The 70,589-nt window shown below is 44.0% G+C and overlaps 4 protein-coding genes and 1 pseudogene across 6 annotated transcripts in view; 1 reads left to right on the top strand and 4 right to left on the bottom strand.

Annotated features, from left to right (window-relative positions):
* The window catches only part of LOC124022049 (glutathione synthetase-like), an 8,179-nt gene extending 2,018 nt beyond the window's left edge, over positions 1-6,161 (bottom strand). The window contains exons 1-6 of the mRNA XM_046337107.1: positions 5,999-6,161; positions 5,574-5,718; positions 2,335-2,556; positions 655-794; positions 367-483; positions 116-196 (exon numbers count right to left, since the gene is read on the bottom strand). Of these exons, the coding sequence (XP_046193063.1) occupies positions 116-196; positions 367-483; positions 655-794; positions 2,335-2,556; positions 5,574-5,708 (695 nt within the window). The 5' untranslated portion in view covers positions 5,709-5,718; positions 5,999-6,161. The remainder of the gene's footprint in view (positions 1-115; positions 197-366; positions 484-654; positions 795-2,334; positions 2,557-5,573; positions 5,719-5,998) is intronic.
* Positions 6,162-21,495: 15,334 nt separating this feature from the next.
* Positions 21,496-38,041, top strand: LOC124031953 (myosin-7-like). 3 transcript variants are annotated; one of them, XM_046343805.1, is made up of 42 exons: positions 21,496-21,760; positions 21,959-22,062; positions 22,454-22,597; positions 22,831-22,987; positions 23,163-23,190; positions 23,529-23,622; positions 24,160-24,252; positions 24,356-24,419; positions 24,521-24,619; positions 24,773-24,876; positions 25,019-25,157; positions 25,277-25,395; positions 25,537-25,686; positions 25,839-26,009; positions 26,132-26,311; positions 26,445-26,577; positions 26,673-26,749; positions 27,188-27,275; positions 27,397-27,514; positions 27,824-27,947; positions 28,173-28,309; positions 29,453-29,708; positions 29,930-30,172; positions 30,377-30,553; positions 30,669-30,814; positions 31,034-31,124; positions 31,475-31,864; positions 32,028-32,154; positions 32,256-32,374; positions 32,501-32,697; positions 32,824-33,007; positions 33,128-33,293; positions 33,454-33,578; positions 33,740-33,855; positions 33,980-34,172; positions 35,357-35,560; positions 35,708-35,833; positions 35,953-36,123; positions 36,508-36,612; positions 36,949-37,044; positions 37,168-37,311; positions 37,476-38,041. In XM_046343805.1, exons 1-42 carry the CDS (start codon positions 21,661-21,663, stop codon positions 37,485-37,487), a joined length of 5,811 nt encoding a protein of 1,936 aa, XP_046199761.1. In that variant the 5' UTR covers positions 21,496-21,660; the 3' UTR covers positions 37,488-38,041. The 3 variants fall into 3 exon arrangements, 2 of the variants coding, with proteins under 2 accessions (XP_046199761.1, XP_046199763.1); XM_046343807.1 differs by lacking the exons at positions 21,496-21,760; positions 21,959-22,062; positions 22,454-22,597; positions 23,529-23,622 and having other exon boundaries at positions 22,877-22,987; positions 37,476-38,040; XR_006838186.1 differs by lacking the exons at positions 35,357-35,560; positions 35,708-35,833; positions 35,953-36,123; ... (2 more) ...; positions 37,168-37,311; positions 37,476-38,041 and having other exon boundaries at positions 33,736-33,855; positions 33,980-34,013.
* Positions 38,042-40,725: 2,684 nt separating this feature from the next.
* LOC124017620 lies at positions 40,726-50,416 on the bottom strand (annotated as a pseudogene).
* Positions 50,417-52,409: 1,993 nt separating this feature from the next.
* On the bottom strand, positions 52,410-62,298 carry edem2 (ER degradation enhancer, mannosidase alpha-like 2). Its single transcript, XM_046337097.1, has 11 exons — positions 62,100-62,298; positions 60,540-60,650; positions 55,542-55,581; positions 55,325-55,430; positions 55,070-55,195; positions 54,699-54,910; positions 54,408-54,549; positions 54,174-54,298; positions 53,947-54,091; positions 53,733-53,854; positions 52,410-53,444 (listed from the first exon to the last, which is right to left on the bottom strand). Exons 1-11 carry the CDS (start codon positions 62,204-62,206, stop codon positions 52,968-52,970), a joined length of 1,713 nt encoding a protein of 570 aa, XP_046193053.1. The 5' UTR covers positions 62,207-62,298; the 3' UTR covers positions 52,410-52,967.
* A 433-nt stretch (positions 62,299-62,731) lies between these two features.
* LOC124022033 (src-like-adapter 2) lies at positions 62,732-69,613 on the bottom strand. Its single transcript, XM_046337085.1, has 8 exons — positions 69,122-69,613; positions 67,956-68,093; positions 66,048-66,147; positions 65,832-65,918; positions 65,631-65,734; positions 65,369-65,518; positions 63,989-64,121; positions 62,732-63,869 (listed from the first exon to the last, which is right to left on the bottom strand). The coding sequence occupies exons 1-8, from the start codon at positions 69,456-69,458 to the stop codon at positions 63,755-63,757; spliced, it is 1,164 nt and encodes a 387-aa protein (XP_046193041.1). The 5' UTR covers positions 69,459-69,613; the 3' UTR covers positions 62,732-63,754.
* Between the last annotated feature and the right edge of the window lie 976 nt (positions 69,614-70,589).

Below are 70,589 nucleotides of genomic sequence, written 5' to 3'. Positions count from 1 at the left end.
CTACATTTGTCTACCATGGCTACAAAAGTGGCAGTAGGAGGCTCCATCACAGCATCATCAACAGGATAAAAATCGGATGATTGCGTCAGAGTTGATTACCTCTTCTTTACCTTACCTCTTCCATAGCTCATTCTCCACATATCGATGGTCGAAGATGTTTCTTTGGAGCTCTTCAACCAGATACAAGACTACTGCCCTTTAAGTGACAGAATTACCCATATTAAAAGCTCAGCTCTACTTTGTGTCCTGTTACTGACATAGACAAGCAACAAAACGTCCTAGTTTTCCGTATCCTCTTTTTTCTTTGTACAAACTGACGGATCTCAAATGCATTCACACATCTGAATCCCTAACCAAGAAACCCACCTTTCTGAGCCATAGAGTTCCCAGGCCTTAGCTAAACCCTTTGCCAGACCTGCAGAAGGGTTATTGTCTAGGATACGCTTGCTATCCTCCAACCGACCAGCCACCTTCAGGATGTGTCTATTGATGCAGACAGACAGGGTCATTCACAGGGCATTCAATTGTTTACAACTTTGTCTTCAAACCAAACATACTTCTCCAACTCCCTTTCCCATCATCCTGTATCTTTTACAGCAGGAGAATAAAAACCTTCAGCAGGGAAAACCAGCAGTATTGTTGTGGTTCACATACCGGTGGACGTTTGGCGTGTGTGAGGCGAGACCACCAAAACTGGCAGCAATGGTATTGATCTCGATCTGCTTCAGGGAGGCACTCCCATCCCCATTCTGGTCCAGCATGTAGTCTGAGCGATTCAGACCCAAAACTATGGACTGGAAATGTACAATGAATAAATGAGCGAGGTCTTTGACCTCATCCAAAAATGTATTTGATTATTGCAACTTGAAATGCATTCCAACATAGCATCTGATATTGCTCAGCCTTCAACACTATAGTACCCTCCAAGCTCATCATTAAGCTCAGGGCCCGGAGTCTGTACCCCACCCTGTGCAACTGGGTCCTGGACTTCACTGATCCTCAACACAGAGGGCACCACAAGGGTGCGTGCTCAGTCCCCTCCTGTACTCCCTGTTCACCCATGACTGCATGGCCAAGCACACCTCCAACTCAATCATCAAGTTTGCAGTTGACAACAGTAGTAGGCCTGATTACCAACAACGACGAGACAGACTACAGGGAGGAGGTGAAGGCCCTGGCAGAGTGGTGCCAGGAAAATAACTTCTCCCTCAACAAAACAAAGGATCTGATTATGGACTTCACGAAACAGAAGAGGGAGCACGCCACTATCCACATCGACAAGAATGCAGTGGAGAAGGTGGAAAGATTCAAGTTCCTTGGCGTACACATCACTGACAATCTGAAATGGCCCACACAGTGTGGCGAAGGTGGCGCAACAGCGCCTCTTCAACCTCAGGAAGCTGATGAAATTTGGCTTGGCCCCTACGACCCTCACAAGCTTTTACAGATGCACAATTGAGAGCAGCTTGTCGAGCTGCATCACCGCCTGGTAAGGCAACTGCACCACCTGCAACCGGACTCTCCAGAGGGTGGTGTGGTCTGCCCAACACATAACCGGTGGCACACTGCCTGACCTCCAGGACACCTACAGCACCCAATGTGACAGGAAGGCCAAAATGATCATCAAGGACATTAACCACCCGAGCCAAGGTCTGTTCACCCCGCTAACATCCAGAAGGCAAGGTCAGTAAACGTGCATCAAAGCTGGGACCGAGAGACTGAAAAACAGCTTCTGTCTCAAGGCCATCAGACTGTTAAACAGCCGTCACTAACACAGAGAGGCTGCTGCCTGCATACAGACTCAAAAGCATTGGCCACTTTAATAAATGGATCACTAGTCCTTTAATAATGCCACTTTAATAATGTTTACATATCATATATTACTCATCTCCTATGTATATACTGAATTTTATACCATCTAATGCATCTTGCCTATGCAGCTCGACCATCGCTCATCCATAAATGTATATGTACATATTCTTATTCCATCCCTTTAGATGTGTGTATTAGGTAGTCGTTTTAGAATCGTTAGATATTACTGCACTGTCGGAACTAGATGCACAAGCATTTCATTACACTCGCAATAACATCTGCTAACCATGTGTATGACCAATAAAATCTGATCTCATGTACATACTATATTCTACTGTATTTTAGCCAATACCACTCATCCTAATATTTATATATATTTTTATTCCATTATTTTACTTTTAGATGTGTGTATTGTTAGATATTACTGCACTGATGGAGCTAGGAGCACAAGCATTTCTCTACACCTGCAAAAATGTGTGTGACCAATAACATTTGATTTGTTCGAAAGCAATAATACCCTACCTGGGTCTTGCCTTCCTGTAAAACATGTCTGTATATATTGAACAACCTCCCAGTGAAATCATCCACTTTGATGGTGGTGGCTAGAGCCTCCTCCAGGAAGCTTGAGTCCTGGCTGATCTTGTCCACCAGTCGGTTGTAGTGCGTTTGTACTGCTAGAGCCTGGTGGAAGGTATCCTTGGGCACCGGCGAGGGGAAAAGTGTGAACGGTGCATAGGTCACCACCTGAAACCAAACACACAATAAAGGTGCCTTCGTAAATTCCCCATGGCAATCTACACTGATGTGAGAGTGGCAGAATGCGGAATAATTGAGAAGTTTGCGAAAGCCCTAAACTCTTGTTATGGCAGATATGTAAACATCGGCAAAGAAACTGAATTCAATTGTTGCCAGTAACCCAGTTAGTCACCAACGCTCTAGATAACATGAAAACAGCCTAACTAGCTCTACTAGGGCAAGTAAAATGTTCAGAGTGAGGTGTTAAAGCTTCTTCCAGACACAAAATAACAAGCTTATATTATTTTGGATGATATAGCGATACTTTGACTCAAAGTTTTGATTTGCTAGGTAGCGTTAGCATGCGCTAATCAGCTGTACTTTTGCCAAAACTATGGAAAAAAATAAATAAAATTCCAGCACTTATTTCTACGACTGATCAAAAACTCTGCTGCAGATATATTTAGTGAGCAATGTTTGGAACATCAAATTGCTATAAAACACAGTATCAATTCAGAAAACGTATAGAATCGTGAGAATAGCCATATACAGTACCAGTCAAAAGTTAGGACACACCTACTCATTCAAGGGACACACCTACTCATTCAAGGGTTTTTATAATTTATTATTTTCTACATTGTAGAATAATAGTGAAGACATCAAAACTATGAAATAACACGTGTAGTAACCAAGAAAGTGTTAAACAAAATATATTTTATATTTGAGATTCTTCAAAGTAGCCACCGTTTGCCTTGACAGTTTGCACACTCTTGGCATTCTCTCAACCAGCATTACCTGGAATGATTTTCCAGTCTTCCACATATGCTGAGCACTTGTTGGCTGCATTTCCTTCACTCTGCGGTCCAACTCATCCCAAACTATCTCAATTGGGTTGAGGTCGGGTGATTGTGGAGGCCAGGTCATCCGATGCAGCACTACATCACTCTCCTTCTTGGTCAAATAGCCCTTACACAGCCTGGAGGTGTGTTTGGTCATTGTCCTGTTGAAAAACAATAGTCCCACTGAGTACAAACCAGATGGGATGGCTTATTGCTGCAGAATGCAGTGGTAGCCATGCTGGTTAAGTGTGCCTTGATTTCTAAATAAATCACAGACAGTGTCACCAGCAAAGCACCCCCACACCACCTCCTCCTCCATGCTTTATGGTGGGAACCACACATGCGCATATCATCTGTTCACCTACTCCAAGTCTCACAAAGACACGCACATTTGGACTCCGAGAAAAAGACAGATTTCCACCAGTCTAAATGTCCATTGCTTGTGTTTCTTGGCCCAAGCAAGTCTCTTCTTCTTATTGGTGTCCTTTAGTAGTGGTTTCTTTGAAGCAATTTGACCATGAAGGCCTGATTCACGCAGTCTCATCTGAACAGTTGATGTTGAGACGTGTCTGTTCAACTCTGTGAAGCATTTATTTGGGCTGTAATTTCTGAGGCTGGTAACTCTAATGAACTTATCCTCTGCAGCAGAGGTAACTCTGGGTCTTCCTTTCCTGTGGCGGCCCTCATGAGAGCCAGTTTCATCATAGCGCTTGATGGTTTTTGCGACTGCACTAGAAGGAACTTTCAAAGTTCAGATTTTCCGTATTGACTGACCTTCATGTCTTAATGGACCGTAATTTCTCTTTGCTCATTTGAGCTGTTCTTGCCATAATAAAGGACTTGGTCTTTTACAAATAGGGTTCTCTTCTGTATACCACCCATACCTTGTCACAACACGAATGATTGGCTCATACGCATTAAGTAAAGAAATTCCACAAATGAACTTTTAATGCACACCTGTCAATTGAAATGCATTCCTCATGAAGCTGGTTGAGAGAATGCCAAGAGTTTGCAAACTATTTCATAGTTTTGATGTCTTCACTATTATTCTACAATGTAGAAACAAGTAAAAATAACAAAAAACCCTGGAATGAGTAGGTGTCCAAACTTTGTTTAATAAAATTGTTAAAAAGTAACCTTTATTTAACTCAGCAAATCAGTTAAGAACAAATTCTTATTTATAATGACGACCTAAACCGGTCAAACCCGGACGGCGTATGGCCAATTGTGCGCCACCCTATGGGACTCCCAATCACAGCCGGTAGTGATACTGCCTGGATTTGAACCAGGGTGTCTGTAGTGATGCCTCTAGCACTGAGATGCAGTGCCTTACACCGCTGCGCCTTTCGGGAGCCCTATATATCATGATTGTGAGGTACCTGGAAAGTCCCAGCCCCAGTGCTAGATTGCCGCCGAGGTCAGAACGCTAGGATCAACCCTAATCCTCAGCCAGAGCGTCCAGTGAGCGCTCTGAACGCTCCGAGAGTTTAACGCTCCCAATTTACAACAGGACAATCTGACACCCTGAATTTACAAACGACCAGAGCGCAACCTAGAATGAATTTACGAACTTGATGTTATTGGGATTTCTATGATTATCACAACAGATTGACATGTACAATGTACAGGTAAGCAATTGAATTGCATTAACTGTCTTGGCATTCTGTTCTCTGAACATTTAAGATGGTAGATTAGATTTAACATGACTACGGAGACAGAATATATTCCCACAGGGGCGCAGCTTTGGTTTTAGAAGTGGAGGTTACCAGTCAGATAACCACTCCAAACAGCCTACTACCCGACCACTCGGAGGTGTCTGCATGTTCCTAAAGCACACCGCTACCTTGTTCTGTATCACATTCCAATGATAAAGCTGGGGGGCAAAAATGCAATGGCATAAATACCCCCCCGCGGTGAAAGTTGCACCCCTGGATTCCCACATATCCAGTCAGACAACAGGCTCAAAAGAGAGAATTCCTGGCATGGCTGGGCATTACAAACTCCCTTTTTTTGCACAGTATAGCTCCAATGGCTGCCCAGTTTCTCCTTCTCCCACTTCTCCTTTGAATTAAATTAACCCACACAGGTGATTTTCGCCATCTTATAGTAGAGAATTCTATAGTCATATCAAACAACAGTTCAGTGTGTCTAAATGGTTTAGCCTAATCAAGCAGAATAAAGGTTTACCTCTGATGAGTTGGGTGTCTCTTTAGTCCGCATCAACACTCCGTTTAGAAGGGCTGAGTCTTTTGCCACATCCACTAAATCCTTTATAAGATCATTATCCATCAACACATCCTCTGGTATCCCGTTGGCAGCCATTGCAGTTCACCTGTGCAAGGTGAGACCAACATAACGTATTTGCATTGTAACCATGACAAAGCAGATTGTTGATTTAACCTTTATTTAGACAGGGATTCCCATTGAGATTAGCCTCGACCGCAACTGGATTCTGTCGGGACATTGGGCTGATACAGAGCTGTAACGTTACATACTAAAGTTAGCAAGACACTGTAGCTAGCTAGTTAAGTTAACGATAGCTAACAGCAGCATCCACATACACGTTGGCTTGCTATCAACCTAAATGCACCACCACATTTTAAGTGACAAACCTGTCCTTCTATACGCCGATTATGCTCAGCTGATGTGCTCTGGAATGGCAACCCCCCCCAAAAAAACAGATGTTTTTCCTTCAAGAATGAACACCACGGATAAACATGGACTTGGGAGCAAACCAAATACTACGCCTCTTCCGTTCTCTTCAAAACTCACTACCGTGAAAACGTATTCTTCTGTGGATTTTATATGGCAGTTGGCAACCAACTTTAAGGTGCATTACCGCCACCAACTGGACTGGAGTGTGGACCAGCGATAGCGGAGGTCTAAATCCTGCCCAATGTTTTCGTCTCCTTAAGGAAACGAAATACGTAATTCAATTCAAACTATATCCCCTGAAGATTTATCCAGCAATTCAATTAATCCTGGCTCTTCAACCCCATTACTCCTAAAATCTAATAACAATCGCGCCCTATCCCTCCCATATTTCTGGCACTGAAATAGAACATATTCCACTGTTTCCATCTCCCACTCAGATGTTTCCCCACCAATTTCAATGTACTTTTGAGCCTTGTGTGTCCGTCTCAGCCTTGTGATGACACTTTCCTCCCTTCTCTCTCAGTCTGAGGACCTCCCTGACCCCGCCTTTTCCTGGATCCTGCTGTGTACAGGTGTCTTCCCTTTCTCTCCCTGTTCCACAACTCTTTCCATGTCTTTTTGATCACTGTTCTTATCGACCCCTTGGCTTTACTGCTTGACAATTCCATCTCACCATTAGGATGTTTAAGAGCCTGCTTGGCGATAACATCCACCTCCTCATACCCCTCTACTCCCACATGAGCTGGTACCCAAAGGAACATCACAAATACCCCCGGTCTCACCCTATACAAGCACTGCAAAACCCCATACAATACATAATGTCTGCTCTGTGACACAAATGTATTTAAGCTCATCAGTGCTGCACAGGAGTCAGAGCAGATGACTACTCTATCTGGCCTCACCTCATCCACCCACTCTGCAGACAATAAGTATGGCCATTGTGTAAACAGATAAATGATCCGTTGCTCTTTTTGTCACTGCCACCTCAAACTCAGGAATACTGAAAGCTGCACCTGTCCTCCCTGTTTTAGGGCCCTTAGATCCATTTGTGAATATATTCAAGAAAGCATAGTACTGTGTTCTTAAATGTTCACTTACAACTGAATCTACTCCTTCCTCAACATATCTTACCCTCTCACGCAACCCTAGATCTATCACTGGCTGAGGGAGAAAACAAGGTGGGATAACAGGACGAACCACAGAGGGGCTAAACTCCCTCCCAAACAACACCATCTCGTTCGCCATGCCATTGCCTATCCACCCAAAGCTTGTATTAAGATTTTGTTCATGTTCCCAGCACTCTAGTAGTACCTTTTTTTGTAGGATGCATAACTGTATGTCATTGTAGATTTACCCAATATGTCATGGCTAGCTGTTGTCTTCTTAACTTTAACAGCATCTCATCCAGCCTCGCTGCTACCTGGGCGGCCCTAAGGGCTCCACAACATATTCTTAGGGCTTGGGCCTGGATTACATCTATCTTTTTTAAAGAAGTCTGAGCGGCTGATCCATATGCTAATTCTCCATAATCCAGTGATAACTTTAACAGCGCTATATGTCGCATTTTCAACACCATTCTATCTGCCCCCAACTCCATTCCTGACAAGCAACGCATCACATTCAATATTTTCTTTCCTTTGAAAGCTACTCTGTTAATAATATGCTCCGCCCGTGTCATTTGAGTGTCAAGCCAGACCCCCAGGAACCTAAAACCCTCACACCCTCTCCAGATTCCTTCCATACAGCTTAACGTATATTTCCTCCCCAACCCTCCTTCTAGAAAAAAACATATTTTCTCAACTGAAAACTTGAAGCCCCACCTGAGGGACCACTGCTCAACTTCACTAATCGCAACTTGAACTCTTCTGGCTGTATGGGTAACATTTATCCCTCTCTATCCACAGCGCCCCATCATCTGCAAACAATGACCTCCCAATATCAGGTCTCACCTGGGAGAATACATCGTCAATCATAATGGAGAACAACACAGGACGAATGACCCTTCCCTGGGGTTACCATTATCTACCTCATAGCTTTGTGAAATAGAGCTCCCCACCCTCACTTGTATTGATCACCCAAAAAGAAAATCCTTTATCCAGTCAAAATCCCTTCCTCCAACCCCCATGTTATCCAGCTTGATAAGTAGGCCTTCCTTCCACATCATAAGCCTTCTCTACATCAAAGAAAATGACGACCACCACCACCTCCTTATTTGCCTTCCATATGACTGACTCAAGGCACAGCACAGGCTCCATAGTTCCCCTGCCTTTCCTGAACCCACTTTGATCTGGTGACATTTGTCCTCTACTCTCCAGAAAGTAAGTCATCCTTTCCAGAGGTTTACATACGTGAGATGTCAACGCTATCAGCCTATAGCTTGAAGGACTAGTAAGGTCTTTCCCCGATTTCCGTATCGGCACCATTACAACCTGCTTCCAACTTTCAGGCAGTTTCCCTTCCTGCCACACCTTATTGTAAAGGCCCAATACCTTCCCCATTGCAGTGTCACTGAGATGAGCCATCATGATGTAACACGTCTCATCCTTCCCAGGAGATATTACCCCAGCTTTAGCTAATGCTCTCTTCATCTCAGCCAACATAACAGGGCCATTCAAGGCATCCCCCACCATCTCGCTCTGATCCAGGACCCCTGGATGTTCTCCTCTGACCCTCTCTCTCTCCCACTCTGACCCCCTTCTGTCAGATTATTTGAGTTGTGCAGCTTCACAAATGCCTGGGCTAACATCTCTGCCTTCTCCATATCTCTCACTGCAACAATCTCCCCACTTTTCAGCACAGGGAGACCCCAATCTCATCTGACCCCACTGATCCCCACATAGTCTATCGGTAAATAGCCCACCCAATTTACCTACCTCATCCCCATACTGTTTATATTTATTTACTTTTCTGCTCTTTTGCACACCAGTATCTCTACCTGTACATGACCATCTGATCATTTATCACTCCAGTGTTAATCTGCAAAATTGTAATTTTGATCCTCTTAACCATCCCCCATACCTCTCCCACAGGAGTGGTACTGCCTATGTTTCCACAGAACCGGCGCCAATACTCCCTCTTAGCTGTCCTAACAATCCTCCTTACTACTGCTTGTGCTTGTTTATACTGAATCAGGTGCTGGTAATTATGGGACCCTTTCAACATTCTGAAGCCCTGTTCCTACACTTCACTGCTTCTCTACACTCTTCAGTCCACCAGGGAACTGCGTTACTCTTTCTCCCCCCTATACCATTAGGAATCACCTGCCTTGCCCTTTCTCCCCCTGTACCCATAGTAATCACCTGTATTGAGGCCCCTACTATTGCTCCTCTTACTCCATCATTAGCTGTTTCTATATCTGAACTGATATCAACCTGAAACAGCTCCTGTTCACTCAACTCCTGAAACTGACCCTTCTCCGCTTTACCAAATATCCATCTTCTCAATCCATCCACTACTGAATCTTCCTCCCTCAATCCTACAGTACACAGGATAATGATCCGTACCCCTGTATATTCCCCCAAAACCTCCCAACTACGTCTGCCTGCCATTGAACTTGAGATCAAGGTAAGATCCAGAGCAGATTCCTGTCAATCCTGGTTCCCCGGCCTTCATTAAGAGACTCACAAGCCCTTTCTCATCCAGTAGTTCATTTACATCAGTCTGTCATCCTCCCCAGAGCGTAATATAAGCATTACAATCCCCAAACGACATTATCTGTCTCCTATATCTTGACCTTCTACATTCCCAAGGGCAATCAACTCTAGTATCTTACACAGGTTGTAAAACTTCACTATTACCATATTCCCCCTCCCAACCACTACATACTGCAGTTCTTCTTCTTAGTAGTAGTAGTAGTTTACAAATTGGGGGAAAAAAGTATACAAAAAAATATATATTTTATTTTTCTTGGGGGGTAGATCAGCTTTAATACTGCTGATAGAAAATTACATTGATGGAAGCTACAATCTATCATTTCCAGTCTCCCATATATTTTTGGGTAAATATATAGACATATGAGTATTATTATATTATTGATCGATTGACGATGACTTTTCAAATCACCCAGAAGCGCTATCTGCAGAGTTAGCTCCAGGTAAATGTTGCACTTCTTCAATCATTCCTGGAGCTGCGACCAAAAACAAGCAACATATGGACAGTACCAAAAACTTCACAATTGAAATTCAGTCTTTTCGCAGCAAAATCTGCAGAGCTGGGATGCTTGTATCCTCCATATTTACAGTTGAAGTCAGAAGTTTACATACACCTTAGCCAAATACATTTAAACTCTGTTTTTCACAATTCCTGACATTTAATCCTAGTATAAATTCCCTGTCAGTTAGGATCACCACTTTATTTTAAGAATGTGAAATGTCAGAATAATAGTAGAGAGAATGATTTATTTCAGCTTTTATTTCTCTCATCACATTCCCAGTGGGCAGAGGTTTACATACAATCAATCAAATTGATTTATAAAGCCCTTCTTACATCAGCTGATGTCACAAAGTGCTGTACAGAAACCCAGCCTAAAACTGCAAACAGCAAGCAATGTAAGTGTAGAAGCACGCTGGCTAGGAACAGCTCCCTAGAAATGCCAGAACCTAGGAAGAAACCTAGAGAGGAACCAGGCTATGTGGGGTGGCCAGTCCTCTTCTGGCTGTGCCGGGTGGAGATTATAACAGAACATGGCCAAGATGTTCAAATGTTCATAAATGACCAGCATGGTCCAATAATAGTAAGGCAGAACAGTTGAAACTGGAGCAGCAGCACGGCCAGGTGGACTGGGGACAGCAAGGAGTCATCATGTCAGGTAGTCCTGAGGCATGGTCCTAGGGCTCAGGTCCTCCGAGAGAGAGAAAGAAAGAGAGAAAGAGAGAATTAGAGAGAGCACACTTAAATTCACACAGGACACCGAATAGGACAGGAGAAGTACTCCAGATATAACAAACTGACCCTAGCCCCCCGACACGTAAACTACTGCACCATAAATACTGGTGGCTGAGACAGGAGGGGACAGGAGACACTGTGGCCCCATCCGAGGACACCCCCGGACAGGGCCAAATAGGAAGGATATAACCCCACCCACTTTGCCAAAGCACAGCCCCCACAACACTAGAGGGATATCTTCAACCACCAACTTACCATCCTGAGACAAGGCCGAGTATAGCCCTCAAAGATCTCCGCCACGGCACAACCCAAGGGGGGGGGGGGGCGCCAACCCAGACAGGATGATCACATCAGTGACTCAACCCACTCAGGTGACGCACCCCTCCAGGGACGGTATGAGAGAGCCCTAGTAAGCCAGTGACTCAGCCCATGTAATAGGGTTAGAGGCAGGGAATCCCAGTGGAAAGAGGGGAACCGGCCAGGCAGAGACAGCAAGGGCGGTTCGTTGCTCCAGAGCCTTTCCGTTCACCTTCCCACTCCTGGGCTAGACTACACTCAATCATATGACCCACTGAAGTGATGAGTCTTCAGTAAAGACTTAAAGGTTGAGACCAAGTCTGCGTCTCTCACATGGGTAGGCAGACCGTTCCATAAAATGGAGCTCTATAGGAGAAAGCCCTGCCTCCAGCTGTTTGCTTAGAAATTCTAGGGACAATTAGGAGGCCTGCGTCTTGTGACCGTAGCGTACGTGTAGGTATGTACGGCAGGACCAAATCAGAGAGATAGGTAGGAGCAAGCCCATGTAATGCTTTGTAGGTTAGCAGTAAACCTTGAAATCAGACCTTGCTTTGCTGGCGCTCTGTCCCTATTATGGACAGGAGGGGCACAAGCTTCTGCAGTGTCTGATATGTCCCAACCCTTGGTCCACAAGAACAGAGGGATGGTCCCGTGATCATCCGTTTCCTGGGTATTCCACATCCTCATTTTCCGTCAAACCCTTTCTGGTATCCATATCACTAGCTGGCTGTATCTACTGCTCTAGTGGACTTCGGTGCCGCAGGTAATTTCATTGACGATGCCCTTGCCTCCTCACTGAACATCCCCTCACATCTGCTCTCCACTCCATTTCCGGTTCAAATGTTGGATGGTCGACCACTGGGATCCGGGAATGTCACACACATCACAGCATCACTCACCCTCACTGTGGGACCTATGCACCAGGAAAGCTTTCCCTTCCTCATCATCACTGCTCCCACGCACATAGTCATCCTCAGCATCCCGTGGCTTCAACGTCATAACCACACCATCTCCTGGTTAAGAATGAGAATCACCGCCTGGGTAGCAGGATACCGGAGGACCTGCTTTCCCTCACATTGTGGTTCCACATCTGTTGAGAGTCCAGGTAGCGCCCACCAGCCTCCAGCCTATCCCTCCCTTATCGTTGCCCCCCATGTTTTGGGATGTAGATGTGGACATCTGCCTTGCTCTGGAGAGGGAACCCATGCCCTCTACCTGCCTTCCTGAATGCATCTACATCCCCTCGAAGATAAGGGATAGGCTGTTGACCAGGGCGCACACATCCCTCACCACTGTCACCCAGGTATCACTCACACTATTCACTCCATCTCTGAGAAATACTGGTGGCCCACCTTGTCAGAGGACGTGGCTCACTATATCAACTCATGGTCAGTATGTGTCCAAACACAACCCCCCCGGCACGCTCCAGCAGGGAAGCTCGTTCCCCTTCCAATGCCTCAGCATCCCTGGTCTCATCTGTCCATTGACTTTGTGACCAATCTCCCCTCCTCTGATGGTTTCACCACCATTCTGGTGGTTGTGGACAAATTTTCCAAGTCATGCCGGTTTATTTCTCTCTCTGGTCTCCTTACCTCTCTCAAGGTCGCTGAGGCACTGTTCCAGCAGGTCGTCTGGCACTATGACCTTTTGAGGACATCGTCTCCGACCGTGGCCCTCAATTCACGTCACAGGTATGGAGGGCTTTCATGGAGAAACTGGGGGTCACAGTCAGCCTCACTTCCAGGTACCGGCCTCATTCCAACCGGCAGGTTGGAGAGGATGAACCGGGAGCTGGGGAGGTTCCTGAGGAGTCACTACCCGGACCGGCAAGGGGAGACAACTTCCCTGGGCGGAACATTTAGATTTCATTACGTCACTCCTCAACCGGGCTTACTCCCTTCCAGTGTGTCCTGGGTTATCAGCCAGTCCTGGCTCTGTGGACTCCGAGCCAGACCGAAGCCCCTGTTGTGGATGAATGGTTCCGGCACGCAGAAGAAGTTTGGAGTGATGCTCACGTGACGCTCCAGCGTGCTGTCCGTCGCCATAAGGAGCAGGCAGATTGCCACCGCAGTGAGGCGCCCGTGTTCCTTCCTGGCATCTCCATTACAGATATAAGGTACGGCGGAAGATTATGCTGGAGGGCTTAATAAACAAAAAGGTTGAAACCTTGCTTACTACTGTTTCTCACTTTAGTTTTGGCGACACTTGAGTACAACTTTAGGCTAACATTTTTTAAATGTTGAGACAAGGTTAAGTAGTCTCAGAGATAATGGAATTTGATTGCATCACAATTAAATTGAAATCTCTGGATAATTACATGATTCCTAACAATTTATCATGGGAAATAGAGGGACATTTTGGGGGAAATGAATACACAGTTTTGCAGCTGACGAATGAGCTTTTCCCCGACAAGCTGCTTAGCGTCTGACCACCCTGTGTCCTGTTAAGTGGTATGTAGCGCTGTAATCTGTGCAGTGACAGAGGACTGCTGTAGCAAATGGCAGCTCAAGTGTCTTGCCCAACACCAGATATTCTCATGTCTCCTCGCAATGTGTCATGCCCATCACAACAGGCAAACCGCCCAGGCTCAACTCACGCTAGCTCTTATATGGCCTTTCTACATCCGTGAGAGCAAAGGAAAGGTAGAAAGGAAAGCGAATGATGTTATGTTTCCGTTTCAAAAACATGATCCTCTCAGACAGTCTGGTTTTGTGCCACCACTGCCACGTGCACATATTCTACATGTCTACCACACCATCATGATACTAAATTATAATTGACATTTGGCTTTAAAAGTTTCTGCATCATGTTTCCAATGTCCTTGGTGACCCCATCCTAGGCTTGATGCCCAACACATGACAAAGTGACAAATGTTTTTTGGGTTTAGTGTGCATTTCACTGTTTTAAACAGTTAATGGTGAATGTATGTGTGCATACATACACGCATGTGTGTGTCGGGGTGTGTGCGTCCATCTGCCTTTGTATGAGTGTGTATGTGTGTGCACATGTGACAACTGCCGTGATAGACAGGTGCTAGTCTGTCTCATGGGGCCTTGAGCCGCAGAAAGGCTATCACATACTCCCAGCATTCCCTGGTGCTTTAATGTGGAGCCTCACTGGAATGCTGTTCATTGTTAACAGAGATTTCAAATGTAAAGATTGCAGGAAGGCGCACTGCCATGGATAGCCACACAGAGCCACTGTGTTCCATGTCTCTTATTCTATAGGCCATCGGAAGAATTTTGATAAGATGACACATTTTCAGTTTATTATGGGACTCTGTATTGAAGGAAAATCACAGGGTAACACATATCATGCACATCATCACAGTGCTTTTGTATACATACTAAGAAGGTATTCACAGTCACCCACAAACCTTTTCCTGCCGGTTTTGGGGTAATTTACCATTTTTATTATCCGAAAGTCTAACAAAAATGTTCAATGACTTGTGCAAGAGAAGTCTATGCCAAACAAACCACTCACCTGTCTCCGCACCAAACAACTTACCTGGGATAAAACAACTCACTCAGACACTTGCTACAGCTTTCCGTTTATATTTTATATGAAGCAAGGACCCAGTGGCTAGGTTCGAGAAATACAAACAAATGAAATGTAATCATTGTTTTGTCCTTGTATTAATAGGTACATTTCCTTCTGTTTGTTTTAGCCTCTGTTGACCCAAGGCCTTGTTAACCCTGCCTGGCCTGCCTGGGCTTACTGTGTGGCAGCAGAAGGATTGAATGGGGAATAGGTCTGGTATTCTGTAGTCTGAGTTTAAAAAAAAGTTTGTAATGTTTATGTGAGCGTGTGTCTATTGTTCTGGACTGGGCGTCGCGGGGGGGAGGGGGGGGGGTTAGAGACATGCCACTGTCACAGCATGCTCCAAAATAGAAGGACAGCTGTGGGTGCCCATATTAGAGAGAGTGGCTGGCTGGCTGGCTGGCTGGCTGGCTGGCTGGCTGGCTGGCTGGCTGGCTGGCTGGCTGGCTGGCTGGCTGGCTGGCTGGGAGGAGCAGTCATGGGAGGCAGGCAGTGGGGATCTGAGGCCAGGACTCAGCACACCCTAATCTTAGATAGGCCGGCCCATGGCAGGAGCTCTAGGAATAATGCCATTGGAATGGTACAGTATCTCCACCAGCCGAGTCATGAAAAGACTGATTAGCTCATGTTATTGCTGCCTCTGAGAGAGTTGGTGATGTTGTGGGGGTAGTGACAGTGGGAGATTAAGACCAGGAATGGAAGGTGGCATTAGCCAGTCTGCCCTCTCTGCATATATGGGTCTCTATCTCTGTAGCTGATGACTGATGGGAGTCTTTTGAGGCTGGAGGGGTCTTACTTGCTGTCAGTTAAAGATCAGGAATCATTTCAAACTAAAACTTATAAGTTGCATCAACATCAGGGCAAAGCCAGGGGATGCTAGCCAATAGGGGTCCTCTGGCCTCAAGCTTCTGCTTGGCTCATCAATCAAAAACCGACTAGATTATCTGTAGGTTGTGTTTCCATTGGCACAAGGAAAGGATTCATTAACAGGTATTAGTATTGGTGATTTTTCATGTTGCTGCTGTATGAAAGTGGATGTACTAGGCCCCACCACAGTCTGTTTCCTGGATCAGCACTTTAGCTGAGCAAAGAGGTATGTGCTGCGTATGGCCAACTAGAGCAACTGTAATCTATGAGCAGAAATACACAATCCATTCCTGTAATTCTTGACCAGTAGTATTCCCAGAGGTTCACCCTGGCTACCTAAAAGGAGACCATTGTATCTGTAGCCAAAAATGACTTTGTAGACAAAGTAAAAGTCCAAACTGACACACACACAAAAGTCCATACTTGAAAATCTCCCAGTCTGCTTTGCTAGTGACACAGAACACAAGACAGTCCCCTCATCTGAAGCACTCAACTCTTGTAGAATAGAGCTGATAGAAGTGCCATGTATCAAATCAATGTACTTTCGAATTGTGCATTCAAATAACATGGTCATTTCTCTGTGTTGGTGGGAACTGAGGGTTCAATTGACTTGATCGTCTATTCTGATGGAATAATCAATCAACGTGTATTTAGAGGTTGACGTATATTCACTTTATTTTCTTTAGTAGTTGTGTGTCGGCCCGGCGGGGGGGTTCCAGTGCCCTTCACGACAGCATCCTACCTCTTTAACTGTGAGCCCTATGTCAGACTGCGGAATGTGGGCTATTGAGAACAGGAGTTGTATTCCGGTCTATTTCTGGATGCTGTGCTCTGGCCTGTGCACACAAGGTCACTTATCTCCTCTTTTGTTCTCAAGGTTGTGTTAGGACTTATCCAAACGCTGACAATCAGCCTCTGACCTAAATAACGCAAACACAATCAAACCCAACTACCCTTATATGGAAGGAAATACGATATAAAGTAAGTAATACTAACTCTGAGACTTTTGCACTCATTTGTAGCTTTGGCTTAGTAGTGGAACAGGTATCCTAGATATTTCTATAGGTCCCTTTCTGTCTGGTGCGTGACTTGTTGACATTGTATAAAGTGTACATAGGTGTACTGTACATTGCCACTGCTTGTTAAAAAAAATATTGATATAGATATATATATATATATATACAGTGCCTTGCGAAAGTATTCGGCCCCCTTGAACTTTGCGACCTTTTGCCACATTTCAGGCTTCAAACATAAAGATATAAAACTGTATTTTTTGGTGAAGAATCAACAACAAGTGGGACACAATCATGAAGTGGAACGACATTTATTGGATATTTTTTTTAAAATTAACAAATCAAAAACTGAAAAATTGGGCGTGCAAAATTATTCAGCCCCTTTACTTTCAGTGCAGCAAACTCTCTCCAGAAGTTCAGGGAGGATCTCTGAATGATCCAATGTTGACCTAAATGACTAATGATGATAAATACAATCCACCTGTGTGTAATCAAGTATCTGTATAAATGCACCTGCACTGTGATAGTCTCAGAGGTCCATTAAAAGCGCAGAGAGCATCATGAAGAACAAGGAACACACCAGGCAGGTCCGAGATACTGTTGAAGAAGTTTAAAGCCGGATTTGGATACAAAAATATTTCCCAAGCTTTAAACATCCCAAGGAGCACTGTGCAAGCGATAATATTGAAATGGAAGGAGTATCAGACCACTGAAAATCTACCAAGACCTGGCCGTCCCTCTAAACTTTCAGCTCATACAAGGAGAAGACTGATCAGAGATGCAGCCAAGAGGTCCATGATCACTCTGGATGAACTGCAGAGATCTACAGCTGAGGTGGGAGACTCTGTCCATAGGACAACAATCAGTCGTATATTGAACAAATCTGGCCTTTATGGAAGAGTGGCAAGAAGAACGCCATTTCTTAAAGATATCCATAAAAAGTGTCGTTTAAAGTTTGCCACAAGCCACATGGGAGACACACCAAACATGTGGAAGAAGGTGCTCTGGTCAGATGAAACCAAAATTGAACTTTTTGGCAACAATGCAAAACGTTATGTTTGGCGTAAAAGCAACACAGCTCATCACCCTGAACACACCATCCCCACTGTCAAATATGGTGGTGGCAGCATCATGGTTTGGGCCTGCTTTTCTTCAGCAAGGACAGTGAAGATGGTTCAAATTGATGGGAAGATGGATGGAGCCAAATACAGGACCATTCTGGAAGAAAACCTGATGGAGTCTGCAAAAGACCTGAGACTGGGACGGAGATGTGTCTTCCAACAAGACAATGATCCAAAACATAAAGCAAAATCTACAATGGAATGGTTCAAAAATAAACATATCCAGGTGTTAGAATGGCCAAGTCAAAGTCCAGACCTGAATCCAATCGAGAATCTGTGGAAAGAACTGAAAACTGCTGTTCACAAATGCTCTCCATCCAACCTCACTGAGCTCGAGCTGTTTTGCAAGGAGGAATGGGAAAAAAATTCAGTTTCTCGATGTGCAAAACTGATAGACATACCCCAAGCGACTTACAGCTGTAATCGCAGCAAAAGGTGGAGCTACATAGTATTAACTTAAGGGGGCTGAATAATTTTGCACGGCCAATTTTTCAGTTTTTGAATTGTTAAAAATGTTTGAAATATCCAATAAATGTCGTTCCACTTCATGATTGTGTCCCACTTGTTGTTGATTCTATACAAAAAAATACAGTTTTATATCTTTATGTTTGAAGCCTGAAATGTGGCAAAAGGTCGCAAAGTTCAAGGGGGCCAAATACTTTCGCAAGGCACTGTATATATATATTTCACCTTTATTTAACCAGGTAGGCTAAAGCAAAGCAGTTCGACACATACAACAACACAGTTACACATGGAATAAACAAAACATACAGTCAATAATACAGTTGAAGAAAATCTATATACAGTGTGTGCAAATGGGGTAAGTGCCAACTGCTCCGCCCTCAACCGTAAGGCTCTCCAGAGGGTAGTGAGGTCTGCACAACGCATCACCGGGGGCAAACTACCTGCCCTCCAGGACACCTACACCACCCGGTGTTACAGGAAGGCCATAAAGATCATCAAGGACATCAACCACCCGAGCCACTGCCTGTTCACCCCGCTATCATCCAGAAGGCGAGGTCAGTACAGGTGCATCAAAGCTGGGACCGAGAGACTGAAAAACAGCTTCTATCTCAAGGCCATCAGACTGTTAAACAGCCACCACTAACATTGAGTGGCCGCTGCCAACACACTGACACTGACAACTCCAGCCACTTTAATAATGGGAATTGATGGGAATGATGTAAATATATCACTAGCCACTTTAAACAATGCTACCTTATATAATGTTACTTACCCTACATTATTCATCTCATATGCATACGTATATACTGTACTCTATATCATCGACTGCATCCTTATGTAATACATGTATCACTAGCCACTTTAACTATGCCACTTTGTTTACATACTCATCTTATATGTATATACTGTACTCGATACCATCTACTGTATCTTGCCTATACTGCTCTGTACCATCACTCATTCATATATCCTTATGTATATATTCTTTATCCCCTTACACTGTGTATAAGATAGTAGTTTAGGAATTGTTAGTTAGATTACTTGTTGGTTATTACTGCATTGTCGGAACTAGAAGTAAAAGCATTTTGCTACACTCGCATTAACATCTGCTAACCATGTGTATGTGACAAATAATTTTTTGATTTGATTTGAAGATAGAGGTAAGGCAATAAATAGGCCATGGTGGCAAATTAATTCTAATATAGCAATTAGACACTGGAGTGATTGGTGTGCAGAAGATGAATGTGCAAATAGAGATACTTGGGTGCAAAGGAGCAAAATAAAAAAATAAATACAGAATGGGGATGAGGTAGTTGGATGTGCAACTTGCAGATGGCATATGTACAGGTGCAGTGATCTGTGAGCTGCTCTGACAGCTGGTGCTTAAAGCTAGTGAGGGAGATATGAGTCTTCAGCTTCAGTGATTTTTGCAGTTCGTTCCAGTCATTGGCAGCAGAGAACTGGAAGGAAAGGCGGCCAAAGGAGGAATTGGCCTTGGGGGTGACTAGTGAGATATACCTGCTGGAGCGCGTGCTATGGGTGGGTGCTGCTATGGTGACCAGTGAGCTGAGATAAGGCGGGGCTTTACCTAGCAGAGACTTGTAGATGACCTGGAGCCAATGGGTTTGGCGACGAGTATGAAGCGAGGGCCAGTCAACGAGAGCATACAGGTCACAGTGGTGGGTAGTATATGGGGCTTTGTTAACCATATCCAGACCAATAGGACCATAAAGAAACAGTCACTTCAAAGAGTTGGAGTCCTGTCACACCATTTTACCTGCTGTTGATTAAAGATAAACATATTTTCTCTTTTGGGGGATGGTAGGCACACTGAGATCAAAAGTCTTGGAAAGAACCATTCACCTGGAATTTGTTAGTTGGGTTTACAGTAATTGACAAGCTCCTTAAGTGCTTATAGGCAGATATGTTTGGAAGCATTCCAACCAGTGGTGAAAAAGCGCCCAATTGTCATACTTGAGTAAAAGTATGAGATACCTTAATAGAAAGTGAAAGTAAAAGTCACTCAGTAAAATTCTATTTGAGTAAAAGTCTAAAAGTATTTGGTTCATAATATACTTAAGTATCAAAAGTAAAAGTAGTATAAAGTATAAATATTTTTTCGAAATCCCTTCATTTAAGCAAAGCAGACAGCACCATTTTCTTGTTTTTAAAATGTATGGATAGCCAGTGGCACACTCCAACACTCAGACATCATTTACAAAATATGCATTTGTGTTTATTGAGTCTGCCAGATTAAAGGCAGAAGGGATGACCATGTGTTGTCTTGATAAGTGCGTGAATTTGTCAATTCATCAATTTTCCTGTCCTGCTAAGCATTCAAAATGTAACGAGTAAAATGTATGGAGTAAAAAGTACATTATGTTCTTTAGGAATGTAGTGAAGTAAAAGTAAAAGTTGTCAAATATAAATAGTCAAGCTACAGATACCCCAAAAAACTACTTAAGTAGTACTTTAAAGTAACCCGTCATATCCCACCATATCCCCACCCTGCAATCTCCCACTGGCTCAGTTTTTCCCCATCTATTTTCACACGCCTACGTCCAACATTACAGTTGCTTTGCCCTGATGTTGATGCAATTTATAAGTCAGGAACACTAAACTCTCTGACCCACCGGACACATTCCAGCCCGCCATTGGATGTAGGGAAACGTTGGGTGTCACAAAATACGTCAATTCCCTTACTTTGATCACTTTTTTCAAATATTTTTTCCACGTTGATTCAATGTCATCACATTAAATGTTTGTGTTGAAATTACGTGGAAACAACCTTGACTCAACCAGTTTTTGCACAGATGGGGGGGGGCCTTCTGCACATTCAGATTCAAGTTTGTTCCATAGTCAGATCGTATTATGTTTCCTTATAAAGACGATCAAATAGAATGAAAACATTAAGTGTCATGGCATGGACAGAAAAGAACACCGCTGTTCCAATTGATTTACAGTGTAAACGTGCACATCTTCTGCACGTTGAGATGACTATGTACAGTCTATGATTGACAGAATTAAGTCAAACATTGACGCAATCCTCTGTAAAACAATGCCGTTTTAAAAATAACTGGCCTACTGTAGGTTTGAGTAGAGATAAAAATGCAGATTGCTATTCGTGACCGTCCGTGCACACGGTCCGGGCCAATAGGCTGCTGAGGAAAGGGACACATGGGGATGTCTGACATAGCTCCGCTAACCCTGACCTTGGGGAGGACAATAAAAGAGACGTTAACAGTGCGTTCAACGGTTAGTATACCAGATGCACCAACTAACCATCATTTTATAATAATAGGCCTATTGATGATCACATTTTACAATTCAAATCGTCTCTGGCAGTTTTGAGCTTGTCTTCAATTTGTTTAAGTTGTTGCTCTTATTCATTGTAGGTCCGTTGGTGCTGTTTTTTCCTGCGGAGTTGTCACCATGTCTGGCTTTAATGAAAGTAAAGATTTCGGGGATGCAGCCTCGTTCCTACGTCTCACCAATTTGGAGGCTTTGGCCGCCAGAACCCTGGCTTTTGATGGTAGGATAACTGTCAGAAATGCACATCAGTTCAACAATTGTATTTGTCTTGCCATACACTACTATCTATGGACAAGAACAAAAAACAAGAACATATGGAAGCCGACCATTCGATTTTCTACAGTTTTGATGGTGCACATTTTTTTTGTTAAGTTTTTGCCCCTCTAAATGACCATAAACGTTCTATTATTTTGCTCAGGCACTAAACGAGTCTGGATCCCGAATGAGAAGGAGGCTTACATCGAGGTGGAAGTCAAAGAACTGGATGGTGACAAAGCCACTGTGGAGACCAAAGATGGAAGGGTTGGTAGCCTAGTTGTTTGCAGTTGAATACAACATAATAAGGATAGTTTTAGCACTTGTCTTGTAGTTAATATGGCAGAAAGTGACATCATTATACTGACTCTTCAACACTTGTTGAAACTGACCTCATTAAGTCCATGATATACAGTAGCTAAATCCAAATATACTTCTCTTTGTTCTGAAGTGCACGGACTGTTATATATTTTTTTCATTTAATAGATTTGCAGACCTAATAGAATGTATATGAAATGTTAGTACCAAAAGTTGAATATGGTGTGGTACAGTGGTGCTTCAAGTCCCTTGAATTAAGTGATATATTATCACCTACCTACTGTATGAATTGACTGTAGACTTACACTGTTGTTCCCCCCCCCCCCCCTCTATTTCAAAGACTTTGGTTGTGAAAGAGGATGACATTCAGCAGACAAACCCTCCGAAGTTTGACATGATTGAGGACATGGCCATGCTGACTAATCTCAATGAAGCCTCTGTGCTTTTCAATCTCACCAGGCGCTACAGTATGTGGATGATCTATGTGAGTCGCGGTTCTGTACATCACACCATAGAGGGGAGGATAAACTGAGGCTATTCTAAACCAGTGAGACTCGCCCTGTGTCTCACACTGCATGTGGCCTATTTGTTTTTTGAGTTTCACGATACTTTGACCTTTTATTTATTTAATCTCCTTCCTATTTAACTCTCTCTCCTTGTCTATATCTCTCACACAACCAATTTGTCTCATCTCTTTCTTTCTCTCTCTCTGTGCAGACCTACTCTGGGTTGTTCTGTGTGACAATCAACCCATATAAGTATCTTCCCGTCTATTCGTCTGATGTGATCGCTGCCTACAAAGGCAAGAGGCGCAATGAGACCCCGCCCCATATTTACGCCATCGCTGACAACGCCTACAATGATATGTTGCGCAGTAAGTCTCAACCAATACAGTCTTTGGTCTCAATACAGACTCTAAACATAGAAGCTGTGTCATGTTGGAATTAAGAATCCATGTTCTACATTTAGATAAAATATGTTCAGTGCTTACACAATGCCGAAAAAGACTTATTTTTCTGCTAACTCTGGGCAATATGTTCTCTTAATAGATTGTGAGAATCAATCCATGCTCATCACGTAAGTCAAAGCCCTGCTCTATTCTAACACGGCCACTAGATTGACACGCCTGTATTTGTTTTAAAATAACTGAAAAATGTGTTTTCTACAAATTTGTATTAATTCTAATCAATTGTTACAATTCACACAAAAAGCATACAATTCACACTCCCGCCAAAGCATTTATTTGGCGCTTATTATTTAGATTTCGACCCCTTCCAAGGACCTCTTGCATTACAGTATGTACTGTGCTGATGGAAACAGTTCATTTTTGTCACTCTTGTCAGAGTGAGGTACATATATTTTTCATTATAATTATGTTGATTTTTTTCAAATACATTTTTGTCTACCACTCCCAGCGGAGAATCCGGTGCTGGCAAAACAGTCAACACGAAACGTGTAATTCAGTATTTTGCCATTGTAGCAGCCCTGGGTGATGCAGCCAAGACAGGAGTAAGGCAGAAAGCTTCCCCCACCCTTTTTTTCAACCTAAACCCCTTTTCATCTTTCATTCCTTTTTTTTTTTTTTTTGGACAGGCTTGTTATATTTGTACTATTTGATAACTACTTGTGTGTATTTTAGCTGTAGGTAGCCTAAAGTTTCCCCCCTGGCTTTCCCTGGTTTGCAAAACCTTTGCCGTTTGTCTCCCTGATCCTGCAGACTTCCTCGTCCCAAAACATGCCTGTTATTTCTCATCCCTTTTTGTTCCATCCTTTCCGCCCTACTTTATCCAGTTACTTTTTGCAACTGTCTTTTTATTTGACCATCTACGTTGATAACCTATTTTGTTTTTTGACTTCCACTCAGATGTGTTTTTATCCTCCTTCCATCATCGTGTTACACATTATTCCTATCTGGAAGTCCATCCCTCTAATACATTATCTCTTCACATGACAATCAGTGAGAAAAATCACCTTGTGCTTTCCTTAAAATCATGCTGCCATCCTTACAGCAATTGGCATCAAATCACACATCTTTTGCTTCCCCAGGGTACCTTAGAGGACCAGATCATTGCGGCTAACCCCGCCATGGAGGCTTTTGGTAATGCCAAAACACTGAGGAACGACAACTCCTCCCGTTTTGTGAGTGCCATATAATTTATCACTACACAGATGGACTCAACATCTCTTCTGAGTAGAATGGATAAGAATGTCTGCTTTGTGTTATGAATCTCTCTCGACATAGGGCAAGTTCATCAGGATCCACTTCGGTCCTACAGGGAAACTGGCCTCTGCTGATATTGACATATGTAAGCTGTCTGACATCACACCATGTAGAATTGAGTTTTTCACATCCAACAGTAATCCTCCAGGCCAATGCAAACCTCCTCTGCACTGTCACCATGTGTAGATCTTCTGGAGAAGTCCAGAGTAGTCTTTCAGCAGCCTGAAGAGAGGAGCTACCATATCTACTACCAGATTTTATCTCACAAGAAACCAGAGCTTCAAGGTATTGGAAGGCCACAACCAAAGATCACAGCCAAGGGCATATTTAGCAATGGATACATTAAATGAGAAAATATCTATCCCAATAGTTTTATCAGTTCAGAGTTCTCCAAGTGTCCCATGACTTTAACATGATGTCTTCTCGTTGATCCTCCAGACCTTTTGTTGATTTCCACCAATCCCTTCGACTACCACTTCTGCTCCCAGGGTGTGACAAAAGTGGAGAACATGAATGACGAAGAGGAACTGTTGGCCACAGATGTAAGCTCTGCCTCTTTCTACGAATGCTCTTTCCCTCGCTTTGCCATGTTGAGTTCCATCTCTATTGTGTGTCTCTCTATCCTGTCAGTTTTCTCCTAACTCACTAGTCTCTGTCTCTCTCCCTCCCTGACCCCTCCCTCAGCATGCTATGGACAGTCTGGGCTTTACTCCTGAGGAGAAGTATGGCTGCTATAAAATAGTGGGGGCCATCATGCACTTGGGCAACATGAAGTTCAAGACAGTTCAGAGAGAGGAGCAAGCAGAAGCTGACGGCACTGAAAGTGAGTCCCAAATTCCATTTACTTAATGGAACATGAATAGAATATATTTACTTGTAACAGTGTCAATATAGGACACCACCCAATACATACAGTGTGTATGTATGTGCTTTGCTCTTCAGGTGCTGACAAAGCCTCCTACCTGATGGGGATCAGTTCAGCTGACCTCATCAAAGGACTGCTGCACCCTCGGGTCAAAGTGGGGAACGAGTACATCATTAAGGGCCAGACTGTTGAGCAGGTGAGCTCTCTTTCTCTGTCTCTGTAAAACACCCGTAGAACAAGAAGGTATTATGGATTTAAAGGAAAGATTATCCACATTACCAATATTGTTTTCTGAGTCTGTGATATACTGTAACAGCTATCTGTTTCTTTTGTGTAGGTGAACTATTCAGTTGGTGCTCTAGCCAAATCCACCTACGACCGCATGTTCAAGTGGATGGTGGGCCGGATTAACAACAGCCTCTACACGGCACTGCCTCGGCAGTTCTTCATCGGTGTGCTGGACATTGCAGGGTTTGAGATCTTCGCGGTAGGCCTACACATTATAAAGCCTGCTTCTGACCAAACTCTGCATGATTTGATATGGTCTTTCTCCAGACTGTTTTGGCTCATAAACCTATCCTTCTTTTCTACCCCTCCCCCCGTTCCCCCCCTTCCCCATCTCTCTGTTCTCCGCACAAGTTCAACAACTTTGAGCAGCTGTGTATCAACTTTACCAATGAGAAACTGCAACAGTATTTCAACCACCACATGTTCATCCTGGAGCAGGAGGAGTATAAGAGGGAGGGTATTGACTGGACCTTTATAGACTTTGGCCTGGATCTACAAGCCTGTATCAACCTCATAGAGAAGGTATGTGTCTCTTGTCTCAGCCATTCAAATAAGGGGCTAGAGCTGAGGGAACTGCCGATGTTGGGCGGGGGGGGGGGGTTGTATGTGTGTGTGATGTTATACTGTTTGTGTGTTTCCTGCAGTCCATGGGCATACTGTCCATCCTGGAGGAAGAATGCATGTTTCCAAAGGCCACTGATGTCAGCTTTAAGTCCAAGCTGTATGACAACCACGTGGGCAAGTCTCCCAACTTCCTCAAGCCGCGGCTTGACAAGAAACGCAAATATGAGACCCACTTTGAGCTGGTGCACTATGCAGGAGTGGTATGTCTTCCAGTCTGTGCTGTTGTGTGTGGAATGGGTGTGTTTCTACCCATGGTTCATTTGAGACATTTACTTTTATACAAATCTATTGGATGTCATCGTTGACCCTCCCACTCTCTCTGCCCCTCTCCAGGTACCATACAACATCAGTGGATGGCTGGACAAAAATAAAGATCCCTTAAATGAGACAATAGTCACCTGCTTCCAAAAGTCATCTAATAAACTGTTGGCAAGCCTCTTTGAGAACTTCATCAGTAGTGATGCAGGTATTTCTTTCAACTTTATATCCTCACATATTTGAAAGTGAAACTACAGTAAATGGGGAAATGAAGTCCTCGTGATCCACGGTTTGATCTTCCAGCTGCTGATCCAAAGGCCGAGGCCAGAGGAAAGAGGAAGAAAGGGGTCTCCTTCCAGACTGTGTCACAGCTTCACAAGGTGTGTAAGAGGGAGGCAGAGACAGACAGGCATTCCAAGAGTGCGTCTAAGTGTCGTATTGTTTAGTAAAGATCAGAAGAAGGGAAGTATTTAAATGTGCTCTGTTGTTTTCCTGATGTCACGGTGACGTGCCTGAGTTGAGGGGGAAGTAGTTAAGACTTGCAGTGATGTTTAGGTAACTCAACTCATGAACATCACTTTAAGTCTGTGCTACCTCCACTCTTTCATGCCTCTGACTGAGAACGAGGATGAGGTAAGACACACCTTGGAGAAGAGCACCCTCACTTCCTTAATGTAATGTTCCCTCAACATATTGTTGTTTTAGGTGAGGTACAGGATTGGATCAAAAGGATTTGTGGGATTTATCAACGAAGACACTTTTACTTGCTGATTGAATTATAAATCATATACACTTCCTGCTAATCTGCCCATTTGCAGGAAAATCTGAACAAACTGATGGCCAACCTACGCAGCACCCAGCCTCACTTTGTGCGATGCATTATCCCCAATGAGTCAAAGACTCCAGGTAATGGTGACATATCCAAAGCTGTAATACAACTGACTTCACCTTGTCACCGTTGGCTCCATCTCTGCTGCTAGGTGTCTCAGTGCTGCAAGATTGATTCTTTCTGTCCTCTTTATCCCAGGGGGCTTGGACCCATTCCAGGTCCTCCACCAGTTGCGGTGTAACGGAGTACTGGAGGGAATCCGTATCTGCAGGAAGGGCTTCCCTAACCGGATCCTGTATGCAGAGTTCAAACAGCGGTGGGCACAGCACCTCTCTGGACAATGTTGAACTTTAACATACAGAGACACAAAGGCTGTATTTAGACAGGAAGCCTAATTCTGATCTTTTTGTAACTAATTTTTTTTTTTGACAAATCAGATCAGCTCTGAAAAAGATCTGATGTGATTGGTCAAAAGACCAATTTGTGGAGAAAAACAATATCAGAATTGGACTGCCATTGTGAACGCAGCAAAACACGTGTGGACCGTCTCGTTATCAAGATGGCAATAACGTGCAGGATAAATGACTTTCTTTGTCTTCCCTGCTGTGTGTTCTGTCCTGTGCAGCTATCGTATCCTGAACCCCGTGGCGATCCCAGAGGACTCCTTTGTGGACAGCAGGAAGGCTGTGGAGAAGCTGCTGGGCTCCCTGGACATAGACCACACCCAGTACAAGTTTGGAATCACCAAGGTGGATACTGTATGACTGGCACTAGTGCACCTGGATGAGTTTGCAGCTGAGAGATACCCTTGTGTTTTGAGCTCTCATCTCCAGGTGCGCCTTGTGTTGGGGCTGAAACTTATAGTATGGCCACTCCTCGTCGGTTGCTGACAGAAACAGACAGTATGTTCATGTGTATTGGGGCAGACTTAGAGAGATCCACTATAACTGACAGTATGGTCTGGGTGTCCTCAGGTGTTTTTCAAGGCAGGGCTGCTGGGCCTGCTGGAGGACATGAGGGATGAAAGGCTATCGGAGATCATTAGCATGCTGCAGGCTATGCTGCGGGGCAAACTCATGAGGATGGAGAGACGCAAGATGATGGACAAGAGGTAGGTAAACACAGGTCAGACGGTTCCACTGGGACTGCCGTGTCTTGAGTTTTCAGGCCCAAACCAAAACATTTTTATTGACAAGGTTATTTAGTAGTGTTTTGTGTGGGTTAGTGTGTGTATTTGCCCTCAGGTTTGTCGGTATGTACATGGCATGCGTGGAGTGTGGCGAGCGTGTGTCAGCACTTGCTTGCTTTAGTGTGTGTGTGTGTGTGTGTGTGTGTGTGTGTGTGTGTGTGTGTGTGTGTGTGTGTGTGTGTGTGTGTGTGTGTGTGTGTGTGTGTGTGTGTGTGTGTGTGTGTGTGTGTGTGTGTGTGTGTGTGTGTGTGTGTTCCTTGTGGAAATAGCCCGTTATAACCTCCGGGTGCAAATGGTGCTTACAAAAACAGGAGGGGTTGACACATGGCCCTTAAAGATCAGTAACAGCAGCTGTCATGTCCTCCAGCCCAGCCTCGTATTAATAATAACGCATTCTCCCCCGGCCCCCTTTTGTCCATGGAGCCTGGAGTTTAGAGCCCCCACATAGCTGGAATAACTGGTCAGGTGATAAGGGATTAAGTCTTCGGTTTCACAGAGGGCTGGAGTTTCATATAATAAAGGACCTCTACCTGACCTTTGTCTGGCCCACAGTGAGTCTCTGCCTTGCTTTTCCTGGGATTCACTATTGATTTATTTCTCCGTCTGGAATGCTTGCTGTGTCATAGCACCCGCTATTGTAAAGCAAATGATCCAATGACCAGTGCTCGCTGGGCCATATTTGGTAAGCCGGGCACACACAGATCTAATTTAGAACAGGAGGAAGGGAGGAATCTGGACCACACCACCAGTCCACCAACATGACCAGTTCATTGGACACAAGTGTAAGGGTGGAAAGCCATAGGACAAAGAATTCTAGCTACCTTTATGGTCTACTGCTTCACAGCCCGTTTTCCAAAAAGCTCTACTAATACACACTTTAAATGTGTTATCCTCTCACTTCTCGATCCCTAATCAAATCAGGCATATGTTGAAGTATTGTCCCTTTCCCGTTCAGTCTCAAAGATCATTCGGAAAATACAACTTACTTCATCACCTTAGTGCACACAAATCATTCACCTCATTCACCTGTGTAACCCTGAATGCCTTCCCCCTCTACCTCCACAGAGAGGCTATAGAGGTGATCCAGTGGAACATCCGTGCTTTTGCAGCGGTGAAGAACTGGCCATGGATGATGCTGTTCTTCAAGCTCCGGCCTCTCCTGAGGAGTGCCACGGCCGAGAAGGAGCTGGCCGCCCTCAAGGAGGAGTTTGCCAAGCTGAAGGAGGCGTTTGGCAAGTCAGAGACCAAGCGCAAGGAGGTGGAGGAGAGACAGGTGGCCCTGATCCAGGAGAAGAACGACCTGGCCCTGCAGCTGCAGGCAGTGAGTGTTTACAGATGAGATCAGAGAACACACTGTACAACGGAATAACTTTAAGATGAGGATTGATGAGACAGGATTAGTAAAGATGAAGACAATATGATGAGACAAGATTAATGTAGACTTAATAAGAATCGACCAGAGACGATTAGGCAATAAATCAAGATAAGAGATGCTAAGGGGAAGTACTAAACAGGAAGTCTCTGTGTCACCCCTGACCTCAGGAGCAGGACAACCTGGCGGATGCAGAAGACCGCTGTGACCTGCTGATCAAGGCCAAGCTGCAGCTGGAGGCCAAGATCAAAGAGCTGATGGAGAGACTGGAAGACGAGGAGGAGATAAACGCCAGCCTGACTGCCAAGAAACGCAAGCTGGAGGACGAGTGTGCAGAGCTGAAGAAGGATATCGACGACCTGGAGATCACCCTGGCCAAGGTGGAGAAGGAGAGACATGGCATGGAGAACAAGGTGAGCAGAGGAATGGTGGCTCACTGTTTGCAGAGACATTATTCAGCATTCCTGTAAACCTCTTGGTTTTACCTGGGCAGTCAATTTACTGTACCGTGTATATTATATTTCAGAGATGATTTCTCACATTGCTGGTATATTTCCTTCCTTTTGTTCTGATATGTTATTTGTTCCACATTGTTTGTTCCCCCTGTCTTTCCTCAGGTGAAGAACCTGATGGAGGAAATTGGTGTTTTGGACGAGTCCATCCTGAGCCTGACCAAGGAGAAGAAGGCTCTGCAGGAGGCCCACCAGCAGGCCCTGACTGACCTGCAGGTCGAGGAGGACAAGGTCAACGTGCTGAGCAAGGCCAAGATCAAGCTGGAGCAGCAAGTGGACGATGTGAGTAAAGGGGCATGAAAAAATACACACTTTCACCTCGAACAGTAACCTAACTTTCTCCTTAGTGAAGCACACAGCGATATGAGATATCTTATACTGATGTAACCCCCCCAAGTTGGAAGGTTCCTTGGAGCAGGAGAAGAAGGTGCGTATGGATCTGGAGCGGATCAAGCGTAAGCTGGAGGGGGATCTGAAGCTGTCCATGGAGTCTGTCATGGACCTGGAGAATGACAAGCAGCAGCTGGAGGAGAAACTCAAGAAGTGAGAATCATCTCTTCAATCTGTTAGTTAATAAGGCCTTTATAAGTGGTCTGTGAAATCCTTGTTAACTGACCAAGTATAAATAAACTACTTACTGACTGTCAATTAGTGTGCAAATGAATCACTTATTAGCATTTTACAGTGAAATGTTTATCTATGTTAAATATTTTTTGTACCGTCTATTCCTCTGACTCCTCATCATCATCTCCCCCTGTACAGAAGAGACTTTGAAATGAGTCAGTTCAGTTCGAAGGTAGAAGATGAGCAAGCCCTAGTCATTCAACTCCAAAAGAAAATAAAGGAATTGCAAGTATGTCTATCTGCCTCTGTATTCTCTTCTTTTGTAAAGTTAGTTAGAAACATGTATTAAAGCATCACTCCACAATGATACAATAGTTGACCATACCAACAAACAATTTTTTTTTTTAAAAGCTACATTGTAGACCACCAGTTTTTCAACACTAAATGCGGTCATAGTTAAACGTGGTATTTCCTTTGGAGTCATCTATAATGCATCACATCTATGTACATCTATGCGTAATCAAAAACAACAATGTACAGAAGATAAAAGGACATTTAGCACTTATAAAGACATCTCCATTGGAGGATAAGGTATGTTACTAAATTGCTCATGTAAATGTTCCCCTGCCTCTCCCTCAGACTCGTATCGAGGAAGTGGAGGAGGAGTTGGAGGCGGAGAGGCTGTGGAGGACCAAGGCAGAAAAGCAGCGTGGCGACGTGTCCCGGGAGCTGGAGGAACTGAGCGAGAGGCTGGAGGAGGCAGGCGGGGCCTCGGCCGCCCAGATCGCCATGAACAAGAAGCGCGAGCAGGACTTCCTGAAGATGTGGAGAGACTTGGAGGAGGCGGGGCTTCACCACGAGGCCACAGCGGCCGCCCTGAGGAGGAAGCACGCTGACAGCGTGGCAGAGCTGGGCGGGCAGATTGATATGCTACAGCGCGTCAAACAGAAGCTGGAGAAGGAGAAGGCGGAGTACAGGGTGGAAGCAGAGGACCTGGCTTCTAACCTGGAGCGCCTCTCCAAGTCCAAGGTGAGGGGGTGAGAGGGTTCGCCTGGTCACTGAGATGTGGCGGTCTCCTCAGTGTCCCAGACACAAGGCTAGTTGGGATGGTCTGAATTGCAACAGTATGACAAGTTAGAAAATACTGAGTTTTATGTCATGTATGCTAAGGCAGAGTTTTGCTTGATAACAGGATACCACAGAGAAGATGTGTCATCTGTATGAGGATCAGATGAACGAGGCCCGGGCCAAAGTAGAGGAGCTCCAGAGACAACTGACTGACATCAGCAACCAGAGAGCCTGCGCTGTCACTGAGAGCTGTAAGGGTCACACGGGCCACAGCACGGCATGGCAGAAGGTCAACCGACCTTGGGAAACTCACCAAATGTATCTCTCTTTGTCTCTCTCTCTCTGTGTGTAGCTGAGTACAGTCGTAGGCTGGAGGAGCGGGAGGCTATGGTCAGTCAGCTGCAGCGCAACAAGATCTCCTTCAGCCAGAACACTGAGGAACTGAAAAAACAGCTGGAGGAGGAGAACAAGGTCAGAGGTCACACTTAAGTCAAACTTTAAGTGATCAACCTGATATGTAAAAATATTAAAGGCTTTTTCCTGTCAGACCTCATAACAAGAATATGAATGATGTGATTTCTTCCTTGTCTGTCCCAGGCTAAGAATGCCCTGGCCCATGCCCTCCAGTCCTCCAGACATGACTGTGACCTGCTTAGGGAGCAGTATGAGCAGGAGCAGGAGGCCAAATCTGAGCTGCAGCAGGCCCTAGTCAAGGCCAATGCTGAGGTGGCTCAGTGGAGGACCAAGTATGAGATCGATGCCATCCAGAGGACTGAGGAGCTGGAGGAAACTAAGTAAGTCTGATGCTCTCAAATGATCTGTTTGTCTACATAAATTAGCGTGAAAAAAGCTTTTGAACATTACTGGCTTAATGCTCTTCTGATAAACTTTCATGTTAACCCCTGACTGTGACCTTAAAGAAAGAAGCTGGTGGTGCGTCTGCAGAACACTGAAGAGGCAGTGGAGACATCTCATGTTAAATGCTCCTCTCTGGAGAAAACCAAGCACCGTCTGCAGACCGAAATCGAAGACCTGATGGTGGACCTGGAGCGCTCCAATGCTGCTGCCCTTGCCCTGGACAAGAGACAACGCAACTTTGACAAGGCAAGCAGTGAGCCCATAGGCATTAGTAGTTAGTAAGTCGTCAAAAGAAGGATTTTCACATTTGCATGACAACCCTCGCTAAGTCCTAAACATGAGTACTGACAATGTAAAATGCTGCAGGTGCTGTCAGAGTGGAGGCAGAAGTATGAGGAATGCCAGTCGGAGCTGGAGAGCTCTCAGAAGGAGTCTCGCAGCCTGAGCACTGAACTCTTCAAGTTGAAGAACTCCTACGAGGAGGCCATAGACCACCTGGAGACACTCAAACGGGAAAGCAAGAACCTGCAAGGTAAACACTGCTCTAAATAATACCAGTAAACCCTTGTCGTTTGAGGGACGAGCGTGTTTGTAGGAGTGACGCCACCTGTTTTAAGACAATGCTAATACACGTCACAAGAGTGAACACAAAGGCCTGTCTATCTAACCCATAGTGTTATTTGTTCCCCCAGAGGAGATAGCTGACCTAGCTGACCAGATCAGCCAGGGTGGGAAGACCATGCACGAGCTGGAGAGGATGAAGAAGGTTCTGGATGTCGAGAAGAGTGACATCAAGGCTGCCCTGGAGGAAGCTGAGGTGAGCACACAGAACTGACTGTGGTTGGAAAGTGTCTATTCTTACCACAAGGGTACAGAGAGACCAGTGGAAACCTGAGAGGAGTGATCTGACAGGGGTGTTAGGTTGGTGTGACCCTGTAACTCCGCTAAATGTGACACTGTTCTATTGCTCCGAGGCAGGGCACCCTTGAGCATGAGGAGAGCAAGACTCTACGTGTCCAACTGGAGCTGAACCAGTTCAAGACTGAGGTCGACAGGAAGATAGCCGGAAAGGAGGAGGAAATTGACAGCCTCCGGTAAGGACTCATGATCCATGATAGTTTTCCAGTATGCTTTTAAAAGCAGCACAGATTTGTCATTATTCATGATGGTGTTTTAGGCTCCTCTCTCTAAGCAGCCTATTTGTCACTTTCCCTGCAGCCGGAACCACCAGCGCTCCCTGGAGTCCCTGCAGACAACCCTGGAGACCGAGGCAAGGTCCAGGAACGAGGCAGTACGGCTGAAGAAGAAGATGGAGGGAGACATGAACGAGATGGAGGTCCAGCTGAACCATGCCAACCGCCATGCTGCCGAGTCCCAGAGACTACGGCACCACCTGCAGGGCCAGATTAAGGCCAGTGGAGAACTAACACAATTCATGCTTTTAAATGATCAACATTGTCATAGATTTTTCACACAGACAACACGTGTAAGGAAACACAACTCATACTTAGGGTAGATATTTAACATTTCAGACATCAAATGCTCTTATCCAGAGTGACTTCTAATTAATGCATTCATCTTAAGACAGGTGAGACAACAAGTGTTGGAGTAGTTCAGCTAGTAATTTAACTACATTCTGCAGTAGCTTGGTGGAAGATGACAGTGGTGGAAAAGGACTCAATTGTCATACTTAAGTAACAGTAAAGATACCCTAATAGAAATGGACTCATGTGAAGGTCACCCAGTAAAATAAGACTTGAGTAAATGTCTAAAAGTATATTCTTTTAATCCTTATGTCTATTGATGCACCCATGTCTCAATCTAAGTAACATAGTAAAGAAATCCCCATAAATATCTATCAGTTTAAACTGGAGATATCAATTTTTTGGATGGGCTGCGTCTCAATCTACCACATCCTCCTATGTCATCCTTCCACATTTTCGGTGCAAGGTGGCCGAGCTACAGCGGTGTTTGTCAGACCATGAGACATCCCAAAAAATGGTCTTCTCACGAAAACGTCTGTAGTGTCCGAACTCTATGGTCAGGGAAGACTCTCACAAACACCATGGTGTTCTCCATTTTGCTCTAGGATTCCCACAAATGTCACGGGACTCATCTGAACGTAACCCATACGAACAAAGGCAGTAGGGATGACAGAACGTTATATGGATAGGTTTGTGAATTGAACAACATGGCTGTCCTGCCTGAGCATTTGAAATGTAACAAGTACTTTTGGGTGTCAGGGAAAACTGTATGGGAGTAAAAAGTACATATCCCAACATATACGTATGGGAGTAAAAGTTGTAAAAAATATAAATAGTACAGACCCCCAAACAACTACTTAAGTAGTACTTTAAAGTATTTTCAATTAAGTACTTTACACCACTGGTAGTTGAACTCAAATCAAATCTAGGTAGTGTTTTCAGTAGTTTGTTTTTTGCTATGTAGCTGTGTAGCTAACTACTGGAACTACACATTACTTTTTTAGCAGAAAACTAAAGAAGAAATGTGTTAAGTAGGCAAGAATTCTGAATCATTATTAATAAACCATTTGTTCAGTGACCATTAACCACTGTTGTCTGATGGGGTCTACAGGACTTGCAGTTGGAGCTGGACGGCCGCATCCACCAGAATGAGGAGCTGAAGGAGCAGTGGGGCCTGACGGAGCGCAGGAACAACCTGCTGGTGGCCGAGGTGCAGGAGCTATGCACTGTGGTGGAGCAGACTGACCGCGGACGCAAGATGGCCGAACATGAACTGCTGGAGGCCACTGAGAGAGTCAACCTGCTGCATGTCCAGGTAGGGGACGCCTCAGGGAACTGGCTGGTCAGGGCCTGACATGGGATGAATGAGAGGATGAAAGGTTTGAAGGATGTACATTGTTACAGGATTGTTGGATATATCTTAGCCACATAGAAACCCTAGTATTTTATTCTGCTTGAACAGAACACAAGCCTGATCAACCATAGGAAAAAGATGGAGAGTGACCTGTCCATGCTGGCTGGGGAGGTGGATGAGGCAGGACAGGAGTGCCGTAATGCAGAGGAAAAAGCCAAGAAGGCCATCACAGATGTGAGTTACCTAGACAGTGACCCCCTGATCTCACAATATTCAATGCTTTAATTGTGTGATGGGGCAACCAGTCCATTTTGAAACGATGGTTGTGATATTTCCCCTCATCTCCTGTCCAGGCGGCCATGATGGCAGAGGAGCTGAAGAAGGAGCAGGACACCAGCTCTCACCTGGAGAGGATGAAGAACAATATGGAGCAGACCATCAAGGACCTGCAGCTCCGGCTGGATGAGGCAGAGCAGATCACCCTCAAAGGAGGGAAGAAACAGATCCAGAAGCTGGAAACCAGGGTGAGGTTCACATTAAAGTGAATAAGGCCATGCAATTTCAATTAAATGTCTTCACTTCTGAAATTGTAAACCTTTTACTGAAAAATTGCACAATTAGAGCAGAAATAATGTCCTCATGCTTCCAGCAGAAAGATGCACAACTTAATCTTTGATTATGGCTGAACTATGCATCTTCCAGCCTTCCCAAGAGGCTAAAATCTCATGATTAGGTTGCAAGGCTTCTATATTATTTTAACAAGGTCTACCTTTTGGGGGGGGTTCTCTTGCCTCACTTTTCAAAAAAGTGAATCCCTTAAACATTTAATAAAATGTATATTGGAGTAATGGATTTCACACAGCACAACATCAATGAATGGCTAACTGACCGACCTCTGTGACCCACAGATGAGGGATCTGGAGAGTGAGCTGTTGTGTGAGCAGAAGAAGAGTGAAGAGTTTCAGAAGGGAGTACGCAAATATGAGAGGAGGGTCAAGGAGCTCTCCTACCAGGTAAACAACCACAGCAGTCAGTGCCCACCCCTGAGGGGAGGACGGCTCATAATAATGGCTGGAATGGAGCGAATACTATCAAACATGTGCTGGATACTATTCCATTCACTCCAGTACACTCCACTCCAGCCATTATTATGAGCCGTCCTTCCCTCAGCAACCTCCACTGCTGCCCACCTACACAGCACCCTAATTTCATAGCAACATGTTGTAGTTGAACCAGAAGAGTAAAAGCAGTTGTGGACCACTTTCACTGTATCAACAGATGATTGGGGACAATTAAGGTAGTAGATGCCTTGACAGTCCATTATTGAGTGTTTGTTGCTGTTTGTTCAGGCTGAGGAGGACAGGAAGAACCTGCTGAGGATGCAGGAACTCATTGACAAGCTGCAGGCTAAAGTCAAGAGCTACAAGAGGTTGGCTGAGGAGGCGGTGAGTATTATAGGTTCTCTTCAGTCACACACAACAGCCCATCTGAACCAACAATCACTTACCATTACTGAACAATAAATTGACATTTTGTAATATTAAGTCATTTCCCTCTCTCCCCACTAGGAGGAGCAGGTGAACTGTAATGTCACGAAGTACAGGAAGATGGTTCATGAGCTGGACAATGCAGAGGAGAGGGCAGACATGGCGGAGACTCAGGTCAACAAACTGCGCGTGACTGTGCGCACCCGGGACCCAGGGCCAGCCAAGGTGAGCCCTGATTTCAGTTTAGTTAAACTCACTTTATAATGTGTTTATGTCCATGGCTAGCGCTCCAGAGGGGTTGGGTTAAATGCGGAAGACACATTTCAGTTGAATGCATTCAGTTGTACAACTGATTAGTATCCCCCTTTCAACCTTGCTTGTCTTTCCAGATTGCAGAATGAAATGGAAGCCTGGTAGTGTTCCTGTACGAAACTCTATCAGATGACTGCAATGCGTGTTAAAGGTCCAACGCAGCCGTTCTCTCAATATCAAATCCTTACGGTGTTTGTTTTCAATTGAAATGGTCAGAAAGACACAAGAGGTTTGGAACTCCTTATTGGTCTATTAACTCCTGGTGATGTCACCAGGCAGGCCAAAACTCATCCGACCAAAACAGGCTGTAATTTCAGGTGGCCTTTTCAAACAGCTCCTACACTAAAAGGGACATTATCACAATTTCACAGTATTATTCCAATCGCAGTGTGGAAATATATTTAAAAACTTGACTGCACAGGGCCTTTAAGTATGTTTTGACTAGTGTGTTCAAATAGCAAAAATGTGTGATAGACCAACACAAGCCAATGCCTTGTTAAAAGCTGAAATACTAAAATGTCCTTTAACATGACTGTTCACTGTCAACAATAATACATTGTATAACCTACATCCATGTAATGTAGTGCGTAAAAGCACTTAAATAAAGAGACAAGACAGATTCAAAATTGTTCTGTTTTTTTTCTTCTCATTGGCTTAACAAAGTGAAGTTAGAGGGTGGCGGTGATACCTGTGTATTAGATGAACAAACACCCTCTCTGAGAAGGGCTCAGACAGACCAGGGGGTTTTCTGGATCAAATTGGGGCTTAGGTGGTGGACGTGCTCAACGGAGCTACCCGGAAATTTCTGAGGCCCTCTTGCCTGCAATGTTGCAGTCTTTAAAGCTAGTGGTGCTCCCATGTCATAATAAAAATGCTCATGAAATAATCTTTTTATTTTAGATTGACTTTCATTTATATTTGTGATTTTGTCGTTTTCAAAGATCATTTAAAAACAAATATATAGGCCCATTATCTTTTCTATATACTTTCTGCTTTTGAATTGTTTTAAGTTTACACTGAAAACATTTCACCATCCTGAATGTAAAAATATTTATACTGTTTGGTCAGCCCAATAATTTTCTATGCAGAAAAAAACCCGGTGGGCCCAGTGTCACATACAGACCCACACATCCTGAGAACGGACACAACGTTTAGGAGACTCATGCTGTAAGTGAAGCACCTTTCCTAACGTTACTAAGGATGCCAGTCAGGACTCCTTTGTGTGTTGGACATAACTAATTGATTCATCTGGTGAGTCCTGAGCCTTGTGTCCACCTCGTCCTAAATCCGTTGTCATTTACAGGGATCATGTCATGATGGATTTCTTTAAATAGCCTCTTTTTAGAACAAAATAAAACTATTGCTTGTCCCTGAAATATTGGTCTTCTATTAAGGGCGCTACTATTCAATTAGATCCACAGTGGTTGTTTTCTGGTCAGTGGAACTGCGTTAAGAGCTGTCAAATCCACAAGCGGCTCCAGACATTACATTACATTTAAGTCATTTAGCAGACGCTCTTATCCAGAGCGACTTACAAATTGGTGCATTCACCTTATGACATCCAGTGGAACAGTCACTTTACAATAGTGCATCTAAAACTTAAGGGGGGGGGGGTGAGAGGGATTACTTATCCTATCCTAGGTATTCCTTAAAGAGGTGGGGTTTCAGGTGTCTCATTTTTATTCTTAATATGTACCAGTCGGGTTTTAGACCAGGACATAGCACCGTTTCAGTTGCTGCGCTTGTTTTTAATGTGTTATCATAAAAATCATTGTGCTGCAAAGACCTTTCCAAGGCCTTTGACACTGTCGAGCATTAAGTTCTAATTCAAAAGTTGACTGAAATAGGCCTAGATCAGGCTTCTTATAAGTGGTTTGAGAATTATCTAACAGAATACAATGTGCGATTTCTTGATGGTGTTAAGTCTAGTTTCCCGGATATTACGAAAGGTGTACCACAGGGTTCGGTACTGGGACCGGTTCGATGGTGTTGAGTCTAGTTTCCTGGATATTATGAAAGGTGTACCACAGGGGTCAGCACTGGGACCGTTTCTCTTTAACATTCATATAAATAATATTGGTCTATATGTTAAAACTTGTCATTTTCATCTATGTGCAGACAATACTGTTATTTATGCCATTGCCCTAACTGTAGACCAGATGTTGTTAGAGCTCAAATCTGATTTTGTTAACTTACAGAAAGCCCTGGTTGGTTTAAAAATTGTACTTAATGTGGGCAAGACTAAATATATGCTGTTCTCTAGTTCTCACAAGAATGTTTCAGATGTCCTCCATATTTATTAATTGTATGGTTCTCGAATCGATTGGGTTCCCGCCTATAAATATCGGGGCATTTGGATTGACAAGGATTAAAGGTTTAAATACTGATGAGCTAGTTAAAAAGCTCAGATTTATAGTTGGCTTCTTTTTCAGAGATAGATCTAGCATCTTCCTAAACAGCAGGAAGCAGATAGTGCAGTCAACTTTCCTGCCAGTTTTTGACAATGGTGACACCATTTACCAGAATGCCTTTCGCTTCATAACAGGTAACAGTTTTAATGCGCAGTATAACACAGTTTTAATCCAGGTAACAGTTTTAATCCTGTATCAAACGGTTGGCTGGTCCTCATTAAAGTCCCGTAGATCAATTCACTATTCCCTTCGTGTTTACAAAACTCTACTACACAAGCTTCTGTCTTACCGAACTTCTTTGTTGAAGTATAAAAACACAAGATACCTACTGCGTTCACAGGATTGGTTAACTCGAGGTTCCTCGGGTCTCCACCGAATTAGGTCAATCCTAATTTAATAACCTGCTAGAACTCCCTGTGTCTTGATTCCCTGGTGGTGTAGGAGTCTAACGTTGAGAATGTTAAATGACAATTGCATTTGTTTTGATTAAATGTACAAATGTATTGTGGTGTTGAAATTCTCGTTCTTGAATTTGTAACCTGTAGTTTTTATTCACATTTGATTGGAGTAATATCCCAGATGATATTCATCGAGATCGTGATCGCTGCAGATGTCGTGTCAAGCTGAAATCATCACAACATTTTCCTTTCTACAATGAAGTCAAATCCAGCACAACACACTCACAAAGACAAAAGCCCAAACAGACAATGTCTTCCCCTTAGAGAGCACTGTGGCCACTAGTTGACAATCAGACAGTGCCTTCCTCTTGGAGAGCACTGTGGCCTTCCCCTTAGAGAGCACTGTGGCCCCTAATTGACAGTCAGACAGTGCCTTCCTCTTGGAGAGCACTGTGGCCACTAGTTGACAGACAGACAGTGCCTTCCTCTTGGAGAGCACTGTGGCCACTAGTTGACAGACAGACAGTGCCTTCCTCTTGGAGAGCACTGTGGCCACTAGTTGACAGTACCTTCCTCTTGGAGAGCACTGTGGCCACTAGTTGACAGTACCTTCCTCTTGGAGAGCACTGTGGCCACTAGTTGACAGTGCCTTCCTCTTGGAGAGCACTGTGGCTTTCCCCTTGGAGAGCACTGTGGCCCCTAATTGACAGATAGCTTCACTGTCTAACTGACTTACCAGACATTATACCTAAAGCGGACATTGCCATTGGCTGCACGGAGTCGCATTAAGATAAAGCGGACATTGCCATTGGCTGCACGGAGTCGCATTAAGATAAAGCGGACATTGCCATTGGCTGCACGGAGTCCCACACAGCCTTGTTTAAGTTTGAGCACTGGAATGTAATCTACACCTCCATTAAGCAGATAGACATCCTCATTTTGGTGAATGATTTTCAATGTGAGCGTCGTTATTTCTATATAGCCTACACGTTCTTGTTCTGAACATTAAAGCGAGTGGGACGTTGTGGTAAGGATCACAAGAGCAGCAATGTGACAGCTTCAACACAGTTACACCTCCCAAAGAAACATCAGCCATCACCGGTTAACACTTGATCTGATTGAATCTAGGCCTCACTGTCCCTAAAACATTAACATACTGGTATGGTAATGTATTTCTTTCAGTCGGTGTACTTACACATCATGTTTGTGTGACTGAACATCAAAATGTAATTACATGCATTACATTGGCATACAAACTCAAATGGATTGTTATAACTTTTCCTTACTGTAGAACTATGACACTAGACAATTTGCGAATCTCTGAAATTGTGCCACAAAACGGTGTACCAGTTGTAACTACTATGTACAATCTGCAAATGTAATCACCATGTACATTTTGGCGACACTATGAAGTGGGTGTGGGGTTTGTTTTTTTAACCAGAGGGTAGGAGAGATCCTATCCATACTATTAGTGAAAGGCTGAAGGAACCTCAGTCCTCTGGGGCTGCCGATTGGCTGACTGTTTCTCCTCCACAGCTACATGGAAACTCCAATTCCGGCATGTTATACACCCCAACACGGCTCCACACACACACAACACCAGTATCCACTCCTACACCTAACACACACACAAGCCCAAAACGATGCACACGGTCATTCTGTAGACCTAAGGATGTGGAGGAGTGAGAGCTCAGATCTGTTCAGTTTGTAGCTGAATGTAGAAATGGACTCTCCTCTCTTCTCTATCAATCCATCCAGAAGCATTAAACTTCCAGAAAGTCTTTGACCAGATCCATGTAGGCCTGGATGTAGCAGGCTATTGGCACATAGTGAAGTCAGGTCTGAGTCCAACAGAACCGACACAGTCTCCTTCCAGTAGGTACATGATATACAGGAACTCTGATAGAGAATAGGAGAGATACAACAGTGACATAGGTTCCCTTGAACACCAAATAGGATGGAGAATGGTCCAATGTACAGGTGACCCAATACAGAAGTACCAAAATAGTAAGCAATACAGAGTAGACAGCATTAAAAGTAAGAGCGGGGTGTGTGTGTGTGCATTGTCGAGGACACTCACGTTCTCCAGACAGGTGCTGTCCTTGTCCTTGTTGAGGTAGTGGCACTGCCAGAAGCACAGCAGGTTGTGTAAGTTGTTGAGCAGGCGGCCGGGGTATTTCCCAGCGTACTCCTCCTCCCTCAGGGCGTTGAGACAGAAGGCCAGTTTGTCCCGCCTCCTGGCCAGCATCAACACCACCAGGCTGGTGTTCAGACAGCTCACATTCTCCTAACATTAGGTTCAGCCACCATCAAACAGGCAGGATCACAGTTAGCCAATTATGCACACGAAGACAAGTATACATGTCTGAATATGAGAAACAAGTACAGGAATTTAAAGTCTATATTAGCTAGCAGGATGCCATCAGTATTACAGTGAAACGGTCAACAGAGCAGAGGATCTCCTTTTGCCTGAGTAAGTATCTGCACATTGATGACGTTGACGAGCCTGAAGAGGAAGGCCTGTCTGTTCTCCACGCGGGCCATGTAGGACAGCAGACTGCACCTCCCCAACTACAGCACAGAGGGGGATGGGAGAGAAACATGGAGGAGTCAGAGGAGGGTAACTAAGACTACCGAGAGTAGAAATGACCAAGAGCAGCCATATTTTACTACCATAAAGCCACCAACAAAGCAGCCACAAACGTGTGTTAACCAGAAGGCCTCAGCCTATTTCTATGGACCTACCGCTCACAAAGCGATCCAGGGACAGGATGATTCAGCGCAGCAGCATGTTGGAGTCCACCAGAGAGCTGTTGATCTGGGTCATAAATGTCTGGAACTAACACAGGAAGCAGAAATAAAACCAAACATGTAACAGGACTTGAAGGTTGTCCATGGGAAGGGATAAGGTTTTAGCTGAAACCAAACATGTAACAGAACTTGAAGGTTGTCCATGGGAAGGGATAAGGTTTTGGCTGAAACCAAACATGTAACAGGACTTGAAGGTTGTCCATGGGAAGGGATAAGGTTTTAGCTGAAACCAAACATGTAACAGAACTTGAAGGTTGTCCATGGGAAGGGATAAGGTTTTGGCTGAAACCAAACATGTAACAGGACTTGAAGGTTGTCCATGGGAAGGGATAAGGTTTTGGCTGAAACCAAACATGTAACAGAACTTGAAGGTTGTCCATGGGAAGGGATAAGGTTTTAGCTGAAACCAAACATGTAACAGGACTTGAAGGTTGTCCATGGGAAGGGATAAGGTTTTAGCTGAAACCAAACATGTAACAGGACTTGAAGGTTGTCCATGGGAAGGGATAAGGTTTTGGCTGAAACCAAACATGTAACAGGACTTGAAGGTTGTCCATGGGAAGGGATAAGGTTTTAGCTGAAACCAAACATGTAACACGACTTGAAGGTTGTCCATGGGAAGGGATAAGGTTTTAGCTGAAACCAAACATGTAACAGGACTTGAAGGTTGTCCATGGGAAGGGATAAGGTTTTGGCTGAAACCAAACATGTAACAGAACTTGAAGGTTGTCCATGGGAAGGGATAAGGTTTTGGCTGAAACCAAACATGTAACAGGACTTGAAGGTTGTCCATGGGAAGGGATAAGGTTTTGGCTGAGGGCAGTTCCAGTGCAGATGGGTCATTTGCATCTGCACTGTTCAAGTGTTTTAACATTTTCTGTGGAAATTGTTAAAAGTAGTCATTGCGCATTGAGTTGTATGGTCTGTTTAACTTTGCAATCATTGTTTTTTTGTTTGACATGCACTACCGTTCAAAAGTTTGGGGTCACTTAGAAATGTCCTTGTTTTTGAAAGAAAAGGCCAGCATGCCGGAATCGTCTCTTCACTGTTGACGTTGAGACTGGTGTTTTGCGGGTACTATTTAATGAAGCTACCAGTTGAGGACTTGTGAGGCGTCTGTTTCTCAAACTACACTCTAATGTATTTGTCCTCCCGCTCAGTTGTGCACCCGGGCCTCCCACTCTTTCTATTCTGGTTAGAGCCAGTTTGTGCTGTTCTGTGAAGGGAGTAGAACACAGCATTGTACGAGATCTTCAGTTTCTTGGCAAGTTTTCACATGGAATAGCCTTCATTTCTCAGAACAAAAATAACATTTATTTCCTCTTGATTCTGGCCTAGCATTTGAATTCCAACAGTTATGGTTTGTATAAACCATGCTTGTCTGCCTGGCCGACGTCGGAATTTAAAAAAAATAAAATAAAATTCGATCTCATCGCTGTCCAGAGAATACTGTGAATGCTGATCCAGGTGAAATCATGTAACAATATTATCATCATGGATATATGCAATTAAAATGTCAATAGAAAAGCAATGAAAACAAGGGGGAAAAATATTGAGCATTTGCTGCCGTTCCAGCTGTAGAGTTTGTACCTTTAGTTGGCCAAGTGAAAAAACATTAGCCAGTCTGCATAGCAACCAATGTTATTGCATGGACTAAAGTATTTTCTTTTTTTATCCTCAGATGGAAGGATTCAATATTATGAATTGAATTAACGTGCAGAACGCATTACAGGCATCACAAGCATATTGAAATTAAGTGAAAGTGATGCTTTTCACATCGGCTATTTTGGTACCGAGTTTCTGGGGCTAACACCGAAAAGTCAGCGCTAACCCTGCTCTTAACCCTGGCCTAAGGTTGACCCAGTCCCAGAGCGGAGGGGTGTTCTTACCGGGCTGCAGTCACAGTTTTGCTTCTGGACATGGAGGACATGGGAAGATGTTTGCTTTTTCTCCAGATCAGCTTGTCAAACAGGTTGTTAAGTTGTTTGGTCTTTAAATCACACCTTTTTAATTAAAATAAATGAATAAAAGGGATATTTTAAGTCAACAAGAATTCCAGAGACCACTGAAAGGTCTGGGAAAAATATAATACAATTATATTTTTGGAAGTAGTTACCCTTTAATGTAAGTGCCACCAGCAAGAGACTGTTTGGTTAGAAATGTTTCTGTAGCAGTCATGTGATTTCAGAGTTTGGAAATCAATTGGCCATTGGATTGATGCAAATAATTATGATATACCAGGTAGGCAAAGGTTACTTTGTAGTTAACATTTAAATGTTAAAGGTTATCATTAGCATCATCGCTAACAGCTACACAAAGTGTAGACATACACGTGCACCACACACAGGGGCATTCCTTCACCGTTTCAGAAAGTTGCAGGAAAATACAAATAACATTTACATTTACATTTAAGTCATTTAGCAGACGCTCTTATCCAGAGCGACTTACAAATTGGTGCATTCACCTTATGACATCCAGTGGAACAGTCACTTTACAATAGTGCATCTAAAACTTAAGGGGGGTGAGAGGGATTACTTATCCTATCCTAGGTATTCCTTAAAGAGGTGGGGTTTCAGGTGTCTCCGGAAGGTGGTGATTGACTCCGCTGTCCTGGCGTCGTGAGGGAGTTTGTTCCACCATTGGGGGGCCAGGGCAGCGAACAGTTTTGACTGGGCTGAGCGGGAGCTGTACTTCCTCAGTGGTAGGGAGGCGAGCAGGCCAGAGGTGGATGAACGCAGTGCCCTTGTTTGGGTGTAGGGCCTGATCAGAGCCTGGAGGTACTGAGGTGCCGTTCCCCTCACAGCTCCGTAGGCAAGCACCATGGTCTTGTAGCGGATGCGAGCTTCAACTGAAAGCCAGTGGAGAGAACGGAGGAGCGGGGTGACGTGAGAGAACTTGGGAAGGTTGAACACCAGACGGGCTGCGGCGTTCTGGATGAGTTGAAGGGGTTTAATGGCACAGGCAGGGAGCCCAGCCAACAGCGAGGTGCAGTAATCCAGACGGGAGATGACAAGTGCCTGGATTAGGACCTGCGCCGCTTCCTGTGTGAGGCAGGGTCGTACTCTGCGGATGTTGTAGAGCATGAACCTACAGGAACGGGCCACCGCCTTGATGTTGGTTGAGAACGACAGGGTGTTGTCCAGGATCACGCCAAGGTTCTTGGCGCTCTGGGAGGAGGACACAATGGAGTTGTCAACCGTGATGGCGAGATCATGGAACGGGCAGTCCTTCCCCGGGAGGAAGAGCAGCTCCGTCTTGCCGAGGTTCAGCTTGAGGTGGTGATCCGTCATCCACACTGATATGTCTGCCAGACATGCAGAGATGCGATTTGCCACCTGGTCATCAGAAGGGGGAAAGGAGAAGATTAATTGTGTGTCGTCTGCATAGCAATGATAAGAGAGACCATGTGAGGTTATGACAGAGCCAAGTGACTTGGTGTATAGCGAGAATAGGAGAGGGCCAAGAACAGAGCCCTGGGGGACACCAGTGGTGAGAGCGCGTGGTGAGGAGACAGATTCTCGCCACGCCACCTGGTAGGAGCGACCTGTCAGGTAGGACGCAATCCAAGCGTGGGCCGCGCCGGAGATGCCCAACTCGGAGAGGGTGGAGAGGAGGATCTGATGGTTCACAGTATCGAAGGCAGCCGATAGATCTAGAAGGATGAGAGCAGAGGAGAGAGAGTTAGCTTTAGCGGTGCGGAGCGCCTCCGTGATACAGAGGAGAGCAGTCTCAGTTGAATGACTAGTCTTGAAACCTGACTGATTTGGATCAAGAAGGTCATTCAGAGAGAGATAGCGGGAGAGCTGGCCAAGGACGGCACGTTCAAGAGTTTTGGAGAGAAAAGAAAGAAGGGATACTGGTCTGTAATTTTTGACATCGGAGGGATCGAGTGTAGGTTTTTTCAGAAGGGGTGCAACTCTCGCTCTCTTGAAGACGGAAGGGACGTAGCCAGCGGTCAGGGATGAGTTGATGAGCGAGGTGAGGTAAGGGAGAAGGTCTCCGGAAATGGTCTGGAGAAGAGAGGAGGGGATAGGGTCAAGCGGGCAGGTTGTTGGGTGGCCGGCCGTCACAAGACGCGAGATTTCATCTGGAGAGAGAGGGGAGAAAGAGGTCAGAGCACAGGGTAGGGCAGTGTGAGCAGAACCAGCGGTGTCGTTTGACTTAGCAAACGAGGATCGGATGTCGTCGACCTTCTTTTCAAAATGGTTGACGAAGTCATCTGCAGAGAGGGAGGAGGGGGGAGGGGGAGGAGGATTCAGGAGGGAGGAGAAGGTGGCAAAGAGCTTCCTAGGGTTAGAGGCAGATGCTTGGAATTTAGCGTGGTAGAAAGTGGCTTTAGCAGCAGACAGAGGAGGAAAATGTAGAGAGGAGGGAGTGAAAGGATGCCAGGTCCGCAGGGAGGCGAGTTTTCCTCCATTTCCGCTCGGCTGCCCGGAGCCCTGTTCTGTGAGCTCGCAATGTGTCATCGAGCGACGGAGCGGGAGGGGAGGACCGAGCCGGCCTGGAGGATAGGGGACATAGAGAGTCAAGGGATGCAGAGAGAGAGGAGAGGAGAGTTAAGAAGGCAGAATCAGGAGATAGGTGGGAGAAGGTTTGAGCGGAGGGAAGAGATGATAGGATGGAAGAGGAGAGAGTAGCGGGGGAGAGAGAGCGAAGGTTGGGACGGCGCGATACCATCCGAGTAGGGGCAGTGTGGGAGGTGTTGGATGAGAGCGAGAGGGAAAAGGATACAAGGCAGTGGTCGGAGACTTGGAGGGGAGTTGCAATGAGGTTAGTGGAAGAACAGCATCTAGTAAAGATGAGGTCGAGCGTATTGCCTGCCTTGTGAGTAGGGGGAAGGTGAGAGGGTGAGGTCAAAAGAGGAGAGGAGTGGAAAGAAGGAGGCAGAGAGGAAAGAGTCAAAGGTAGACGTGGGGAGGTTAAAGTCGCCCAGAACTGTGAGAGGTGAGCCGTCCTCAGGAAAGGAGCTTATCAAGGCATCAAGCTCATTGATGAACTCTCCGAGGGAACCTGGAGGGCGATAAATGATAAGGATGTTAAGCTTGAAAGGGCTAGTAACTGTGACAGCATGGAATTCAAAGGAGGCGATAGACAGATGGGTAAGGGGAGAAAGAGAGAATGACCACTTGGGAGAGATGAGGATCCCGGTGCCACCAACCCGCTGACCAGACGCTCTCGGGGTGTGCGAGAACACGTGGGCGGACGAAGAGAGAGCAGTAGGAGTAGCAGTGTTGTCTGTGGTGATCCATGTTTCCGTCAGTGCCAAGAAGTCGAGGGACTGGAGGGAGGCATAGGCTGAGATGAACTCTGCCTTGTTGACCGCAGATTGGCAGTTCCAGAGGCTACCGGAGACCTGGAACTCCACGTGGGTCGTGCGCGCTGGGACCACCAGAGTAGGGTGGCCGCGGCCACGCGGTGTGGAGCGTTTGTATGGTCTGTGCAGAGAGGAGAGAACAGGGATAAACAGACACATAGTTGACAGGCTACAGAAGAGGCTACGCTAATGCAAAGGAGATTGGAATGATAAGTGGACTACACGTCTCGAATGTTCAGAAAGTTAAGCTTGTGTTTAGTTTGTGTCTCATGATAAACTAAGTTCAATACATTTAGTTGACTTAAATCCATTTTAGACTATTATTGAATAATGTCTGGATTCTGTGACTCTGCAGATTATATATACACTGTCCCACACTGAACCTTATTACTAAAACGATGAACAGTCTTTTCTACTGTAATCCATGGAGGGCCTAGTGTCTGCGGGTTTTTGGTTTTTCCTTTCAAATAAGACCTAGACAACCAGGTGAGGCAAGATCCGTACAAATTAGTGACGTTAATTCATCAATCAACTACAAGGGAGGAGCGATAATCTGCAGACACTCGGCCTGTGTCAGTAATACATTTCCATGCCTAAAATGACTAGAGCATGACGTGCGTTAGGGTTGAATGGCGGGAACCTGGTTACCGAGATTTACCGCCCAAAACTAGAGGTCGACCGATTATTGGAGGACCAAAAAAAGCTGATACTGATTAAATCGGCCGATTTTTATATATATTTGTAAGAATGACAATAACAATACTGAATGAACACTTATTTAACTTAATATAATACATCAATAAAATCTGTGTAGCCTCAAATAATGAAACATGTTCAATTTGGTTTAAATAATGCAAAAACAAAGTGTTGGAGAAGAAAGTAAAAGTGCAATATGTGCCATGTAAAAAAGCTAACGTTTAAGTTCCTTTATGTGAATTTGTGCAAGTTGATAAGAACCGCAATTCTCCTTCAATGGCGAATGCCACCATGAGTTTGGACTTCTGAACCATACAAAAACATTGAAGACTACAATTAAGTATTTTATTAGGCCTTAAAAGGAAGGAAAATACAATCACGTTGACCCACTTTTATAGACAATATACCAACGCACTGCGCAAATAAAAACAACCCTAGCAATGTCAACTGTAATTACTTGGGTCATTACTGAACTTTGTTGAATGGGAAGAGACTGTCACTGGCGAACATGGTTACAGGCCCAACAACATATAGTATTCGCTCCTCGAGGAGAAAAGCACATGAGCGAATTATAATACACAAAGTAAGCAAAACAATTAAATAATTCCAACACTGCCTAAAATGATTATATAAGCAATATAAACAATTGAGATGTACAAACTGTGACGAGGGAAGAATGAGCGGATAAGATGCAAGCCGTACATTTCAATTAAAACATAGTGCATTCAGTATTCAGATCCCTTGACTTTTTCCACATTGTTACGTTACATCCTTATTCTAAAATGTATTACATTTACATACAATACCCCATAATGAAAGTAAAAACAGGTTTGAAAACTGAAATATCACATGTACATAAGTATCCAGACCCTTTACTCAGTACTTTGCTGAAGCACCTTTGGCTGCGGTTACAGCCTCGAGTCTTCTTGGGTATGACGCTACAAGGTTGGGGAGTTTCTCTCATTTTTCTTTGCAGATCCTCTCAAGCAGCTATTTTCAGGTCTCTCCAGAGATGTTCGATCAGGTTAAATTCCAGGCTCTGGCTGGGCCACTCAAGGAAATTCAGAGACTTGTCCCGAAGCCACTCCTGCATTGTCTTGGCTGTGTGCGTATGGTCATTGTCCTGTTGGAAGGTCCTGAGTGCTCTGGAGCAGGAATTCATCAAGGATCCCTTTGTACTTTGCTCTGTTCATCTTTCCCTCGATCCTGACTAGTCTCCCACTCCCTGCCGCTGAAAAATAGCCCCACGGGATGATGCTGCCACCACGCTTCACTGAAGGGATGGTTCCACCGCGTTTCACCGTAGGGATGGTGCCACCGCGCATCACCGTAGGGATGGTGCCACCGCGCATCACCGTAGGGACTCCAAACTCCAAGAGGGCTGTCATGTGCCTTTTACTGAAGAGTGGCATCTGTCTGGCCACTCTACCATAAAAGCCTGATTGGTGGAGTGTTGCAGAGCTGGTTGTCCTTCTGGAAGGTTCTCCCATCTCAACAGAAGAACTCAGGAGTTCTTTCAGAGTGACCATCGTATTCTTGGTCACCTCCCTGACAAAGGCCCTTCTCCCCCGATTGCTCAGTTTGGCCGGGTAGCCAGCTCTAGGAAGTATTGGTGGTTCCAAACTTCTCCCATGATGGAGGCCACTGTGTTCTTGTGGACCTTCAATGCTGCAGAAATGTTTTGGTACCCTTCAACAGATCTGTGCCACAAACACAATCCTGTCTCAAAGCTCTAAGGACAATTCCTTTGATCCCATGGCTTGTTTTTTTCTCTGACATGCACTGTCAACTGTGGGACCTTATATAGTCAGGTGTGTGCCTTTCCAAATCAGGTACAATCAATAGAATTTACCACAGATGGACTCCAATCAAGTTTTTGAAACATCTTAAGGATGATCAATGGAAACAGGATGCACATGAGCTCGATTTCGAGTCTGAATACTTATGAATACTCAATGGCACTCCACACTGCCCTTTCTCACCTGGACAAAAGGAACACTTACGTGAGAATGCTGTTCATTGACTACAGCTCTGTGTGCAACATCAGTGCCCACGAAGCTCATCACTAAGATAAGGACTCTGGAACTAAACACCTTCCTTTGCAATTGGACCCTGGACTACCTGACAGGCCTCCCCAGGTGGCAAGAGTAGGCAAAAACAAGTTTGCCACACTGATCCTTAACACAGGGGCCCCTCTGGAGTGTGTCCCCTCCTGTATTCCCTGTTCACTCACGACTGTGTGGCCAAGTACGACTCAAACACCATCATTAAATTTGCTGACGACACAACAGTGGTAGGCCTGATCACCGACAACGATGGGACGGCCTATAGGGAGGAGGTCAGAGAACTGGCAGTGTGGTGCCAGGAAAACAATCTCTCCCTCAATGTGAGCAAGACAAAGGAGCTGATCGTGGACTATAGGAAAAGGCGGGCCGAACAGTCCCCCATTAACATCGACGGGGCTGTAGTGGAGCGGGTCGAGAGTTTCAAGTTCCTTGGTGTCCACATCACCGACTTTCATGGTCCAAACATACCAAGACAGTCGTGAAGAGGGCATGACAAAACCTATTCCCCCTCAGGATACTGAAAAGATTTGGCATGGGTCCTCAGATCTTCAAAAGGTTCTACAGCTGCACCACTGAGAACATCCTGATTGGTTGCATCACTGCCTTGTATGGCAACTGCTCGGCATCACTGGGGCCAAGCTTCCTGCCATCCAGGACCTATAAAATAGGCGGTGTCAGAGGAAAGCCCATAAAATTGTCAGAGACTCCAGTCATCCAAGTTAAGAGACTGTTCTTTCTGCACGCGGTACCGGAGCGCCAAGTCTAGGACCAAAAGCCTCCTCAACAGCTTCTACCTCCAAGCCATAAGACTGCTCAATAATTAATCAAATCGACCACCGGACAATTTACATGGACCTCCACTCTTTTTGTACACTGCTGCTAATCGCTGTTTATTATCTATGCATATTCACTTCACCCCCACCTACATGTACAAATTACCTCAACTAACCTATACCCCCGCACACTGACTCGGTACCGGTGCCCCCTGTATATAGCCTCGTTATTCTTAATGTGTTACTTTTTATTATGACTTTTTATTTTAGTCTACTTGGTAAACATTTTCTTAACTCTCCTTGAACTGCACTGTAGGTTAAGGGCTTGTAAGTAAGCATTTCACGGTAAAGTCTACACTTGTTGTACACGGCACATTTGATTTATATAAATAAGGTGTGGTTTTCTTATTTATTTTATACATTTGCTAAAAAGTTTAAAAACCTGTTTTCGCGTTGTCATAATGGGGCATTGTGTGTGGATTATTTAATCAATTTTAGAATAAAGCTGTACTGTACCAAAATGTGGAAAAGTACTTTCCGAATACACTCAGTAATCAAGAGTTTATATACATCCTTGGTTCCATCACTTGAGTATGAACATGTTTAATGCATACTATTATTTATTCATACCTTTCCTAACCACATGCCTATATTACAATGTATTTCAGAAACCAAGGGCAATGCCACGAATCAGAAAGCATTTTGTAGAATGAAAACCACAGTAAATCATCTTTAATTTTCAGTGTTCAGTTAAAAGCTGGATACTTCAGGATTTTGGCAATGATGCCCTTTATCCACTTCCCCAGATTCCGATGAACTCGTCAATACCATTTTTAGGTTTCTGTGTCCAGTAAGAAGGAAGTTAGAGGTAGTTTCGCGAGCCCATGCTAACTAGCATTAGTGTAATGACTGGTCTATGGGTAAAATGAAAATAGTAGCTCAAACTTTCTGTATATCCTGTTACTATCATACATAGAATATCTGCTCCCCATCTCTGCTTCGTTGACAAAAACAAAAAACGACCGTGGGGCAGACAGAGGCGAGATGGATTCCATCTTTAAGTGTAATCTTCAAAAAGTGAAAACATTTGTAAATCCATGTCATGTGCCGTCTGTGAAGACTTGACCCATGACAGCCAGCCGTGCGCTGAAGGGCTGCATAGGGCAGGAGAGGAGAGGGGCTTTCCTCCTGCTCCCAGGCTTCAGTGCTATACTTTCTGAAGGATCCATGACAGGTGGCTCGGTCTCACTGTCTGTCTCCTGTGATTGGGTATCCTGTGGACTGGGGAGGGGCTCTGATAGGTTAAGGAGGATGTCCTGCAGCTCTCTGCGTTCCTCCTGCTTGCGGCTGCAGCAGTGAAGGGCAGCAGGGTCCAGCGGGTGGGCCTCTGTGTTGAAGATATAACCCCCTGCCCCCAAAACACAGTCCTCACTGGGGCCAGTGCCCAGCTCAAAGTCCAGGCCACTGTTGTGAAGGAAGTTATCTGGATCAAACAGGAGGTAGAGGTACTTGATGGTTTCTGCCAGGAAGAAGGACTCCATGCGGTTGTCCAGCTTGTGATCTCTGATGTCTTTCACCTGAGGGAGGAGGTAGTAAAACAAACAATTCTCTATCACTATCCTTCTGTAGCTCAGTTGGTAGAGCATGGCGCTTGTAACGCCAGGGTAGTGGGTTCGATCCCCGGGACCACCCATACGTAGAATGTATGCACACATGACTGTAAGTCGCTTTGGATAAAAGCATCTGCTAAATGGCATATATTATTATTATTATATATTACAAACAACTTCTGGACGGAACATTCTGATTAGTCATAAGTAAGTATTTGCTATCCAGCGGAGTCTTGAGGAGCGTAAACCACTCACACTGGCATAGCCACAGGGGACCCGTGTAATCTTCTCAATGGACTCCACAGCATCTCGACCGAGCTGCAGAAAGGTGTGGTCACCAGTGGCTTTGTACAGGTACATGGCACTCTCTATCAACTCTGAAACAAGAAAAGGAGCAAAATACAAATACCAAGAAATCTTCAGTATGACCCTTATGCACTATTGTAAGTGAGCAGGTTTTGTCTGGTACCTGGGCGTAAAGGGTATCCTTCTCTCTTGTCTACAGTGTACCCCTGTGGAATACTGTAGAATTCCGGCAGTCCTCCAAATTGTCTCCACACTGTGTAGTAGTTATGGAAAGTCCTCAATGCACTGTCCAGCTCACCGATCAAACTCTGAAACATTCACACAAACAAATGAGATTTTCTCAGTTAAGAGGGAATACAGTAAATAAGCAAAATGAGAAATGTATTTTACCTGTAGCCCTGGCCAGAAGGCCTCCAGTGATTGGAAAACAGGCATAGAGACCGTTCCCTTGTGCATCTGGACCCACAGGTACCAGTCATCAAACTTGGTGTAGTTTTTAATTGCCTTGTCATACTCTGTGGATGCCCAAAAATATAAACATCTATTACTAATGTGCTTGCAATGTAAAATGTGTATCCATCGACCACATGATCAAGTGGTCTGATGATAAACTAGTAATAATACCTAAGAACATTGACAGCAGTTCCTCATCTTGTAGCATGATAGAGCCCTTCACCAGGTACTCAAAGTACGAGTCCACACCGGCCCCTATACCTGCGTCCTGGGCCACCCATTTCTTGGAGAGCACATCAATGTGGTTCCCCACCTGGAAAAAAGAAACATCTCCTAGGCCCCTGGGTCTGGCAATCGAAATGTTTCAATAAATCTACTGTATGAATATTACCCAAATAACAAGAGGACAGCATAAAACAGATCGTCACAGGACTAAATCGGCAGCTCTTTTTGCCGACTCACCAGTCCTATCTCAGAGCGAGTCTTCCACAGTGACCGGAGGGCCTTGCGCGCCACGTCCTCAAATACGGGGTCCCCAGTGAGCCGGCTAAGAGCTGAAAACTCCAGGATGAAGGTGCCCACCCCAGCAGTACAGGTGACAGGGGTCTCTGTAGGGTTCACCCCTCTAAGCAGGTTCACTGTGCCATAGGGCATTCCTGTGGGCGTCTGGAACGCTGCAGACGAAAATAAAATTTGAGCCTAAGTCTGGTCATATACAGAGCCAGGCAAATGCAATGTCAGAGCCATATGGCCATATGTTAGTGTGCATGTGTGTGTCCTGGGCATCTGGAAGATGCAATAATAAAATAAATCTAATCACGTAGACGGCTCACCAGGGAGGAGTTTTCGTGCTGCGTCCTCAGCCATCCTGAGGAGGGGTCCAGAACAAGGCCAGCCAGGCTCCACCTCCATCCCAGCACGCTTAGACAGCAGGTGGGCCGAGAGAAGACCACCCACCACTGCAGACAGAAACCCAGCTCAGTTACAACCAACAAACACAGCTAAAAGCCTACATACATCTCCTAGACAAGAGCATTGTTTGACACTCTTTCATAGCTTAAATTTGAACCTATTCCCTGTAATCTCACCTCGAATGTTAGTCTCAAAAACAGATGCATTGACGTCGATGTCAAAGTCCACAGTGTCCTGAAGCAGAGTTGCCACACGCTGAAACTCAGTGTGGTTCCCCAGTATCTGAAAAAAGCAAATTGAGGCAACAAGATTGGGAGACCATTTAGTAACTCAGTGTCACAGGTGTTGAATGACAAACTTAATATAAGATAATGATGACAAGAAGGTGCATACCAGCAATGTATCCAGGGCATCTATCAAAGTCAGTGAAACACTGAAAAGAAATGAGAGGTGCAACGTCATAGTCAAGTCAATACACTGCAAAATGATTGAATTTACATCTCAAATTGGAAAAGTGTGCTGTGGTATTGCATTCACAATTTAAAAGACTGAATGTGTGAATTCAGTGTATTGTTTTTTGGGGGGGGATATCGCCTAGGACAATATGATCAAGACTATTTAAGACAACATGAAACCTTTAACTTCTTATGCCTGCAGGGGCAGTATTGAGTAGCTTGGATGAAAGGTGCCCAGGGTAAACAGCCTGCTCCTCATTCCCAGTTGCTAATACAGTGCCTTGCGAAAGTATTCGGCCCCCTTGAACTTTGCGACCTTTTGCCACATTTCAGGCTTCAAACATAACAGAACAGAACATTTAAGTGTTTTATACCATATTAAAAACTGGGTGGTTCGAGCCCTGATTGCTGATTGGCAGAAAGCTGTGGTATGAGACAGTACACCATGGGGAATGAAACATTTATTTGTACTTTTCTAAATACGTTTACGTGTTGCGTCTTGCATGATAACAGCCCTTAGCCGTGGTATATTGGCCATATACCACAACCCCTCTTGCCTTATTGCTTCAATATTACACATAGCTTTGAGATGCTCTTCAGCACAAATCATAACTTTCTGCTGTCTCTGCCACACTATATTTTTTCCCACTGCACCTTGACCATATCCTGTGAATACTGAACTTATGTAAATGTGATTTCCTTTTTTATTATTATTATTATTTTTTTTACAATTTTCAAATATTTCAAAAAACCTGTTTTTGCTTTGTCATTATGGGGTATTGTGTTGTGTGTAGACTGAGTGGGACAAAACAAACGATGAATACATTTTAGAATAAGGCTGTAACGTTTTTGTTGTTGACTTTTTTGCAAATGCATTGAAAATGAATTACAGAAATATTTAAAGTATCATACGTGACTCAATACTTTGTAGAAGAAAGCACCTTTGGCAGGATTACAGCTGTGAGTCATTGTGTGTAAATCTAAGAGCTTTCCACATCTGGATTGTACAACATTTGCCCATTATTCTTTTCAAAACTCTTCAAGCTCTGTCATATTGGTTGTTGATCATTGCTAGACAACCATTTTCAGGTCTTGCCATACATTTTCAAGTAGATTTAAGTCAAAGCTCTAACTCGCACACTCTAGGTAAATTGTTCTCTTGCTTAGCAACTCCAGTGTTGATTTGGCCTTGTGTTTTAAGTTATTGTCCTGCTGAAATGTGAATTCATCTCCTCGCGTCTGGTGGAAAGCAGACTGAGACAGGTTTTCCTCTAGCATTTTGCTGGTATTTACAGTGCCTTGCGAAAGTATTCGGCCCCCTTGAACTTTGCGACCTTTTGCCACATTTCAGGCTTCAAACATAAAGATATAAAACTATTTTTTTGTGAAGAATCAACAACAAGTGGGACACAATCATAAAGTGGAACGACATTTATTGGATATTTAAAACATTTTTAACAATTCAAAAACTGAAAAATTGGGCGTGCAAAATTATTCAGCCCCCTTAAGTTAATACTTTGTAGCGCCACCTTTTGCTGCGATTACAGCTGTAAGTCGCTTGGGGTATGTCTCTATCAGTTTTGCACATAGAGAGTGACATTTTTTCCCATTCCTCCTTGCAAAACAGCTCGAGCTCAGTGAGGTTGGATGGAGAGCATTTGTGAACAGCAGTTTTCAGTTCTTTCCACAGATTCTCGATTGGATTCAGGTCTGGACTTTGACTTGGCCATTCTAACACCTGGATATGTTTATTTTTGAACCATTCCATTGTAGATTTTGCTTTATGTTTTGGAGCATTGTCTTGTTGGGAGACAAAATCTCCGTCCCAGTCTCAGGTTTTCTTCCAGAATGGTCTTGTTTTGGCTCCATCCATCTTCCCATCAATTTTAACCATCTTCCCTGTCCCTGCTGAAGAAAAGCAGGCCCAAACCATGATGCTGCCACCACCATGTTTGACAGTGGGGATGGTGTGTTGCTTTTACGCCAAACATAACGTTTTGCATTGTTGCCAAAAAGTTCAATTTTGGTTTCATCTGACCAGAGCACCTTCTTCCACATGTTTGGTGTGTCTCCCAGGTCGCTTGTGGCAAACTTTAAACAACACTTTTTATGGATATCTTTAAGATATGGCTTTCTTCTTGCCACTCTTCCATAAAGGCCAGATTTGTGCAATATACAACTGATTGTTGTCCTATGGACAGAGTCTCCCACCTCAGCTGTAGATCTCTGCAGTTCATCCAGAGTGATCATGGGCCTCTTGGCTGCATCTCTGATCAGTCTTCTCCTTGTATGAGCTGAAAGTTTAGAGGGACGGCCAGGTCTTGGTAGATTTGCAGTGGTCTGATACTCCTTCCATTTCAATATTATCGCTTGCACAGTGCTCCTTGGGATGTTTAAAGCTTGGGAAATATTTTTGTATCCAAATCCGGCTTTAAACTTCTTCACAACAGTATCTCGGACCTGCCTGGTGTGTTCCTTGTTCTTCATGATGCTCTCTGCGCTTTTAACGGACCTCTGAGACTATCACAGTGCAGGTGCATTTATACGGAAACTTGATTACACACAGGTGGATTGTATTTATCATCATTAGTCATTTAGGTCAACATTGAATCATTCAGAGATCCTCACTGAACTTCTGGAGAGAGTTTGCTGCACTGAAAGTAAAGGGGCTGAATAATTTTGCACGCCCAATTTTTCAGTTTTTGATTTGTTAAAAATGTTGAAATATCCAATAAATGTTGTTCCACTTCATGATTGTGTCCCACTGGTTGTTGATTCTTCACAACAAAAATACAGTTTTATATCTTTATGTTTGAAGCCTGAAATGTGGCAAAAGGTCGCAAAGTTCAAGGGGGCCGAATACTTTCGCAAGGCACTGTAGCTCCATTACGTTTAAGTTTTCTCCTGAAAAACTCCCCCGTCCTTAACGATTACAAGCATACCCACAACATAATGCAGCCACCACTATGCTTGAAAATATGGAGAGTGGTACTTTGTATTCAGGACAAAAAGTGAATTGCTTTGCCACATTTTTTGCATTATTACTTTCGTGTCTTGTTGCAAACAGGATGCATGTGTTGGAATATGTTTTATTCTGTACAGGCTTCCTTCCTTTTCACCATGTCAACTAGGTTAATATTGTGGACTAACTACAATGTTGGTCCATCCTCAGTTTTTATTTTTACCCATCTACCAATAGGTGCACTTCTTTGCAAGATATTGGAAAACCTCCCTGGTCTTTGTGGTTGAACCTGTGTTTGAAATTCACTGCTCGACTGAGAGACCTTACAGATAATTGTATATGTGGGGTACAGAGATGAGGAATTCATTAGAAAATCATGTTAAAATCTATTATTGCACACAGTGTGAGTCCATGCAACTTATGTGACTTGTTAAGCACATTCTTACTCCTGAACTTATTTAGGCTTGCCATAACAAAGGGGTTGAATACATGTTAACTCAAGACCTTTCAGCTTTTCATTTTTAATTAATTTGTAACATTTCTAAAAACATCATTCCACTTTGACATTATGGGGTATTGTGTGTAGGCCAGTGACAAAACAAATCTACATTTAAATAGATTTTAAATTAAGGATGTAACACATTTTGGAAAAAGTCAAGGGGTGTGAATATACTGTATCTGCAGATAGTTGCCCCAAAAAACTACAAGTATGCAAACAGGGAGCCAAATCAACAGCTACTGACGAGTCACTTACTTTAACGTCACTGTCTGGCAGGGTCTGATGGTCTTCATATCGAAAATACAAACGAGATCTTTATTTTATTTGTCCCAATGCGATGCCATGGACATACTATGTAGTTGTATGATTTATAAATGGCAAGGATGTATGAGATTGATTAAAGTCTATCAGTCAGTTCGACAGCATTTATAATCTAGTCAAGCTTGCTGTTAGTCAATCAAATCACAGTAAGCCTATGCGCCAGCACTTCGTAGCTGCATATGAAACACACAAAATAAAATAAATTAATGTGCACAAACACACCCAGGTACCGGGAGGCAGGACAGACAGCAGACTGTCAAACCAGCAGTGTTTCCCTGTCATCGCTCACTTTGTGCAGACCGGTGCCTGTCCAATCAATAGATCACTAGGAGATGCATAAATCATACAACGACATAGTATGTCCATGGCACCACAGAGAGGAGAAGGAAGAGAGAGGCCCAACTCGGCAGAAAATCAGTCTCACTCCATCAGGTTGCATTTTTCCCGTTGTGTCGCACACAAAGCAAGGAGTTTTTGTATGGAGGTCAACGAGAGTGTTGAATTTGGTCAACCAAAAAATGTATGGCTTATTTGCTACCTGAGGTTTATTTGATCAAATAGAAGTTTCATAATGCTTAAGTTGTTACGAGTGTACTGATATAAGTAGGACACGTGACATCCCGGAAACTTAGAGAAAAAAACACGATATCGTAGTTGTCTCAAGATGGCTATGCATATTCATGGATTGAGGCTAGTAGCACAGCATCTCTATCCATTGAATACAGGCGGTTGACATCAACAACCCTCAAAGAATATTCAAAAAAGGATTACAATAATGTGATGTATCCAACAATCCAAAGAAAGGATAGGAGGGAGCTAGCTGTGCCGCTTTGTGGACAACTCCCATTGGTAGGGCAGAGAGACATGTATCGGGTCAGTATATCCAAAATATTTGATATAGTTCATTCTAGCGGGAGTGGGCTCGGCTGACTTTTTCCCCCCAGACTTGTGAATTGATAAGTAGCCTAGTTTATTTAAGTGGAAAAAGTACCAGGCTGAAAATGAGTGTATAGGACAGCCGGTGCTAGTGGAAAACACTGAGGTTTCAGGTGGTTTGGGCTATTGATTGTCCAGGTATTAGTGTTGGCTGTGTCATTCACAGGAAATTACAACATTGGTTTATTGTCAAACAACTGCAGAGGCAACAGTCATACCTGCCCCATGTATCCTGGCCATCACAGGTCAGGGGCCGCAGTTCGTCATATGGATAAGCATGATCCAAGTAGCTGTTGTATGCATGATAAAACATGGACTTGATTTTCTCCCTGTCAGGAAAGAACAAACCCAAGTAGACAAGGTGTTGAAAGTGCAGATCAAGCGGAACCCTATGACTAATCCTAGCCCTTGATCACGATTCGGTTCCATTACACTATTTATTAGACTAAAGCCCAAATCTAATGAAAAGCTGAATTAAAAAATAATAATGTTTTACATGTGTGAAAGAGCACGTACACGCTGGAATTACACTGAACACAAAATAGAAATTCAACATTTTAAAATATTTAACTTACAGTTCATAAGGAAATCAGCCAATTGAAATAAATAAATTAGGCCCTAATCTATAGATTTCACATGACTGAGAATACAGATAACCATCGGTTGGTCATAGACTACCTTAAGAAAAGGTTAAGAGCGTGGATCAGAAAACCAGGCATAAGATACAGGCAGTGAACATAACATTTTATTGATGGCAATTTGAATACACAAAGATACCGTGATGAGATCCTGAGGCCCATTGTCATGCCATTCATCCGCCACCTTCACCTCATGTTTCAGTATAATAATGCATTGATTGGTCCATGTCACAAGGACCTGTACACAATTCCTGGAAGCTGAAAATGTCCCAGTTCTTCCATGGCCTGCATACTCACCAGACATGTCACCCATTGAGCATGTTTGGGATGCTCTGGACTAAGTGTACTACAGTGTGTTACAGACTGGTTTTCTGATCCAAGCACCTGCCCTTTCTTTAAGGTATTTGCGATCAACCGATTCATATCTGTATTCCCAGTCATGTGAAATCCATAGTTTAGGCCATGATGAATTTATTTCATTGTGACTGATTTCCTTTTATGAACTTTAACTTGGTAAAATATTTGTTTAATTGTTGCATGTTACTTTTATATTTTCGTTTAGTTTAAATTCAAGCGCACGATTCAATTGACGCTAGCAGCCCGTCTGTTTTCTCTCATACACTGCCTTGCATTCTAATTTCAGCATGTGCATAAAACACTTCGTTTGATTTGGGTTTTAAAAGGCATCTTCTGTACAGGGGGTTTGTTAAAAGAGACCAGATACTCAATCTGGACATGAACACGCGTCACACCATTGATATGGTTATTGTTCTCACGCGGCCATATCTCGACGTTACAGCACTTGTTTATGAAAACAGACGTAAAACAAGAAGCGACCACCTGTGCTGATTAGCTATATCGAGTGCTCCGAACATCTGTGTGTAAACGTAACTCGGGAAGTGTAGTTTCGTCGGATGGAAGCAGTTGCATATTTTTTATTTGAAGGATAATGTTTCGAAATCCGACGAAACAAACACAGCATCGAGATTGAAGTTCACATGAGCTAGTCTTGGGCTTAGCCAATGGCTGAAAACTGTAGGGAGAAGGGATAATATCGCCTAGAGTTTGAGAGTTACAACATAACGTTAGCTAACAGACGTGTGATAAAAGCCTAACGTCACTAGATTGTCATTACTGTACCTGTAATGTGCCATCTCCAGTTCTGTAAACTCTTGTCCTTTCGCATTGCTGATCAATGTAAAAACGTGAATTACGCACAAAATAGTAGTGCACAGCAACCTAAGCATGAATAAACGAGGTATAGCTAGGATAACAGCTAAAAACACTGATTAAATTATCAAATGCAACACCACCACACACTAGGGATCGCTAACAGGAAGTAAATTGAATAGACATGACGCGTGCGTCGTGGGTGCTGAAGTCTTCCGCAACCTGACGACCTACACATTTCCTCCAGCAGGTAGCGATGTTACACAAGCTACAGTATGATACTGCAATTTCCACTCAATCTTCTTTAAATTAATTGCATTTGGTTATTTGTTTAAACTTCTCTTGATTTGAAGAAAAAAATATATATATAGAAAAATGTTTCAACATTTTTTTTTTATGTAGGATAGTAAAGAAAACATCTCCACAACTTGTATTGATCACAAAGCTCAATATTGAGCACATAATGTATATAGTCTATTGTTTCAGTTGATGAAACCAACCACATAAGAACATTTAAGTGTTTTATACCATATTAAAAACTGGGTGGTTCGAGCCCTGATTGCTGATTGGCTGAAAGCTGTGGTATGAGACAGTACACCATGGGGAATGAAACATTTATTTGTACTTTTCTAAATACGTTTACGTGTTGCGTCTTGCATGATAACAGCCCTTAGCCGTGGTATATTGGCCATATACCACAACCCCTCTTGCCTCATTGCTTCAATATTACACATAGCTTTGAGATGCTCTTCAGCACAAATCATAACTTTCTGCTGTCTCTGCCACACTAGATTTTTTTCCACTGCACCTTGACCATATCCTGTGTCAAAGTTATACTGCGGTGCGGTGGAGAACAAGCAACAGCTAAAAGGTGTTTCTGTTCAGGACAGGAAACATTTCCTTTTTTTCACGGTAGCTCAACAAAACCAACCAAATAGTCTGTTTACTGATGACAGGGGATCTATTTGAAACATGCAGGTGGTTATGCCTTTCATATATAGGGCTGTATACCTCACTATCACACTACTTTCTGTATGGAACATTGCAATCAGCTGTGGTTACTTAGAATCACGAGTAAAGGCTGAATGGAACATTTCATTATGAAGTTAGCAGCTTTTCAAACACCATAATAAATGGTAACATATCGTGTCACTGTCTTTAGACCTATTGTTCTAGTTTAACATTAGAGATCATGTACACAATCTGACACAGTGAGGATCATCTCATTCCGGACACTTTTTCCATGTTGCAACCTGTAATCAGTTTGAATGCATGATCTCTTTAGAACACTGTGTTCCTATGGGCACAGTTACTCCCTTATTTCTGTAAAGTCTTTTTTAGTCTGCCTCCAGGATCTAAAAATGTCTTCTGATCATGAATCCAAGCAAATATAGGCCTCGTCTGCTTGGCAATGTCAGCACTTGACAACCATCGCTTTGAGAACAATGGTTGTCTGCAGTGGTTGAGTTGTGAATCCCAGTTCCCTCAACAATGTTCAAGATCCACTAGGTTCATGGCCACGTGATATGGTCCTCAGGTACCCTCTGCCCCAATAGGTAAGTTCCTTGCTCCGTTTTACTCTCCGTTTTATCTCACTATTTGTCTCTCTGAGGACAGCTCCAGTCTCAGCTGTCCCATTTATGGCTGCAGTCCCCTGTCATGAAGAGGTAGGAACTGATGGCCTCTCTCAGGCCCTCGCTCACCAGGGAATCCTCATTGACCTTGCCAAAAATCATGGAGCTGCAGACAGATAGAGAGAAAACCCATTAGTGAGGAAATGCTGGTAAATAATAGATTTATTGGCAGACATGCATACACAGAGACTGGCATCTTATTACGACAACAGTACATGACCTCACCTGTCCGCATCTTTCCAGTTGAGAGTGGACTTCCTGATGGCCATGGGTATTGGGCCAGTAGCCACAGGAATGCTGTTGGACCCCTGGATGAAGCAAGGCTCCCCCAACAGACAGCACAGCCCATCAGTGACCTCTGGAAGGAAACATAAATCAGTCTGTTGCAACTCAGTTTTCACACGAATACTACAGTACGATGACTGAAGATGCCCCCAGCTTTCAACCCACTGCTACCTGTGCACAGTGGTGTGAAGTACTTAAGTCAAAATACTTAAGTCGGGCCTCCCGAGTGGCACTATGCGCCACTAGAGATTCTGGGTTCGAGTCCAGGCTCTGTCGCAGTCGGCCGCGACCGGGAGACCCATGGGGCGGCGTACAATTGGCCCAGCGTTATCTGGGTTAGGACGGCAGAGATGTCCTTGTCCCAATTTACACTAGCGACTCCTGTGGCGGGCTGGGCGCAGTGCACGCTGACACGGTCACCAGGTGCACGTTGTTTCCGCCGATACATCGGTGCGGCTGGCTTCCTGGTTGGGCATTGTGTGGGTATTATGTCAAGAAGCACTGCGGCTTGGTTGGGATGTGTTTCGGGGGAGGCACGGCTCTCGACCTTCGCCTCTCCCGACTCCATATGAGAGTTTCAGAGATGAGACAAGACTGTAACTACCAATTGGATACCACGAAATTGGGGAGAAAAAGTAACCCTCCAAAGAACAAAATACTTAAGTCGTTTTTTTGGGGTATCTGTACTTTACATTTCTGACTACTTTTACTTCACTACATTCCCAAAGAAAATAATGTACTTTGTACCCTATACATTTTCCCTGACATCCAAAAGTACTTGTTACATTTTGAATGCTTACCAGGACTGGAAAATGGTCCAATTCACACACTTATCAAGAGAACATCCCTGGTCATCCCTACTGCCTCTGATTTGGCGGACTCACTAAACACACATGCTTTGTTTATACACGATGTCTGAGTGTTGGAGTGTGCCCCTGGCTATCTGTAAATAAAATATTGGTTTGTTTAATATAAGGAATTTGAAATGATTTATACTTTTAATACTTAAGTATATTTTATCAATTGCATTTAGTTTAACCTTTATTTAACTAGGCAAGTCAGTTAAGAACAAATTCTTATTTACAATGACTGCCTACCCTGGGTATAGCATTTTACTGGGTGACTTTTACTTTTACTTGAGTCATTTTCTATTAAGCTATCTTTACTTTTACTCAAGTATGACACATTGGGTGCCTTTTCCACCACTCCTTGTACAGAGGTTCAAATGTGTGGGTTGGACACAAAAGGGTTTCAAAAGTTGTATCTACAGCATTCAACATGTTCTAAACTGCTGTATACGCTTGAACCACCTCTACTGACCTGAGTAGTGGTCCACTAGGGCTGTGAGGGTGGGGAAGGTGAGGCAGGGGGAGATGAAGTGCCAGCCGTTCTCCAGTTGTTGGATCCGGTAGTGTTTGACTGGGCAACGGTCCTGGTCATCGGTCTTACGCACTGACAGGGAGTGGGCACCTAGATTGGATCATGTACACCATACTTCAGTTGTATCCCTTCGGGTTTATCAATTACAACTTTAAGCTGCTTTCCCTGTTCTTGTTAGCATTTGATTGTGAACTAAACTCACCAGGGCGGGTCTGACTTTCCCGGACCAGAAAAGAGCCAGTCTGGTTGTTGGGCAGCAACAGGAGCTCCTCAGCCTTCTTTCTGCTGAGACCCTCATACTGACACCTCGGGAAAGAGAATAGAGAAAGAGTTAGAAATAGAAAGACAGATCCATGTAAATAGAGCTCCAAAGGAGAATAGTCAGATGGATCAGCAGACTCACCTGTGGTACACCCTGGCTGTGTAGCTGCTGGGGATGTAGCTCTCATTGCCTGTGGCAGAGGATCTCACTTTCCACCATTCCCCCTCGCTACATAGACATGCACATTCACAGAAACACATAAAATAGATACATAGGTTATATAGAAAAAGCACAGTACAGTTGTAATAACTGTAGTAGTAATTGTGGTAGTTGTAGGTAGAGGGTATGGTTTCTTACTCTGAAAGCACATTGATTCTCTCTCCCGCGCGGATACTGCTGTTTGCTGGATGTCCAGTGGGATAGTTATACAGGGCCACTACCACATACCTGCTGCTCTCTATGGACAATACAGAGACAAGGAAAATGACTGTCACTCTGACTCTACTATAAGAACCTCAAACCATGTACATTTATGCTTTCAATTCACACTTGAGTATTCATGGTTAGACCTTTCCAAGTTACAAAAAATAAATGATTACAAATTATTACTGTGATCTTCATAAACTAACATCTTGAGTGACAGCTCAAAAAGTAGGACTTCTTTGTCACCCAGCCTGGTCTCATAGACAATTCATAACATATTGTACGAATTGCAATATGTAACATATTATATGAATGGTAATTCATAACATGTCATATGAAATGTGTCTCCTGACCCCTCCTGTCTCAGCCTCCAGTATTTATGCTGCAGTAGTTTATGTGTCGGGGGGCTAGGGTCAGTTTGTTTATCTGGAGTACTTCTCCTGTCCTATTCGGTGTCCTGTGTAAATCTAAGTGTGCATTCTCTAATTCTCTCCTTCTCTCTTTCTTTCTCTCTCTCGGAGGACCTGAGCCCTAGAACCATGCCCCAGGACTACCTGACATGATGACTCCTTGCTGTCCCCAGTCCACCTGGCCATGCTGCTGCTCCAGTTTCAACTGGCCTGGGCCCTAGGACCATGTCCCAGGACTACCTGACATGAGGACTCCTTGCTGTCCCCAGTCCACCTGGCCATGCTCCTGCTCCAGTTTCAACTGTTCTGCCTTACTATTATTCAACCATGCTGGTCATTTATGAACATTTGAACATCTTGGCCACGTTCTGTTATAATCTCCACCCGGCACAGCCAGAAGAGGACTGGCCACCCCACATATGCTCTCTCTAATTCTCTCTTTCTTTCTCTCTCTCGGAGGACCTGAGCCCTAGGACCGTGCCCCAGGACTACCTGACATGATGGCTCCTTGCTGTCCCCAGTCCACCTGACTGTGCTGCTGCTCCAGTTTCAACTGTTCTGCCTTATTATTATTTGACCATGCTGGTCATTTATGAACATTTGAACATCTTGGTCATGTTCTGTTATAATCTCTACCCGGCACAGCCAGAAGAGGACTGGCCACCCCACATAGCCCGGTTCCTCTCTAGGTTTCTTTCTAGGTTTTGGCCTTTCTAGGGAGTTTTTCCTAGCCACCGTGCTTTTACACCTGCATTGTTTGCTGTTTGGGGTTTTAGGCTGGGTTTCTGTACAGCACTTTGAGATATCAGCTGATGTACGAAGGGCTATATAAATAAATTTGATTTGATTTGATTTGAAATGGATGATGGACATCCACAAATGAATTAGTACCATACAAATTGTAACATATCATACAAATTGGAGTGTCATAGATTTACATTTACTATGTTACGTCTACAACAGAGTCCAGAGTGTGTCACCTGGTCCCTGGTCACACCACTTCTAAATATAGGTCTTTCGCTTCTTGCTTTTTTTCTTTTCACACCTCTTGTGGTTTAACAGAAGACCAGGCCAGTAGGCTTGTTTTCTTTTCTCTTTTCTGCACACCAACTACGGTGACATTTAATGTAGGGGCTAATCATCACACCATGTATGTACAGAAACACTTACTACATTTTTTTCATCATTATATTGGTCACATTGTTTTGATCTATACATTTACATCAGATGCAGGCCATCCGGTGATTGTCCTTTAAAATGGACCTAGCTGTCGTGCACATTTTCAATTCCCTGGCCTATAGGTTTCAGTCCAGACAAACCCAGAGCCATTGACCCTTGGGGACACTGCCCATCTGAGATATGCTAGTACTGGCTTGTTGCCCAGAGCCTTATCCTTTCCTGTGCTCAATCTGACATAGAGTCCAGGCCTTACCCAGTATGACCGGCTCAGCGAGCTCTTCCTGGCCCAGCAAGGCTGCATGAGTGCTGGATCCCTGATGCTCTTTACTGGGCCCACTGCCCATGGCGATGTGGAGCTCCTTATGGAAGGGATACCAGAGAACTCTGGGGGCTGGAGGAAATCACAGGTATGGATTAGTAGCCCATTTGGTTACTGAGGTACACCTGGGTGTGCGTCATGTCTTCTTGATGTACTGTTGCATCGATCACAATTCATTGTAACTTATGTCAGATAACATATATCAAAATAAACACTATTAAGGGCATTTCAAAGAGCCCTGTATGTCATTTCTTTCTCCATTTATTGTCAGAAAGCTGGATCAGCGATAACTTGAACAAAGGGAGGGAGGAAGTTGAAAACCACACTTCTTTTGAACACCCTTTAGTTTCCAACCAAATTCTTGTTTTTACACACGGGCTGCTGGAGTGTCGCCAGTGCTGGTTGGCAAGGAAAATAAGGGGCTTTCATCTGAATACATAATGATTGAACATGCAGTCTTTTGTGTGTCACTCTCAAACTGATGGAAACACGAATGCACTTAACGTGCAAACTAGTTCAAGTGTTAAAGGTAAAAAAGGTAACAGTACTCATTTTGGGTGCTGGAAATCTGCCATATTTCTAAGCCAATATTCTATAAGAAGCGTCAGTACTCAAGCATTAGAAAATGTGAGGTGCCGGTTCTCAGTACCAGTGTGTTATTGCCCAAGTTGAACATTTCATGTAGTACAATCATTGAGTGCATACATTTTACATATGGGTGGTCCGGGAATCAAACCCACTATCCTTGTGTTGCAAGCACCATGCTCTACCAACTGAGCTACAAGGAATCATCTAATGTTCCATTATAACATACAGAACAGATGACCATTATCAACCACAGCAGTCTGCCAACCAGGAGTCAGGAAACACAGCAGGGGCATAGATCTGGCTGGACAATAAAATTAAAAAGACGTATTTATAAAGTCTTCATATAAGATCAGTTTGTCCTATATATTTGTGACCTTGTCCTCTTTCTGTTAAAGCAAAAAAACATGCTTCTAATGAGTTAAATCAGGGTCGAATAAAACAACTTTTTACATGTACATTAAATACAGTGAGATCAATTAGACTTGACAGCTTCAAAAAGAGTTAATACTCACAGCATTGCCCTGTTGTGGCTCTGGTGACAATCAGCAGCACTCTGATGCTGTGGAATGAGTTGATGTCAGAGCTGTAGAGTACCGCAGGGATAGAAGTATAACCCAGTGAGGCCCAGAGGTCGAGTCCAGTGGGTCTGGGTGTTTCACACTGCTGGTAACATTCACATGTGTAATGTGAGTATGACGTGTGCGTGTTTGAGAATCTGTGTGAGAGTCTTTTAGACACCAATGGAGAATGAGTGTTCTCTTCCTCTGTGATGTTCCAATGGGGAAAGGAGCCAGTGGTGATAGATGGAGGCTCTGTAGGTGTAGCACAGCAGAGTGCTCTGTAGTACATCTGAGTGGAGAGATGTGAGAGGAGGGGGGTTTATATTCACCTCTTACTCAGACACTCAGTTTCCTGTTTCAACAAGACCTGAACTTTCAAAGACAGAGCGAAGAGAGGGAGATGAAGAGGGAGGGAAGACAAAAGATAAAGGGAGGCACAAAGAGAAAGGAAGAAAGGTTGTATTCAACAATAAATCAAATCAAATTGTCACATGCGCTGAATACAAAAGGTGTAGACCTTACCGTGAACTGCTTACTTACAAGCCCTTAACCAACAAGGCAGTTCAAGAAATAGAGTTAAGAATATGTTTACTAAATAAACCAAAGTAAAAAAATCAAATAAAAAAGTAACAAAAAAAGATTACATAATAACAAGTCTATATACAGGGGCTACCGGTACCGAATCAATATGCGGGGGTACAGGTTAGTCAAGTTCATTTGTAAAGTGACTATGCATAGATAATAAACAGGGAGTAGCAGCAGTGAGCTGTCGGTGTGTCAGTAGTAATCGACACAGACCCTGAGACATTTTACATCAATGACTTGATCAGTGAGTCATCAGCAATTGCGATGAGATTCACCAGCTCTGTGCAAACGTACTGTTTTGCAGCATCTGCATGAGTCGTGGTACAAAACACAGATGCGTGAATTGACGTCACAGCAATTCTTGAGCTTCGTATTCTTTGTCATTCGGGTAAAGGGTGTTGGGTGGGTCGAAGAGCTGAGCAATCCGTTTTCTCTTCATAACAATCACAACTGGTGTAGCCATGTTAATTGCCATATTGATGACTGCTACATAATCAAACATGTAGACTCTCTTTAAAGCTAGAGTCCTTAATTGAAACAATAACAAAGTAGGCACCTGCCTGTTTTGGTATAAAAAACATAAGCTGAGGGACGGGCCTGGAACGATGGAACCACTCAAATCAAACTCAGAGCTATAGATATAAGGACTGACCATCCACAATATCAACATGATAGTTTTAACCATGTTTTGAAGATATATAGTGTTTGTTTAGACTTACATTGTTTACAAAAATTGGAGTAAAATAAGCTTAAACAATTGAAGTCGGAAGTTTACATACACTTCGGTTGGAGTCATGAAAACTCGTTTTTCAACCACTTCACAAATGTCTTGTTA

This window comes from Oncorhynchus gorbuscha, linkage group LG03 (genome assembly GCF_021184085.1).
Source record: "Oncorhynchus gorbuscha isolate QuinsamMale2020 ecotype Even-year linkage group LG03, OgorEven_v1.0, whole genome shotgun sequence".
NCBI classification, from domain to species: Eukaryota; Metazoa; Chordata; class Actinopteri; order Salmoniformes; family Salmonidae; genus Oncorhynchus; species Oncorhynchus gorbuscha.
The sequence above is the reverse complement of the archived record's forward strand: the minus strand, read 5'-3'. Positions and strand labels throughout refer to the sequence as shown.

Coding starts and splice junctions, on each gene's coding strand:
- LOC124031953 (XM_046343805.1), top strand. CDS start 21,661: ATGTCTGGCTTTAATGAAAGTAAAGATTTCGGGGATGCAGCCTCGTTC. Junction 25,396..25,536: donor AGGGCCAGACTGTTGAGCAG/GTGAGCTCTCTT, acceptor TCTTTTGTGTAG/GTGAACTATTCAGTTGGTGC. Junction 33,579..33,739: donor CTGCCCTGGAGGAAGCTGAG/GTGAGCACACAG, acceptor GCTCCGAGGCAG/GGCACCCTTGAGCATGAGGA.
- edem2 (XM_046337097.1), bottom strand. CDS start 62,206: ATGCTTAGGTTGCTGTGCACTACTATTTTGTGCGTAATTCACGTTTTT. Junction 53,855..53,946: donor AGGATACCCTTTACGCCCAG/GTACCAGACAAA, acceptor TTCTTGTTTCAG/AGTTGATAGAGAGTGCCATG. Junction 53,445..53,732: donor TCCCCTGTGGCTATGCCAGT/GTGAGTGGTTTA, acceptor CTCCTCCCTCAG/GTGAAAGACATCAGAGATCA.
- LOC124022033 (XM_046337085.1), bottom strand. CDS start 69,458: ATGTACTACAGAGCACTCTGCTGTGCTACACCTACAGAGCCTCCATCT. Junction 65,735..65,831: donor ACAGCCAGGGTGTACCACAG/GTGAGTCTGCTG, acceptor CTCTTTCCCGAG/GTGTCAGTATGAGGGTCTCA. Junction 65,519..65,630: donor GGAAAGTCAGACCCGCCCTG/GTGAGTTTAGTT, acceptor GATCCAATCTAG/GTGCCCACTCCCTGTCAGTG.